General features: G+C 37.3%; 1 protein-coding gene across 1 annotated transcript; it reads left to right on the forward strand.

The window, feature by feature from the left end:
* Positions 1-20690: 20690 nt before the first annotated feature.
* runx3 (RUNX family transcription factor 3) lies at positions 20691-57743 on the forward strand. The gene is made up of 5 exons (XM_002936597.5): positions 20691-21774; positions 24768-24924; positions 29523-29627; positions 42417-42569; positions 55194-57743. Exons 1-5 carry the CDS (start codon positions 21517-21519, stop codon positions 55709-55711), a joined length of 1191 nt encoding a protein of 396 aa, XP_002936643.1. The 5' UTR covers positions 20691-21516; the 3' UTR covers positions 55712-57743.
* Positions 57744-72089: the final 14346 nt, after the last annotated feature.

Raw genomic sequence — 72089 nt, forward strand, 5'->3', positions numbered from 1 at the left:
GATGGAAAATGGTTATTTGGTGGGTGGATACGAAATTACATGGTAAATATGTTACAAAGTTACATAGATTATTCGGTTGAAAAAAGACCATCAAGTTCAACCCTTCCAAGTGAACCCAGCACACATAAACACACATTTACCTATACTGACCTACACTCACATACACTATATACACTATATATACCAACATCAATACTAATTGTAGATTTTAGTATCACAATAGCCTTGGATACTATGCCTGTCAAAGAAATCATCCAATCCCATCTTTATGGCATTAACAGAATCTGCCATCACAGCATTACTATAAAGGGCATTCCCCAACCTTACTGCCCTCAACATGAAAAACCACCCATGCCGCTCCAAATGATAATTCTGTTCCTCTAATCTAAAGGGGTGCCTTCAGGTGCGCTGATTGTTTTATGGGAAAAAAGAACAGTCCCTATCTGCCTATAACCCCCTCTAATGTATTGCATATCTCTGCACACTCTCCAGCTCATTAATATCCTTCTTAAGGACTAGAGCCCAAAACTGCACTGCATACTCAGGGTGAGGCCTTACCAGAGACCTATAAAGGGGCAAAATTATATTTTCATCCCTTGAGTCAATGCCCTTTTTTATACAAGACAGCACTTTATTTGCTTTAGTAGCCACTAAATGACAATGCCTGGAATTAGACAACTTGTTATCTACAAAAATCCCCAGATCCTTCTCCATTAATGATTCCCCCAATGCACTACCATTAATTTTAGGGTATAAACAAGCAACAAATATTTCAGTGAAATAAAACAACATTTATTGGCTCAAAATTAAACAAACAATTCAAAATGATGAGGCACCCAATGGTGCTAAACGCATTAGGAGAGTGGGTACCATGAGGCACTGTGATGAACCTATCCATTGTTTGGTATAGTATGTTTGCTTTTTTTTAATTGTTTGTTTAATTTTGAGCCAATAAATGTTGTTTTATTTCACTGAAATATTTGTTGCTTGTTCATATGTTGATTCAGGACCTATCAGTGGGATATAACTTATAGATTCTCTTTCTTGTACAGGCAGACCTCAGCATAAAAAGGCTCAAGCAAGTATTTTTGTATGGCAGTCCATCTGTTACCTACCTTTTTGCATCAGAAAGAATGGTTTTCATTGATTAACATTACTAGCAATGACAGATGGACAGGAGCATCCTGGTCACTTCTGGAGCTCCTAGTGAATTTGAGATAATAAAACAGAACTATCATGGGTATAAATGTGCACCCAAAACTGTAGAGGGTACTTAATAATTTTCAAAAGGTACATAAATATGCTTCCTCACCCTAAAATTTTTACATACTGCAACCATGATGTTTGACCCCTTGATAATTGTTGGCTCGTGTTTAAACCCGGTTAGAGCAGGTGAAATCTGTTAGCATTACTTTGCCAGTTGCAGCTATAAAAAAGTTATATTGAGGGATCCACAAACATTCACTAATGTTATTGGATTTTTGTTTTATAACATTGACGGTTTCCCTTTAAAAATCAAAAGATAGAACTGGGATTAATGGGAAAATAATTAAACTGGTTATATTTTTACCAAATTATGATGGCTAAACTGTTCCAGTTACTCTCAACATGCATTTGTGTTCAGCATCCCCCATCAGAGGCTTAATAACTAACTAGCTTTCTCCCCTCTCCATTTTCAATGTTCCACTTATAAAGGCATGACGGTGAGTCACTAAGATTTAAAAGGAGTATAAAGCCGTTTTCAGATGCTTCCTACTGTACATTATTTGAAGCAGCCTGTGAAGCCCAGCCAGACAAAATCAACAAATTCATCCAAGCTACTGCATATTTTTGGGTTCATTTCAAGCCAAATCCTAGACATCAGTTTATCTGGTGATCTGTGTTTCAGCTATTCAAAGGCATTTGTTTTACTAGAAGCAAAATCAACTAAACATGAAAACATAACGCTTGAAAGCAGATATAAACTTTGTTAAAAGAATATGTGAAGCTTTATATTGTAAGTGCTAACCGGTCACTAGGGATCTATGTACCAATCTTAAGAGCCATATTTATTATGCCTGACACATAGGGCTCTGGCACACGGGGAGATTAGTCGCCTGTGGCAAAACTCCCTGTTCGCGGGCGACTAATCTCCCCGAGTTGCCTTCCCCTGCCATCCCATCGGCGAACATGTAAGTCGCTGGCGGGATGGCACACGCGGCGGCGCGATTTCACGCAAAGCGCCCCGGCGCGTCTGCCATCCCATGGATGGCAGGGTAAGGCAACTCGGGGAGATTAGTCGCCCGCGAACAGGGAGTTTTGCCGCGGGCGACTAATCTCCCCGTGTGCCAGAGCCCTTAAAGGACAGCTAAACCCTAAATCAATATGGCTAACAATACCATATTTTATATACTAAACGTACTGCAACTGCTTAAAGTTTCAGCATCTTAATAGCAGCAATGATCCAGGTCTTTACAGTTGTCACAGGAGCTCCCCATCTTGGAAAAGTGTCTGCAACACTTACATGCTCAGTGCTGCTGGGCAGCCTTTGAGATGCTAAGCTTAGGGGTCATCACAAATTATCAAGCAGAAAATAAGGCTGGGCTGTAATACAAGCTGATGTAACAGGGCTGATTATTAAAATGTGATGCTAATTGCGCTGGTTTCAGAGCTAGCATGTAAGATGAATCTAAATTAATTACTATAGCTTCATATTTGTGACATTTATATTCTATATATACAGTATATTGTGAGTTGGCCCCTAAGCTCAGTAACTGACAGTAGCACAGAACATGTGCAGGGAATCAGCAGGAAGGAACATGGGGAACTACTGGGGGCATCTTTGGAGGCACAGATCTTCCCTGCTAAAGGGCTGTGGTTGCCTTGGGCTACAACAGAAGCCCAACACATATTGTGTAGCATTTCTACACTACTTCTTTAGTTCTTCTACTCTACTTCTCCTTTAACTTTCTTATCCAATGCCATCGCCAGTGGTGATAAGTATAAAGTATAAATGACTGGGTCACTGGATTGATTGCTTTTTATATACGGATTTTAAGGTGCCTATAGTAGCAGTTTTGTGATCTAGCATGTATGTGTGCCCTTGGTGTGTTTGTGTGTACTGTGTTAGTACTTAAAATGGCAAATTTCTATTTAGACTTACCCAATGGCACACATTACTAAAATAGTATATTTATATGAAAATGGTTTATTTGGATGAAGCAGGGTTTTACATATAAGCTGTTTTGTGCATTATATTTGTATAAAGACCTATGTTGTTTGGGGGTTTTGTTTTCTTTAAACAATTCATTATTTAACGTGGGTGGATACCATGTTCACCAAATGACTTGCATAAGGTTACCCTGGTAAACATTTCTGGGTCTTTGAAACTGGTACACACCCTTATATTACTTTTAATGTGCATACAGTTCATTGCCTTCATGTAAACATCCTGCTTGTCTTTAATAATCTGTGTTTGACATGACACTGATTATGTATTGGTGCAGGGGGTTGTAATATTTGGAAAGTATAGTATGCAACAACCCTACCAGATTAGATGGCCAGTAGATGGTATAGTAATTTTTTAGATATAGTAAAAGTTGCTTATTCCTGCTTGGACACTACGGTAGAATGCTTTGGTAGGAATAACAAACCCCCACACTTGTGTGAATCTTTTGGGTAATGCTACTTCCTGGATGTCCAGCCACATCTCTATTTACCATCTGAGATATAACATGTGAATTAATGGGTTAAGCACCCACATCTGTAATGGTGTGTGCAGCTACTATTTGTATTGAATCACTAATATAGAATACCTTGTGCGTTTCTTAAGTATAGAGAAACACACATGCATTTGCAAGAGAAAAATTAGTAGAATTGTTGTTCAAGCTAAAGAGCCTTCGTGAGAATTGTTCGTTTTCATGACTATACATCCTATTTTGCATTGTCTGTCTGGTTTCTTGGTCAGAATATAACATGCCCACCCCAAGAAAACACTGGAGAGCTTCCTTAAACTGAAATGGATTGTTTCCTCAGTGCCAGACTATTGTCTCTCAACAACCCCATACAATCTATAAGCCTCTGTTTTTGCATAAGATTTTCTTCCCTTTTTTTGTAGACAGATTACAGTAACATACTGAAAGGGAAAAAATGTTTTCTGTTTTTAAACACAGGCTCTGTGTATGTAAATATTTTTTTTTTTAAGTTTAATTAATTATAATTCTAGGTCAGTATTTTGGAGATATGTGCTTCTGCAGGCTTAACATGTACGTACATACCAAGGTATGGTTGGGGACAACAGGGTACTGTAGATGGCATTGGCTCCAGGCAAAAGGCCTCTCTGATATATTGTATTACCAACCCAGAAGCCACACTGTGTGAGCCCACAGCTTTAGTGGAGGAAAAAAATGAGTGAATACTTTTAGCAAAAATATATTTTCAAAGCCTTTTGTTTTTAGGAACCAAAATAGGAAAAGGTGCTGGCAATGTTTCACTCCAAATATGTGGACACCCGCAATCCAGTAAACCCAACCAAAATTGGAGTGCACAAAAGACTTTGCATGCACACACGTGATTACCACCCACCACTGTGTGCATATGGGTTTTAGTGAAGTGTGCTGAGCAGTGGGTGGTCCAACTATATTTTGCGTATGGAGAAAGGTTGGTTATTTGCTTTTGTTTTGAAACAAAGCTAATATTTTAAAGCATAATAACCTTAACCAAAACCAAGGAGAAAAAAATATATCTTGGGCAGGACCGCTGTTTTGTATCATTCAGTTTCTCACTGTGGTTATGTATAAAACCAGTCTGTAACATTAATATAACCTCTGAACAACTCCTGCCACATGCTGTGACTTTCCAGTGTGGCCAAAGGCTGACAAAGGCAACAAACTAACATGGTTGTCAGCAGGGAGACTCCAGAAATTGGTGATGCAATATCCCATAGAGAGTGTGACTCTAGCCTCAACCTTAGGTCCTTAGCAGTTTGGTATTTACTGTTCTGTGCTAATTCAATAGGGTAGAAAACCATATGATTTCATTGCCTTTGCTCATATTTATTCTCATTTCAGTTTATCTTATTAAATAAAACAAGCAGGCATTGACAGGGGCATAAGCTGAGCAAACATCCTATGCTACATAAAATTGATTACAAATTATATTTTCTAGACATTATGGTTTTTAGTTCGTTTTTTTCACTTTAAAAAAAAATGTGTTTCCCATGACAGTATTCCTTTAATCTTGCTTCCCTTGCCATTATGCTAGGCTGCCAACCTTTTAAACTTTGATACATTAGATGGTACATTTCTCAGTAGCATCAGATACATTGTAGCAATTTATCACTGAGGTACTAAGCTGCTACTGGGAAATTTAAGAGGTGGAAACCAAATTCATTTTTTGGAAAATGTGAATTTTAGAAAAAAAAATATAGAAAAATAAAAATATAGAAAATAATTTCTTTCTTAAGCCATGGAGGGAAAAAGAGTTGAAGTATTTAAAGGTGAATTACAGACATACTCCTATGTCATTTAGGTTTCTTTATTTTGTATATTAAACACTGGCTCATTTATAACTTTTGTTAATGGCACGGCATGGGTGCTGCTCTATATTTTTGCATTGCGATCTTGAAAAAGGTCTCAGAAACCAGACTAATATGTTGAGTAAAGCTTCTAATTTTCTAAGACATTGCTGTCCAACTTATTGTAGTGTGGCCAATCATTTTTCATATAGCATGTTGGAGGGCCAGATTATATTAACACAGTGAAGTCTATGGAGCCTTTGAGCAGACCGAGGGCCATAAAAATCCTTTGAAGGCCCACAACTGGCCCAAGGGCCTCCAGTTGCACAGCCCTGTTCTAAGAAATCTTAAAGCATCTGATACCCAGGCAAATGATATGGAAAATGGATATTTTGGGAAAATGTATGTATCTATAGGTTGCTTGGGTCTAGTAACAAATTTGATGTTTGTTTTCAGACAGCTAACCTGTAAATGCTACCTGCTGATATGGGTTACTACTAGACTAATGGCAAACCTTTGGTTACAGTCAGGGTCGGACTGACAGGCTCCCACCCCAGGGCCCTGCAGGTGTCCCCACCGGCTGCGTGCCCTAAACTTGTGAAACTATAAAAAAAAATGCTTGAAATGGCGAAAAACTTGCGAAACACATTTTTTTTACTGACGTGCAACAATGTTTTTTTGGCGATTTTTTTTCTGTGTGCAACTTTGTTTTTTTTCAACTGCAAATTTTTGCACCACTTTCGCAGAAGAAAGCCGCCAATGGCAAAACGCAGAAATTCATCATGAATCCATGCCTGCTGAAAAAATTTGCTCATCACTAATGATTAATATTGCAGCCCAGTGCCCTACTGCCTGTGTGTGCCGGGCACCCTCATTCCTTGCAGAAACTGTTAGTTTACATACTATATACCAAAACCAGACCTATTGTGTCTGTTTTAAAATGTTCATTTTCTCTCTGAGAATACATGTGGCTTCTATTGATTGTAGGAATGAAATACAGCATTCCATCTGTGACCACATGAAATAAAACAGTAATATTCATATGCCTACAGACAACTTGTCGTCTTCCTACGTGCAGCGCCAACTCTGAAACCAATTAGGCCCAGAATATACACTGACAGCTATTAAAGGTGCAGTCCTGTTTAGCACTCGGAGCCAAAACCAACACTCTGTATACAAAATTGTTTTCCTTTATAACATAGTAATGGTGATTTGAGTGGCAGATTATTTTAACTGATCCTGGCATATTTTTTAGATTACATTTACCCACTTCTCTAACCCAGGTCTTGGATCTTAATAACCACATGCCCATGGCAGAAAACCAGATACTCTGCTTCTGTAACTAACCGCCTCTGTTTCCCTTTGAACAAGATTTACTATATCTTGCCTCAAAAACTATGCATTGAAATATGTGTTTTTATCATCACATGCAATGCAATGCATAACATTCATTCATCCCATAAATTGTTGCTTTCTCTGTTGCCTTTTTAAAAAAACCACAGCATATAAATCAAAATAATAGTATTATTCATAGAAGATGCCTAGAAGAGGATATTATAGGTTATAATCTAAAAAAAAATTATATATTTTTGTTATTTTTTGTTTATCCCATTTCAGTACATTTTTGGATAAGCATGAGTTAAACCGAAATCCTAGAATTCTAACATCCACTGGCTCAATTATAAATACGGCAAATGGTACAAAGAGCAATTTTTGTGGATGCCAATAGTTTTTTACCCACAATGTGGGGTTTGTTGTTATTCAGCCTAAAAGACGCTTATTTGAGTCCAAAACTATTACGTGTAATATGTTCACACAAGTTGAAGAGGATAGCATCACTTTTGGTATATTGGTGTGTTTAATATTAATAACAACATTAGCATGGAATCAATGCCTACATGCTTCCTCACAGATTTGTAAGGAAGAACTGCATCTCTGCACATCGGCTTCACTTCCTACTGTTCTGATCGTTCATGTGGGTGGCCCAAACAATTTAAACAAAGCAAAGGTGGTTCTGCATGTGCATGGTGCCTTGTATGGTATCCATCCATTTAGCCCATGTGCTGATCGGTAAGATTCCGTGCAGGTAGCCCACATATGACCACCATTAGTTTGTGCTTCTTAAATTGGTGACAAATGGTACAATTCAAATAGAATATCAGGTGTGATTGCTGCTACTAGTAGTGGGTATCAAAAAACCCATTGTTCAATGTTTCTTTCAATTTACTTCATAACAAATTCACCACCCTTAGCCTTGCACCGGTGATTATCAAGCCTAAACTCTTTGCATTGATGTCATTGGGAGTAGACCCACAGCAGGTAGTACAAATTTAAACATGCCCAATAACCATGGCCCTAATGGAAAAATACTAACAAGGGAATTCCTTTGGAATATACGTGTATTTTTTCTTTTTTCTTATACCCTCTATGTTTTCACCATATAATCCTAAAGCACATTTTCAATTAATAAACTTTGGTATATGTTTTACAACATTTTGTAAATAACAAAAACTGGTCTATTAACATATGATCAAGAAGCTTTCAATGGATATAATTGGCTTTCCACGTTCATGTAAGGGAATGAAACCGTTTCCAGTATTTCTTTGATGGGGTAATGTAGTTGTACATATGTTCCATTTGGCCTTGCTTTAAAGCTCTTTCCCACAGCTGTGACTGCCTTCTCTAGCAAACTTATAAACCACACACTCTTTGTGACCCCTTAATTGTGGGAAGATAAACAAATATGTATATGAAAATGAACTCAGCTTGCTAACTGTCGAAAGCCTTGCCACCTGCAGAAGAGTGAGTGTTCGTTAAAATGGTGGCTTGTCACCAACAGTGATCTGGGAAGGAATGGGTTAATAAAGAATAATGTGACTCCTGAAGGTCAATGGGCATGTGTGTGTGCAATTATCTGGGTGACTATTATTAAACTAGAATAAACAAGCCCTTTGCTAAAATGTTATAAATGGCTGCTTTAAATGTTTACTGTACATTTTTTATTAATTGGCAATTTTCTGTGAAATTTTATATGAAATCTACTGTGACATTGCTTGCTTTACATAACTAAGTTTTCTCATTTCAGTTACAATAGTTATTAATCCTGGTTAGGGCCCAAAACCTCCCAGTCATGTAAACTATCAGTTTCAGACAGGACTTCAGACCACTGTGGTCTGAATGTACTGTCATCTGATAGCTACAATCTTGGCCACAAAGCATGACAGAATTGCTGCTTTGTGAGAGAAGGGGGTGGTTTTTCAACATTAACAATTGACTAAGGGGTAATTTACTTCCCCAAGGACTCAAGTTCAGGAGTGCTAAGGGGCAGAAGAGTGTGCTCCATAGTGTTCGCTTACAGAGCACTTGCTGGTCTTGGTGTAGAGAGCAGTGTCAGGGGGCCCAGCTAGGCCTGTCGTTACCACCTGCTCTTAAAGACAGGGTACTGATGCAATCTGCGCTTCCTGATACTCCCTAACTTGCGCGTGTAAATGATGTGCAAGTTATGGGCAGATCGGAGACAGGTGGAGGATCCCTACTTGCCTTCCTCCATACGTAATCACTTAGCATTGATTAATGCAGTTGTGCATTGCAAATAAGGCCTATAGTCTCATGCAATACAGGTATTGGATACAGGCATTGGACCTGGGGTTTTATGGATAATCGTTCTTTTCATAATTTGGATCAACACACCTCAAGGCTGCTAAAATCATTTAAACATTAAATAATCCCAATAGGGTTGTTTTGCCACCAATGTGGATTCATGCAGCTTAGAAACTATCAAGTACAATGTACTCTTTTATCATTACAGAGGAAAAAGGAAATCATTTAAAAAAATATTAGAATAGTCTGCTTTTAATGGAGGTTTCTGGATAATGGGTTTCTACATAAAAGATCCCACACCTGTATTGAAGAATAAGTGAAACTAATGATCTGACTGCAATATTGCACTTAGTGTCATGTGATCTGCATGCTTCCTTTTCCATTTGATTCCATTTTTATTCTCATTTAATATACCCTTGTATATTCTGAACTGAATCCTTCACATATACATTTATATACATTTGGAACATTTATGATATGGTACAGTAGGTACGGTCTGTTCTTCTAGAAACAAATGAATAATGTTCTACAGAAATTATGGAGTGAAGGCTCATTTCTCAAAGATAACAAACCCCCTTAAGATTTAAGTAACGAAAACACAAATGTGGTTAAGGAATTGACACATTTAGGGGCAGATTCATTAAAGTACGAGTTCGAATCCCGAAATGGGAAAAATTCGGATTGGATACGATAACTTCTGATGATCGCAAATGTCACGAAAATGCTTACGGAAAAATCGTATTAGTCACGATAATATCGTATTGGCGATCCGAAAGTCACTAAATTTTCATATCCGAACGATCATATACGGCGGGAAAACCTTTTTGACTTTTATCCTTCTGTGCATGATTTTGGAAGCCTCCCATAGGACTCAATGGCACTCTGCAGCTCCAACCTTGCCCAAGGAAAGTCACGATACCGAAGCTTGAATGAATCCAAAACTTTTGTACTCAGCGTAACAAAACTATTTTATTCACACAAATTTTGTCTCAAAGTACGAAAATGTTATGCAAAGGTACGAAAAAGTCGGGCAAATCTACGAAAAAGTCGCGCAAAATACGCTCAGTACGAAAAAGTCGGATTCGGAGCGATCGTACTTTAATAAATCTGCCCCTTAGTGATAAGTGAAGCCATTGGTACATTTTTTTTGCGAAACTGTGGCAAAAATTCAAAAAGACCCATTGACTTTAATGTATTTGGAGTGAAAAAAAAATTGTGCGCATATAAGAAAAAATTTGGCGCAGTAGAAGTGAGGAAAAAACATCCACTGGAAAGTGAAATGGGACAGATTCCCTCATCATTGACATATTTTCTTTTACCCATTTTATTCCAGTCTTATGTATGTACCGTTTTCCCAAGTAAACTTGCGTCCTTGTGTCCAGATTCAAAAAAAGGTAAGAAAGAACCAGGTGCTGCTGCAAAAAATAAAATCAGCATGTAGCACACAGAGCACTCATGGGACTTAAATTTTGTGCAAAAATGTAATGGTGTAAGTCGACGTTTCAGTCCAACACAGAGGACCTTTCACACTGACGATTACTTTGCTTAGGGCAGCCATTGATGCTTAAAAAAATGCAGAAAGGATCAAATTGGTGTAATTTTATATAAATTATGCACTGCAATTACTAGCAGTCAGGCTTTAGGGAATATACTGCTTTTTTCATAGAATATGGTGCTTTTATGTGTGCCATCTCATGGCTGTGAGACGCTGCTTTGTCCATTTTCCAGGGCAGGTGAACTGATATTTTTGTACACTTATTGTCTGCAAATGGGAATAAAAAAGAATTGACACATCAAGGAAGGATGTTTCCTTTAGTCAATTTATTGCTAAAACAACTTCCTCTTTTTAATGTGTAAAACATAAAGGGAAATGTAATGATGGGAACCTGTTATGGGTTCTTAAACAATAGCCTGGTTTCACAAATGCACTAGCATGCATAGAACAACTTAGTCTTATTTAATACCCTTTAAGTTCCCCAAAGATACCTCAAGCCTGCAAAGGACACTAATTTCAGAGAGGGACTGGTCCCATATAGATGTCTAGAATGTCTAGAACTGACCCTGCTTTATGGACCAAAGAGACCCCTAATGTCTCTACCAGGAGATGTAATCCCACTATGATATGGTGAGTAAAACACATGTCCTGCTTAAAATATCAGTAGACATGAGCCAACAACCAAGAAAGCAGATAAACTGTGATGAAAATATTGGAACATCACACAGGAAAAAAATCTTCTCTAAAGATACTATTTATTATTATCAGAAAGACCTATTACAAATATATATATACTCTCCCAATATTGGCACTCACCACAATACAAAACAATAGCCGGGTGCTAACCTCCACAACTTATATCAATCCTTAGAAAGCACTCACGGCAGGAGGATAAATAAAATCATTTTTTTAAATTTAAACATAATGTCTACGTGTTTCGATCCATATAGGATCCTGATGACGATCCTATATGGATTGAAACGCGTAGACATTATGTTTAAATAAATATATATATTTAAAAAATAAATAAATATATATATATATATATATATATATACATATACACATATACACACAACACTCTCTAGCTAAATTATCATTACACAGTTACCACCACTCCTATCACTATAATCTGTCCACTGAAACCCTAAGCTTTATGTGAAATAACAATCCCACCACCAGAACATGAAGCTCTACAATTTTTTATAGTGGAGCATATTGTCTTCTGTTCGCTGCAAATGTTCCATTAATTAGTAGTATGTTCTGTTAGCATTAGAATCACGTGCTTAGTGAAACTTCTAGAAGCATTGTCATTTGATCCTTAGCATTTACTTATGTAAATACAGTGGCTTGCAAAAGTATTCGGCCCCCTTGAACTTTTCCACATTTTGTCACATTACAGCCACAAACATGAATCAATTTTATTGGAATTCCACGTGAAAGACCAATACAAAGTGGTGTACACTTGAGAAGTGGAACGCAAATCATACATGATTCCAAACATTTTTTACAAATAAATAACTGCAAAGTGGGGTGTGCGTAATTATTCAGCCCCCTTTGGTCTGAGTGCAGTCAGTTGCCCATAGACATTGCCTGATGAGTGCTAATGACTAAATAGAGTGCACCTGTGTGTAATCTAATGTCAGTACAAATACAGCTGCTCTGTGACGGCCTCAGAGGTTGTCTAAGAGAATATTGGGAGCAACAACACCATGAAGTCCAAAGAACACACCAGACAGGTCAGGGATAAAGTTATTGAGAAATTTAAAGCAGGCTTAGGCTACGAAAAGATTTCCAAAGCCTTGAACATCCCACGGAGCACTGTTCAAGCGATCATTCAGAAATGGAAGGAGTATGGCACAACTGTAAACCTACCAAGACAAGGCCGTCCACCTAAACTCACAGGCCGAACAAGGAGAGTGCTGATCAGAAATGCAGCCAAGAGGCCCATGGTGACTCTGAATGAGCTGCAGAGATCTACAGCTCAGGTGGAGGAATCTGTCCATAGGACAACTATTAGTTGTGCACTGCACAAAGTTGGCCTTTATGGAAGAGTGGCAAGAAGAAAGCCATTGTTAACAGAAAACCATAAGAAGTCCCGTTTGCAGTTTGCCACAAGCCATGTGGGGGACACAGCAAACATGTGGAAGAAGGTGCTCTGGTCAGATGAGACCAAAATGGAATTTTTTGGCCAAAATGCAAAACGCTATGTGTGGCGGAAAACTAACACTGCACATCACTCTGAACACACCATCCCCACTGTCAAATATGGTGGTGGCAGCAACATGCTCTGGGGGTGCTTCTCTTCAGCAGGGACAGGGAAGTTGGTCAGAGTTGATGGGAAGATGGATGGAGCCAAATACAGAGCAATCTTGGAAAAAAACCTCTTGGAGTCTGCAAAAGACTTGAGACTGGGGCGGAGGTTCACCTTCCAGCAGGACAACGACCCTAAACATAAAGCCAGGGCAACAATGGAATGGTTTAAAACAAAACATAACCATGTGTTAGAATGGCCCAGTCAAAGTCCAGATCTAAATCCAATCGAGAATCTGTGGCAAGATCTGAAACTGCTGTTCCCAAATGCTGTCCATCTAATCTGACTGAGCTGGAGCTGTTTTGCAAAGAAGAATGGGCAAGGATTTCAGTCTCTAGATGTGCAAAGCTGGTTCTACAAAGTATTGACTCAGGGGGCTGAATAATTTCGCACACCCCACTTTGCAGTTATTTATTTGTAAAAAATGTTTGGAATCATGTATAATTTTCGTTCCACTTCTCACATGTACCCCACTTTGTATTGGTCTTTCAAGTGGAATTCCAATAAAATTGATTCATGTTTGTGGCTGTAATGTGACAAAATGTGGAAAAGTTCAAGGGGGCCGAATACTTTTGCAAGCCACTGTATGTATAATAATAATTATAAATTACAAACATAGTTCTAATAAACAGTCAAAGGTAATTGTTGATTGGCTGCTATTGGTAAATACAGTTTAGCACCTTTGTTAGCAAATCAGGCCCTGCTCTATTCCAAATAATGTTAAAATGTAATATAGTATTTCTCTTGTAAGAAAATATAGTGCTAAATATTTTATGCCAGAACGTCTTTTAATAATATAATGAGGCAATCTCTTAGCAGAAACATTAGCATCAATATGTACAAATCTTTCAAGTGACATCGCTAAGCACAGTTTATCTAAATATATTTTACAGGTCATTCATGGTTTTTATATAATATACATTTCATTTTAACAATGGGTCACTTCAAAATTAAAGAAATTAGGTCATTGCAACTGGGTTATGGTTTGCTTGACTTGATCTACTTTAACCTCAAACCAATCTCGCTTGCCTGGGCCACAAATGGCTTCTTACCTATCCATTACAGCCAACCAAGATGCATAAGTACTCCTCATCTATGAAAAAAAACCCTCTCAGGGGATTTCTGTATTCAGTCTTTGTATGTTTAAAGCTTCCCCCATAGTGTCTGTCCAAAAGTAAAAAAAAAAATTAAGCACTCTATATACTTTATACAACCAATGCCTAAGATGATATAGAGTAGCTTTTAGAAGCCATAGGACAGGGCTCCAATACGGACAATAATAAAACCAATCCCTTCAGTCAGTAAGCCTTAACTATAGAAGGGGAAATATATACATGTAGATGATAATACCTAGGGTAAACATACATTTTCAGGCAGAGTAGACCTTTGCTAAATGTAGATTCTGTGTGACTGTGACAACCAGCTGGGCCTAACTGGGTATTATGCCACTCTTTTTACAGTGCATTTCCCTCAATGTCAGAGAATACAAGTCTTTCCTTTATTAAGTAGCCATTATTAAATAATACGTTTTAAATGCAGCAAGATCAACTCCCAATGCCTTGAATTCTGCTTTTCTCTCATGTCTGCCCAAAGCATAGGCTTTGAGACAGTTAACCTGAGGTTTCCTGTGGGCTCCACACTGCACAGTATGATGTACAAAGTGACAGTCTGGCAGCGTTCCCCAAACTGATACACTTTGCACAAACCAGACAGAGGCAGATTAAGAGAGGGAGCCAGACAGAACCAGAGTGCAGCTTCCCCAAACACAGAGTTAGATTAACACCTAGACACCATGTTCAAACCCAGCACTGTGAGCCCTGACACATAAATCCACAATAAAACCCAATGAAACACCAACTGACTCACAAACCCTGGGCAAGCCCCATACTTTCACACGCTGACATTTAAACCCACACTGAATCTTATGTACACACAGTGACATACAGATTCACACAGATTCCCAGAGCCACAGACCTACACTGAAACCTATATGGAGACAGCTCCAGGGTAACACATAAAGCTGAGCAAGATTTATACAAGTTCCAATCACAATTCTGCAAAAAGAACACAGGTATATGCAAAATGTTTATTCACTTGTACAACTGGTTCATCCCTTCTTTTTTAAAGGGTAAGTATAACTTTTCTAAATTCAATAGCAAAGCAGAGTTTAAAAATGAAAATGTGTCTTGCTCCTATTTTTCCTTAACTTCACTAGCCTCTTCTCAGAATTCTCCTATTGTAGTATACTGCAGGCAGTAGGATTATTTAATGCAAGGTATGTACAGTTACTGCAGCCATAAAATAAATATAGAGATCTTTCAAAGTTGCACTATGAAAATATTAAAACTAAAATGCCTGTGGACAATGCTGGGCTACTGTAAACTTTTAGTCACCAGATCAATAACTTCTGGTAGGCCAGGAAGGCCATCTCCCATAGAGTACATTTTAAGCAAATAATTCTTATTTTTAAAAAAAGGTTTTCTTTTTCTCTGTAATAATAAAACAGTACATTGTACTTGATCCCAGCTAAGATATAATTATTGTTTCTAAAAAAACTAAAAAGTTAACCTTAAGCTTTTCATTTTTTATTTTTTTTAAAAAAAATCAAGTTCAGCAGCAAGCCAAAGAAATCAAATGTAGAATTTGCAAGTGAGTTCAGGAACCCCACTTGTACTTTTGAAAAGTAATTGCACAAACCCATATGCTCAAGGGTTTATAAATCAAGCCTTTGAGGTATGGTGATCCAAATTACAGACAAGGAAACATTAGTTTATGGAATTTATGTTTTGTAACATATTTGGTCCACCATTTCGAGATAGACCCAGGTTATAGACTTTGTCTTTTGTATTTTTATCAGATTTTTTTTTAGACATTTTGTAGATTTTTTATTGTTGGCATTTTAAGTTCACCTGCTTACTGTGTAAGATGATCTGTGTCTAGCAGATAGTAAGTAATGGCGTGGCAAAAAAACCCAAAACAAATTAAAGCAGGGGAGGGGGGGCAGTGGGGGAACTGAGGCAGATTGCCACCCTTGACTTAGGTGCCATAAACCCTTTGCTTGATTCTGTTCTTTAGGACTAAGCAACTTGTTCACTAGGTGTGGGTGGAACATTTGCATGGTGCAGCATTGGGAGACTAAGGTGACCTACAGTGAAACCTGAATTTAAGTTTTCCTGCATTTTACACCATTGTTTTGTGGTCCCACTTATGTATAACACATAATAAACTTCCCTGATTTTACATTTTCCCAGATTTTGCACCATTTTTTTCTGATCCCCTAAAAACTTAAAATGTTCCACTGTATTTGTTTCCTAGTTGACTAATTATTTCTATCATTCACCAATGAAAGGCATCACCTAACTCAATTTACAAACCCAGACTTACTCTCTGCTTCATCACAAGAAGAGAGTCATATTAGGATCAGGGAAATTATACACTGAAAAGCAGCTGGTACCACCTGCATAGAATAAAAGCACCTGGTAACACCTGCACATGCTGCTAAACTTTAGTAATTTCTCTATCGTGCACTTTTTGGGACATAAACATGTCATTATAATAATATGCTATTTAGAGAACTGTGGGTACTGCAAGTACACAAAGGCCACAGACTCAATAAATTGTGATTGTCTATGACATCTTACAGTAGCCCCCCTGGCATTTGTCACACACCTCTGTATACCCCCTTTAAAAAAGGCATACTTATAAAATTGCAGCACTGTTCTAGATAGCATCTCATTTATTGTTTTATTCTGTATTTTTCTCTCTAGAACAAAGTATATGCAGTATTTAAAATGTGACATCACATAGATTTTGTTGGTCCCAATCCCTGCATTTTTGTAAGCATTCTCAATTTATGTGAAATCGCACCAAAATTATAACCAATCACTTTGTTCTTCTCCTGCAAGTTATAAGCTTTTAGTGAAGCACGAACACTGATCCCCAAGTCTTGTCTGATTGAGCTCAGCCAGTTCCATTCCATGAGGCTTCAGTTTACAGGTATTCTTACAGATCATACCTATTCTTACTACAGACTCTTTAGGTTGAGTGTGTGGCTGCAGTGACAACTAGTGGTAAAGTCTAGCAGTGCTGGTAATGCTGATCTGTACTGTCACAGTATGCATCACTTTATTCTTTTGTAACTGCTATAGTCTGCTATGTATTTGGTATGATTTTCCCAGAGGTGGGGTTTGGTTTTATGGTGCTAAATGCTTGGTGCAGCCTTCAGTTTTAGTTAGTGAATCTATCATACACATATCTGATTTATGGGGGGGATAATAATAAAGCAATGATAAAGGTCAGACTTCGATAAACTTTTTATAAATAGGCATCTATATGCTTATATGCCCATGCAGTGGTAATCTTATGGTATCTGCCTTATAGCTTGTGGATAGCAGACAAATCAATAAGGATTTTTGCCCATGTTTCTGCACATACAAGAAATGACATAAATGCTAGCCAAGAAGTGAATGCATAAAAATAAATATCCATTACTGTAAGTATCTTGATGACATGTAATAGTACAGCTGTCAAAGCAAGCTTACATGTTTCTAATGCAGAGCCAACCACACAGCAAATAGTTGGTGGGTTAAAATGGGCACTACTGGAAATTTAGGCTAGGAGACAGAACTTCAACTGACACATTGTTGTGACTACCCTCTAGCCAACCATCACTGGTACAACTTGCATGCCAGATACAGATTTTGTTCTCCTTCTTTCGCACCAACCTCCCTCCCTTATCCCCTTACCTTGAACCCCTGCATTTGGGATGGTTCTGTGACTTCCTTGGCTGAAGCGTTATATTTTGAATTCTTTTGTTTACAGTCTAATTATTTGAGCTCATTGATCCCTATGAGGTAGCAGAGCCCCCACACCAACGGCAACTTGTAATGTGTAATTATGCCCCTGATGCAGCAGCCAGCCTATTTTCCTTAATGAAGTGCTGACATAGAGACCACTAACTTTTAACTGTGCATTTACTGCATACACACATAGGGGTGTGCTCCCTACTCTTCATACACTGTACTGCAGAGAAATCAATTTAAAAATGATCTGCCTTCCCCAGTTGCCCTATCATTGTTATGGTATAGCTAGCCCCAGATTGTGTGGGGTGGCCAGGGTGGGATGGGATAACTTCCAAGGGCATCCCTACAAAAGCACAAAAGAAGCCTTTTCATGGAAAACCTTGCTTTCCAATTAATACTGTGAGGCAGCAAGCAGTTTAAGTCTGCAACACTGAATATAGTTTATTTGTAGAGTGGCACAGAAGATGTAGAACTGTCTGTGAGAGCTATCTGTGCATCAGTCATGCATTGCTATTACTGTTACTGTGTATGTGATTGTACATTCTTCAGTCTGCTCTGCGTGTATCAGTTTATATGTGAATATAGATATCAGTGCATATGAGACTGTACAAGAGTCGCTGAGATATGTATCTTGGTAGGACTGTAAGCCAGTCAGTGTGTATACACACGTTGTATATACTATGGTAAATTAGTCATTATGTGTATAACATTACCACAGTATATCATCAGTGACTGTGCCAATCAGTGGAATTTTTGTGCCATGTGTCTCCTGTGCCAGTGTATATAGATAAGGGATTGTTTCCTGTGGAGTAAAATGTGATTAAATGTGATAAGAACAAAGAATTTCTAGAATTGCAAATAACTAGGATTCATAGTTTTTTACCATAAATAAACAGAAATCAGGAAAACCCCAAGAACTGTATTGTATGTTGTTTTGTCTCTTATTTAGTTGTGCTGGCAGAGTCCTGTTTTTTTTCTGTGTTGGGAAATAACTTGCTTGATGTTTTTCACATAGAAGGACATACTCTTTCCATAAGGCAATTCGATAAGCAAATGGTTACAAGTGAGAGAAAAAAGCATGTTTATAAAAAGCCTGCTACAATTATACAGTTGTTACATTCAGAAGAACATATCGTAGAAGGAATTATATATGATAATATTATTTTTATTTTTATTATTATCTACGAAAAGAAGAACATGTTGTGTAATGGAAAATAAAAAAACAAGGTCAATTAAATCATATTGTGGATTATTAAAACATAACGTATATTATATTATAAATATTACTTTATAGAAGCTTGGAATGTCCCATGTAAACAATCATAACATGTATATTATACTATAAATATTACTTTATAGAAGCTTGGAATGTCCCAGGTAAACAAACATATATTCTAATCCAAATTACAAATATTGCACCTTATCTGCCTAGAATTACAATCTGAACACCTTGATGTCACAATATTTAGAGGATCTATGGTAAAAATATTGTTTGTAAAATCTATATGTAGATGTGCAGTTCTGTATAAAACCCATGCTCTGTTTGAACAGGCAAATGAATGAAAATATAAACTGTTAGGAATGTATTATTGGATTCGAATGAATAGGCTGCATCCTCGCTGTTACAATAAAAGCAGGCTCATGATAGTATATCTGTTAACAACTGAAGGATTATTATTATTATTATTATTATACAGATTATTAATATTATTTTTAGCTGATCAATCACTTGCAGTTACTTTACCTGTTAGCCTGCTCAATCCACAAGAACGTTTTTAAGGTAAACTAATTAATTTTCTTATTGTAGGACTTTGTGTACTAAGATTAGTACATATTATTCCAAATAATAATGATAACAATGTCATATCTGAATTTGGTACAGTTACAAAGCACATAGATAAGGCAATTTAATAAGCAAATGGTTACAAATGAGAAAAACAGCATGTTAAGGAAAAGCCCACTACAGGCATAGAGACCTTAACCAAACATATAAAATAACATTCTCTACAATTGTTTAGATAATTATTCATATTATTATTTGCATTATTCTCTAAGAACAGACGAATGTTTGTTTAACGGAAAATAAGGAAAAAAGGTCAGTGAAATTGTATAGCAGATTATTAAAACATAGCAGTTTAAGGGTAATTAATATTAGTTAGTTAATTGCGTTTTTGTATGACATATACTAACAGAGTTAGAATCAGGCTTCTTCTAGTATATATTGTTCAGAATAATGATAATTATGTCATACCTGCATTTGCTATTGTTACAAAGCATAGATAAGGCAATTTGATAAGCAAAATGTTTCAAGTGAGAAAAAACATGTATAGGAAAAGAAAATTTATAAAATGTAATTCTATACATTCAGAAGAACATATTGTGTAGAGAATTTTTCATATTTTTATTATTATTGTCTACGAACAAGAGAACATTTGTTTAACAAAAAATATGAAGACAAGGTCAATGAAATCGTATGTTCTCTTACCAAATGTATATTATATATATCTAAGTTACAAAGCACAATAGTCCAGCAGGTCCCAAATCTCTCTGATCCCTGTGGTTTGGGTCACTTTACTCCGTAAAGACTATCACTTACACAAACTTATATCTAGGAGCGGCGGTGGTGGGGTGACTCCCTTATAATGTATGCTCATTATCCTGAGTCACACCACAAGCAATCAATGCTATTCAAGAAAACCAACATATGAAAAGGGTCATAATTGGGTTTATTCATTTCCTGATCAGTCAGAAATAGCTCTAGTTTGAAGGTTCCCCCCTCCACAATTCCTACCAACCCTCCTGTCTCTACCTCTCAGTGTGTCTCTTACTCCCCATCCCACCGGAGCCCTCTCCGCGCCCCGTCACATTCACCCCTCCCTTCAGCATTACTGCGACAGGAGGAAAGGAGAACGACCTGTCATTGGCACGGCTCCTTGTCAGTCATTTACAGACGTTCCCCTCCCACCCCGTGTGACAGCTCTGGTGTAAATAGTGCGCAGCACAGCTGGCCTCTTGCACTTTTCTTGCCAATTCATTAGAGTTGGAAGCTGCCGCGCTTCTTGCAAACAGAAGTGGAAAATCGCTCTGGACTGTTTACACCAGCCTTTGTCACACTCCAATGGTACAACTGTGATTAGCGGGAGAGAGCGCCATTGCCCTGGCAGCTTTTGCGGACTGGACACTTACAGCCTCTGCAGAAAGAGCCGGGACTCGCTGTGACTGATAACCCCCAAATTTCAGCAAGCCAGTCAGGCGCACCAGTCAGGCGCACTTTGCTAACTTCGGACTTTTATCTCCCTATAGGAACAGCTTTTTTGTCACACAATCAGTACAACATTTGTGTTATGTGGCTGTAAAGTTGTGTGAGAGAGAATTAGTGGGACTCACTCACCTCTGTGCCCTTGCGCTGCCCCGCACCCCCTCACCCTGCCACCTCTGCACTTGCCCGCCTCTAACCTGGCGTCTCCCACCTCCAGTGTCTGTGTGGGTCTGTTGGTGCTGAGGCAGCTGAGACGAGAACAGAGTGCAGTGAAATTTTGTTGTTGGCTTCCCATGCCCCCCCTCCATTCTCACCAGCACCCAGCAGCAGTTGCAGAACAGACAGTCACTTCCTGAGCTTCTGATCTCACAGGACTTTAGAGATCAGTGATAATAAATAGGCGAGCGTGCGAACAGAACCCACTGCCTATTGCGAGCAAACACCCTGCCGGGCAGAGAGCTCCAGGGGCACAAGGAACTTGCCTACAGTACTGCCCAACTGCAACTGTCATCTACACCCAGGGACTTCCATTACTAACACCCTGCTGTTGTAATGCTCATTCCCGTAGACCCCAGCACCAGTAGGCGCTTCACTCCTCCATCCACCTCCTTCCCCTGCGGAAAGATGGGCGAGAACAACGGGGCTATCAATTCGTCTGGGCCGGGCAGGACGCGGGCAGAGATCCGGACTGTGGTGGATGTTTTGGCGGATCACGCAGGAGAGTTGGTCCGGACGGACAGTCCGAACTTCTTGTGCTCGGTTCTGCCTTCCCATTGGCGCTGCAACAAGACTCTGCCGGTCGCCTTCAAGGTAAGTGCGCAGCTCTCATGTGTGGGGCTGGAGTGAACTTCCATGCTCACCCTGTTTCGGTTAGATTATCCCTACATTCAGATTCACTCGGATGAGTAAAAGATATTGGATAAAGTAAAGGCAAGCTTTGCCAGGCAGGTTTATACGAGACAAGCATTGCGCCAACCTCCCAATCTGTCTCTGCGCAATTTTGCACCCTGCAGGGTAGATCCCGTTACAAGTAATACCGTCCCTAGGCAAGGCTGCCCAAATCAAGTTTTCAGGGACTATACCAAATAAACCTACTTTAAATAACATAATGTACCTGTATTCCTTCTATATGCGCGCAGCAGCGCGTCCAGATTAAAGGGCAAATGACCCCTCTTGCATATTAACTGACTTCCACTTAAAAAGGCAGACACCTCGGTAATCTTAAAATACAACCTGGCCTATGAATTAAATCTTTGCAGGTAGTGAATATGAATTAAAGCTTTGCAGATAGATTCAGAAAGCAGATACTATTTTTTGCTGACTGATACAGTTAGATTAGACACGCCAGTCACTGCTAAATGATAGACGTACTATTTCTTATACAGGTATGGAATCTGTTATCCAGAATTAGGGGATTTTAGAATGAAAGATTAGATAGACAGATAGATAGATAGATAGATAGATAGATAGATGATAGATAGATAGATAGATAGATAGATATAATAGATAGATGATAGATGGATGGATAGATAGACAGACAGATGGGCAGCCATACATGTAGACTGATAATATATATTAAAATATTATTATACACAGCGTTTGTCCCAGAAACCTGGGAATTGCTTACAGGCTTTGGCTAAAAGTGTATAACTGATACACCACACTTCAGAGACCAGTGACAACCTCAAGGTCACTCCTTCTTCCCTTTCTAAAGATTTATCATATGTGATAACATTTCAACAAAAAAAATCCCCAGCTCAGTGGCATTTCAGTTCTACTAACTTTATACCACTATTTCATAGCATGATACTGTCCTGTCAAATGTTAGGGCACATTCAAAACATTATCAAATAAATAATGCCATTATTAGCAGCAATTTAGCAAAAAATAAAGGAAATAATATAAATGCAAGCTTATTTACAGCTTTTTTTCATTTAATATCTAAAACTGGGCACCATTAAAATATCATATACTGTAAAAGATGTTGTTATAATGGAAGCTATATTTGTGGTTGTGAGAGATGTGGTGACTGATAGTGGGAATTCAGAGAGAAAATATTGTTAAAATAAAGTGATGATGACTTTAGATTTATATTAAAAATGGTTAAATTCACTTTAAAGAATATCTGAAAAGACGTGTCAGCTTGCTCAGATATTACATTATCAGGAATAATATCAAGCATAAAAATATTAGGGGAAATCTCTAGAAAAATAACCCAAAACTCATTCAATCAGGGAATATCGTTTTAATAATCACAATTAGATATTTTTTTATTTACAGAAAAGTATTGAATTGCAATTGCCTTACTTCATTTTATTAACAGCATTACTTTAAAATCTTTAGCCATTTCATATATATATATATATATATATATATAATTTTTTTTTTTAACTATTGATATTTAAAGAGAACATCGGTAATCAGTTTTAAACAAGTATATTAAATATTTTTAAAATAAAAGTAGGAAATGCTTTGTCTTGTTTAATAACTTAAAATAATAATTGAAACAAATAAATAAATATATATTCTGCCATAATACAAAAACCGTGTTAATAAAAGCCATATATGATGCTAAATGTTAAAGCAGAAAGGAAGTGCACATTCATTTTATTTTAACGCTTGCTTCTGGCATATTATAGTGAAACCTATTAATTCATTTCTTAAACATTCATTTAAAACTGGACAAGCAATGGCAATGATAATTCACTAAACATATATTATAAAGTAATTATAAATTGGACAAATACACACAAACAGCCAATACATACTTTTGGTTAAACATTTTCATTTCAGTTAGTCTACAAATATTTTTACTTAGGCTTTTTAATAGGTTTTAAGTAAGCAAACATTATGCAATTTAATTTTTAATGCAAACAATGTGAACGATTGCTTATCTGGAAAAAAATAAAATTCTTAAGGCAAATACAGTAGGAGACACTGGAGGTGGATTAGAAAAAAAGGCAAATGGATAAAAAAGTTGCTACACTGGGCTCCAAATCAGCTAAACGGAAATTAGGAATTTGTAATTTGTCTAATCTGTATAACCACTTATTCTCTTTCCCAGTAAAATATAAGAGTGCCAACAAAAAAATGGAACATTTTCTGTTATCTATGCTTGTCTCTAATATTTCCCTGCTGTCAAAAGCCACTAGTCTTCCTTTAGCAAATATACATAGGCAGCACATATATTATTATTTTGGCTAATTTTGACTATTTGCCTTTTGATAAATATGCCCCAAAGAGAGAGCAGGCAAATAAAAATAAATTGGCTGCCATAAATAACACTAAATAGGATTGCCAAAGGGAGTTGATGAGTGGGCAATGTTACACAATATACAAAACATTGCAGCTAAAGTTGAATGAAGACACATGGCTATCATGTTATACCCTTTCCTCATATAATTCCTATAGGTATGTAATAAAGGGAAAAAAAAGATCTGAAGTATTTGCCCCAGAATGAGCAAACACTTTCCTAATTCCAAAACAGCAGTCAGACCAGCTTTCCCCGGATGAATATTGTACTGATTATTATTACTTTTATCAGTTGCACTACCTCAGCCACTATAGTTTCTGCAGATAGCTAGATACAGGCATTCTATCAATCTGCCTTATTTTTGATTCATACATTTAGTATACAAAAGTATAATACTTTAACACTTGACAGTTTCTTTAACACTCCCTAATTGGTTTTCAGGTTAGGATTTCTGTTTTATATGGTCCAAAAATGGTTAGATATTGCCACCTTTATTTTTATATATAAAACCTGTTTTGCTGAATTGCCTTTGTGTTTATTCTGCCTGCAGGTTGTTGCTCTGGGGGATGTTCCCGACGGCACCGTAGTCACTGTCATGGCTGGAAATGACGAGAATTATTCGGCAGAGCTGAGGAATGCCTCTGCTGTCATGAAGAACCAAGTAGCCAGATTTAATGACCTTAGATTTGTTGGCAGAAGTGGGAGAGGTTAGTAGAATCTGATTTTGCATACAGCAAATAAGCATTCGTAACCATTCATTCTTTGCTAATATATATACAGGTATGGGACCTGCTAGCTAAAATGCTTGGAACCTGGGGTTTTCTAGAAAACAGTTCTTTCCATAATTTGGATCTTGATTTATTAAGTCTCCTAAAAATCATGTTAACATTAATTAATAACCCAATAGGATATTTTTGCCTCCATCCAGATAACAGAGATATATATAGAGAGAGAGATTGTTGTAAGCGCTACAGGACTACAACCTCCTTTCTGGTCTCTGGTATTTAAAACATATATTTACCCACTAATAAAAAAATCTTATGGTACATTACAAACAAAGGAGTAAGTTTCAGTGACAGGTACAAATAAAAATAAAAAAATTAAGTGGCTGATAAGTCGCAGCTGACAGTGCCAGGAATTAGAGTGTTTATGAAGAAAGACCCTGACCCCAACAGCTTGCAATCCAGGTAACCATAGATTCCCCTAACATATAATACATACAGGGAATACAGGGATACTGCTACCATGAGGCAAGGTGAGAATTTTGCCTCAGTCGGTAGAACCCTGGATGTTACCAGAGGGGCAAAAAGCACAGGGGGAGGTAAGGGAGGCAACTTCGGGAAGGCTTCCTCAGGGCAGCTGAGAAACACCCCTGAATATATATATATATATATATATACCTTGATGAAAGGAATACATATACATGTGTTGTTTTCTAGCATTTAAAGGAAGTAGTTCTTTGCATTTGTGAATTACCTTCTGCTTAGGAAGAGTGTGAGGGCTGTAATAGTCATTAATGCACACTACTGAATTTATTGGACAAATGGATCACTAACTGTATGCACGCTTAATGTTTTACTGTGTTTTGTGCGTTGCACCTAAAGAGCGACACACAGTGTTGTGAGATCTGCTTGTAGGATTAATACTGCTCAGAGAGCTGTGGTATGTCTTCAGACTCAGACAGTTCATTATAGAATTCCCCTAAAGAATCCCTCTCTGCCTGCCACTACCCACGTCCAGTACACATTATGAGATATTACTGTGTATTATTCAAATTTAAACTGTGGGTCATTCTTTTAAGAAATGTGAACATTAATTGCAGGTTATTTATTTTTCATTTCTGTGGTATACAAGTTTTGCTCTGGTATCAAACATACCAGGTCAAGCCTATGGCTGCATTATGGCACCCTGTTAATCTTACCAATGCAGCTAGTCGGCAAAATATTTCACCCTCGTGTTTTGTTTTGCTGTCCATGCTGCTATACGAAACAGAGGTTTGGGGCATAGCTCTTTCCATAAAATCTGCCTCTTCTTAAGATTATTGAACTAAGTAGGATGTTGTACGTTAAGGTGGCCATACATGTTAATATCCATTCGTTGGGAACAAGTGGATCTTTCTCCAAATATGTCCACCTAAGATGGGTGATTTCGAGCCCTAGGGCCAAACGATTTAGTTACAACAGTTTTTAAAAATGATTTTTATTCTCTATGATGTGTACACAGTACCATTTACTAGATCCTTGATGAATATCCAAATTGTGGAAACATCCCAATTCAGAAAACCCCAGGACCCAAGCATTCTGGATAACAGGTGCCATACCTGTATTTACATGACAGAAAGATGCTGTATTGTGCATGTGTCCCTACACCATAAACCATTTAAGAATAACTTATTTAGGGTTTTACAGAATCTTGCACTGTTTAAAGTGACGGTGCATTTTGGACAGTGTCCAAGGATCAGCCTTGGCAGTTTACCAGGACTGAATTATGTATCAATAACATGCACCTAAGTATAAGTTGCTATGAGGGTCATATACTAATGCCAGATGACAGTCATTAGAAGCAAGGCGTAAAAGTGTTTGGATGTTCTCCCCAACCTTCCACTAGGTGTCATTGTTTCCACCACAAATTCCCTCAAAAGCCTGAGGACTCTGCAAGCTATACTTTTTGGGTTCAGTCCCCCTTTTGAACTGTAATATTTGGTTGGCTCCGCCTAACTTATAATATTATTTTTATTATGAAAACATATTCATCACAGTCATTGGACTCATTTATTAACATTGGGGAAATATACACATGGTCTACAACCCAGCCAATCAAGTGTTTGCTTTTATTATTTTACTTGCAGCTGCCAGAACAAAGTATGTTGCAGAAGAGTTGTCATTGATTGTCGTTCGGGCATAAATTTTGCCCAATGTTATTAAATGATCCACATAAATAAGCATTCAGTCATAAAGTTCAGACATTTCTTTGACTGTTATGGTTTCCTCAAGGTGAACCGGTCCCCAGCTTGTGGATCAGCTGCTCCAGCTACTCATCTCGAACAGTTTAGTGTTTTCTTGGAATGCTTACCTAGCAATGGTAGCTGCTGCAGGAAATAATGGGAATATTTTGATGTGAGGGGCTGGGTCAGTTCAGAATGATCTAGACACACAGAGCTGAGCAGGAAATATGATTAACTTATTACCATGTCCACCAACTCCATTACTTCATGGGATGCATTTGATATAAATTTGGTGGGGACAAGGACGGACAGTGCTGGGGAACTGAAGGTCAGGGGGAACAGATAGGTGCTTGTCACAGGCATAATTAAGTAATTATGAGTGTGTACATTTCTTCCATTTTATTCAGTACTATACAATCCTTAGACCCCATTTCTTCACAGTGGTAAATGCCGATTAAACCACTGGAGCTAGGAACTGATTCATTTACTGCAGTCTCTTTTTGAATGCTGCGTTCATCTGAAACAGTTGGCCCATTCATGTGCTTATATTTATTTCTGCTCCTGCATTAATTAGAACCAGGGCTATCTTTCCTGTAGATAATTAATGTTTACTTGTTATGGTTTATAAAAGTCAAATAGTTTACATTTTTATTGTGTTCTGTCCCTTTAGCTTTGTGAAAGATGCACAGCTTCTTTCTCTCGTTCTTTTTTGAGTGCTGCATTTTAGGGAGCACGCGCTAGCAAATGGAAAATGTCTCCTTTTATGAATTAGGCTTTTATTTCTGCACTTAATTATCCGGTTCAGCTTTTTTTTCATGCTTCCAAAACAAATTTCCGAGTCGGAATGCTGTGTAATTCCAAGTCTGCTCTTTGAACTTATTTTGTTGTGTATTGTTGTTATTATAAACTCCGGGAGGCAGGTTCAGTATCGACTTATTATTTCATAAACCCAAATAATTTCAAATTATCTTATGACCACATCAACGGAGGATGAATCCACTAGCACATTTGATAGAGTACAGTGTGCCTAGGACTGTCTAGGCCTTTGTGCTGCAGTTTGAATTTGCTTCAGGGTTAAACTGAAAATAATAGTTAAAACCTGCGTGGCTTATGTAGACTTGCTGATCACTGTCAGTGCAAACAATTAGAGCCTCTTATGATAATAAGTAATATCATGCAGTTTGTAGAGAATTTCAGATAATATAAGTCAGAGGTTTCCAGGCATCTTATTACAATGTTATTGTAATATGGTGATAACCCTTCAGTAGTTTTGAAGTTACCCAAAACAGCAAAAGGCTCTAAATGTCACCCTAAATGCTCTTCAGGACAGAGCTGCCTTGTTCATTCCTTGGAGGCCAAACTCTCAGTATGAGAAACCCTAACATAGAGTATAATGTAACTACTAGATATTACAAGCCACCCTAGACTTCCGTGATGGTTGAAGGATGAGTCCTTTTTCATAGATCATATTGACTTCTAATGTATTTGTGTATATGATGGATGTTGATTGTAAAAAAAATGTATTTCCTTATATTTCTATAGCACCTTTACAGAGATTATATATCATTCCTTGCCCCAGAGAAGCTTACAGTCTAACATCCCTATCACATTCTCACACACTATGGTCAATTTTTAGTCAGAAGCACTTATGGGGAAGCAGATTACAATTAGTCTTTTTTCTTGAGCAGTAGCATATTTACTAAAGAACTGGAAATTCAAGCTTACCACATGCTTACCTCTGGATTTAGCAGTGTATACATGTGTAGTGCTAGTTAACGCCTGGTTAAAAGCAGGTGTTTAGTGAAAGTCTCTGTGCACCACACGTGAAAGATTTGCTTATTTTAAGACAATATACCCTCAGCTGAATGTAGAGTATGTTGTTCATTTTTGCAGGTTTGCTCTTTTATTTGCTGTTTTGTTATGCCCACTGCTAGTTTTATTTTACATGCAAATGCATTTTGTTTTAGCTGAGCTTTCATGCCATTTCTAAAACGATATTGTGGAAGCCGGTGGGCTTGAACATGCGGTTGATATATATCACACAAGAATGAAGGTGTTAATATCAACTGTGACTTACTATAAACTGGAAGTGTAAAAAAAAATGTTGATGCTGCTAACAGAGAACCCAACCTGTATCTATACATTCCCCAGTTTGTGTGGTCATGAATCTAGTTAATAAAATGTGTTTTCTATGACCTCTTAATATTGATGTACAAATGATCTTTGATTCTGATATCCTTTTATTTTTTGCATTATAACTCATTATGGTTACTTCCATAGAAACCTGCATCACTCTTACTGTAACTGTATAAAAGATAGATGGCTGAAGGTCTCATGTATTTAATACCCCTCTTTTCTCAGGGAAAAGTTTCACTTTGACAATCACGGTTTTTACAAGTCCCACACAAGTTGCAACATACCACAGAGCCATCAAAGTGACTGTCGATGGACCACGTGAACCAAGAAGTAAGTTGCAAATAAATACTAATAGCTGAACTTTATTTCTGTTAAGGTAAATATAAATGTTTTCTAGCCAGGAGTCAAATAGTATAAACATATATATTATCCAAAATGCTTGGGACCTGGAGCTTTCTGGATAAGAGGTTGTTCCATTTTTTTAAATCTCCATACCTTAAGCCTATTAAAAAATCATTTAAACACTAATTGAACCCAATAGGATTGTTTTATCTTTTACAGTTTTTGAATTATTTGCCTTCTTCTTCTGCCTCTTTCCAGCTTTCAAATGAGGGTCACTAACCCTGGCAGCCAAAAACTATTGCTCTGAAAAGCTATAATTTTATTGTTATTGCTGATTTTTATTATTTATCATTCTATTCAGCCCCTCTACTTTTCATATATAAATCACTTTTTCAAACCACTCCCTGGTTACTAAGGTAAATTTGACCCTAACAACCAGATAACTGCTGAAATTCCAAGCTAGGGAGCTGCTGAACAAAAAGTAAAACAATAAAAAAACTACCAGTAATAAAAAATGAAGACCAGTTACAAAGTTCTTCAGAATAACACTCTCTACATCATACTAAAAGTTAACCCAAAGGTGAACAACCCCTTTAACATCAATTCATTAGATCCCCTAAATACACTGCACACTGGCTCAAGATGCTGTAAGCTGTTTGTATTACATCGCCTTATTAGACTAATGCAAATGTTAAAATATCTCTGCCAACTACATATCCACTGGGCAGTGATGGATTTATTTTACCTGTTATACATGTTTTCACGTTGTCAGTTTGTGCTTAAAATAAGCGTGCATTTAAAAGAACGGAAAATATATTTTTTTATTCCCATGCCAAAAGTCATGTTCTGCATTTGTATATTTATCATCTGAGAAAACGAATTATAATGGATAATGTTCCCCAGGAACTAGGAGACCTGAAACATTTAGCACTCTGGGTCCTCTGCAGTGTTCATAGATACCCTAAGGCAAGCACAACAGTGGTAAAGCAACATAGGAAATATTGTGCAAGAGCATTGTAGTTGTTTGTGTGTGTGGTAAGAAACCAGGAATATATATTACAGCACATCCCTGATAATGCCTGAAATCCCCAATAACGTCTGCTATGCTATTAGTATTGGGTCCAGGATCAATTGCATCAGAAAAAAAGAAAGGTTAAATTAAAATAGGACCCCTAATAATATTGGGATTATAAAGGCACACAAAATGTAAGGTTGCCACCTCAATCCCTTTAAAACTGGCCACATATTGAATCCACATCCTGCATGGCTAGTTAGCAATTCAATTGGATGCCAGCTGCAGGCTGAACTGACTTATGTGCAGCCATGCAGCATACATCCAAATGAATTGCTAACTAGCCATGCAGAATGTAGATTTAATATGTGGCCGGTTTTAAAGGGGTGAGGTGGCAACCCTAATAGAATCTGATGTTATATTTGCCCAGTGTGGCATATATAATACTTACATATTAGTCACCTGCTTTTTAACCATTACAAATGCCTTTTAGGTATTTGGTGACACTTTTTAGGGGTTTTGTTTTATATCCCACCAGTGAAATAATGCTCTTTCAAAAACATTTATCACAGAATTGCTGAAGTACTTTTATTATAGTAACAAACATAATGTTACACTTTGTCCCCTGGGGTTGTTTTGAAGGGCGTATTTATATTTAGGTCAAAAAACAAAAAAGTGACATCACTTCTGCCGGCAAGGGGGTGCATTTAGGTCCCATGCCTAGGGTGATACCAGACCTAAATACAGCCTTGGTTGTTTTAGAGTTTGATGAGTCACAATAGGGAACCACACTTGGCATACCATGTGCCGTCGTAGGGTGCACCTACTATGGCACCCATAAGTGTATGTTTATGGGACATAGGATGAGTCACATGACATCAATGGGGGCCTTGCATTTTCAGTATAGGACTTTGGCTGGTGTGTGGGTGTAGCGGCTTTCCAGCTGCCAACGCCATCCCTTTTCTCTGCCTTCAGAAACACCCTCTCCGCTTCTTCAGCTGCCCCCTAGATGTGCAAACACGCAGAAGTCAATGATGTTAAAGGAGAGAAGCATGTCACAGAGAAAGAAAACTGATATGTTGAACTTGAAGGGTAAGAGGCAGTGGTTTGTGTGATTTTATATAAACAATATATATAAGTATGATTTTATACAAACAATACTATGAAAATTCCAGACCAGAATTAGAGAAGTGGGGAAATGGGTGAAGGCCAGAAACTACATGAAAAAATACACATCCAGGGTGTAAATAACTGCAGCTGTTATTAAACTACAAATCTCAGCACTTCCTGAAAGCCGTTGGCTGTGTCAGTATGCTGGAAGCTGGAAGTCCTAATATAACTAGAGGGACATTTGTTGGGCTTTTTCTTGATCTTCAAGTGCCCTGGTCTAGCACTGATCATGTTAATATTGTAATGCAAATATTTCTATAGCTCTCCCTTCCCAGGATTCAATTTGCAATATTTGGTTGAAATTCTGTGATTCTCGAAAACAGCTGTTTTAAAATTATAGGAACACAATTGATTGAATTTAAATGGATAGGGACAGAAAGGAATGTCTGTCATCCATGTCAATGATATTATGTTTTCTAAGGTCTGGCCTACTCCCTGCCCTCATATTTACCTCCTTGGAACGGGAGAACACAGTTGTAAGTGCAGAGAGCACAATTGCACGCTCTCCTACATGAAAAGGGCAGACCCCCAGTTAGTATAACTAATGTTCCCTATTTCTGTATGGTAACAAAGTCACTAAAAGGGTGGAAGAACAGATTATAGTGTGTAAAGAAAAGAGACTATGTAAGTAAAGGTACTAAATTTGAGAGCACTTACCCATAGCAACCAATAAGAAGTTTGCTTTTAAACAGGTGACCAGTAAATTCTACCTTCTGATTGTTTGCTATGGGTTACTGCTACTGGGCAGACTTAATGCCTTGTATTACATAACCCCAGGAGAGTAAAGCAGTAGAGTGAGGAGTCGAGGAGAGTGGGCCTATTGTGTAAGGATTTCTGGTGGGCCATTGGCAACCCAGTCCTAAACTGTAGGTAAACACCTATGGAGTAAAGGATAAAATAATGGAATTATTTTCCATCTCCATCAGTGTAACCTATGTGAAATGATATGAAACATTTCATTAGATGCTCTATATAGTGACAAGCAATACAGGATTTTAGTGCAGATACCCAATGTGCTGCTTTTCCAGAATAGAACTCGCATTACAAGCATTTCCCAGTAACAGTTATCTGCCCCAAAATGCTGAAAGGGTTCTAAAAATAATAATGTCACATACGTGATAAGCATAAGCATAATAATTGCAAGAAAATTGAGGTCATTAAACTGCCCAAAAATTATCTGTAAAATGTGCTGTTTTATATAGAATTGTATGGTGAGATTTTAACACTTACAGATGGAAATCAAACATAACACACCTTTTTTTGAAAAAAGAAACAAAAAACATTCAGCTCGTAAAAAAAAAAAAACTTGAACCCATAGAGTTACACTGATGGGAAAATATGAAAATACCTCTTCACATTTTGGCGTTAAGTGTTGATATACTTCAGCAAACAGGAAAAGAGAAAAAATGTGAATTTCCTGTGTAATCTTAAATGCTGTTTATTATTTGGAATTGGTGCTGTGCTAGAGATTGTCTCTTGGGCTGAAAATCGTATTTCTGTCAGAAAACTGTGTAGAGACAAATAACATTTTTATTTTTTCTTTATATTCACACACACTATACTCTTACTATATTCTATTTCTAGATAAGGGGGCCTGCTGTACTTTGAATTATCCACACCTTAAGTCTGCAAAAAAATCAAATAAACATTAAATAAACCCGGTAGGAATGTTTTGCCACCAATATGGATTCATGCAGATTAGTTACTATCAAGTACAAGGTACTGTTTCATTATCACAGAGGAAAAGGAAATTGTTTTTAAAAATCTGAATTATTTTCTTAAAATGGAGTGTATGGGTGATGGCCTTCCTGTAATTTAAAGTTTTCTAGATAATGGGTATTCTAATAAAGGATCTCATACCATTTATAATGGTATTTAATATTTGTAAGAATATCCTATTTTTACTGCCATGTTATTGCATTTGGATACAATAGCTTTGCTAGTATTATGTCTTCTGGGGCCATGGTATTTAGTATTCCCAGTAGGTGATGCCAGGAGTAGTCCAACTTGCATGATTAATACACTGCAGATAAATATGTTTTGACCTCAGCTACCAACTAGCTATGTAGTTTCCTCTGTTGGACACTACAAACTGCAGGACACAGCAGTATTAAGGAACTGCTCTGTACTGAGGCAAGTGCAAGTAGATCAGTTGGTGCTGAGGTAGCCAGGGTTGGACAAGGTGCGGTGCCCACTGGGGTTGCCACCCCAGGGCACCCCCCATCCATCCTGTGGCCCCCGCCTGCTGCACACACACCCTGCCCCTCCCCCAAGTGTGCATATCTGATACTTCCCTCTGTGCGATCGGGAGAGGGGGGGCAACAGAAGGAGGACCGGCAGAGATCAGGTCTTGGTCGCCGGGCCGACCAGGTTTTTTTCCCAGTGTCCTGCTAGCCCAGTCCGACCCTTAAAGCAGCAGCAGGGGGATTATTGCAGGTTAGAGATAAATAAGGGTAAGGAAGAATAGCTTCAAGGTGAGTACCAGAAAATAAACCTTATTGCAAGGCAGTGGATGTGAAGGGTGAGGTAGTGGTAAAAAGGGACAGCTGCAGAATAAGGCTTGGGTGTTAATGGGCATCTTAGGATGAGATAAAGTCAGAGATGTACAGCTGTGGTTTGATGCAAACAGGGTGACCATTATTAATCATGGGGCTATATACTACAAAACTAGTAGGGTCTAGGCCCCATACTACTTATTTGGCAGGGCCTAGCCTTCAAGGAAGCCTGGGGAGGCAAGGGACTAAATGCCTGGAAGTAGAATAAGAAGAATGATTCACCAGTTCAAAGTCATTTAAATAGACGGCTTCCCTGGTTTTCCCCAGCAATGCCCTATTATGCCCAAGCACTTTCCCTATCAACACAAACCCTGTCCAATATGCAGCAAGCCCCAGCTCTTTTCAGAAGTTATGTATCTTACTGATGCTAGCCCGGGGTGTTAAAGCAACAAGGGACAGCTGTGGATGGGGCAAGGGCAGGGTAAATTCTACTGGATACTGTTTATCATGACCTGGATGAATAAGAATCTTCATAGACATACTACAGGGTAAATAAAAATCATGGCAGGGAGTTACACCTACAAGATAAAGCAAGGGCATGGAGAGACAGCTGTGGGTTGAGGAAGGACACGTCTGTTTTAAGTACCTTTACAGAGCAAAATTATTTTATTTAAAATTATTTTATAAATTATTTATTATTTTATCTTACTAACTTATCTGAGTAAGTTTACTCACATATTTCAAAATGATATAATTGTGCCAGTCACTGTACTTTAAATTTAAGGTACATGAAATATTTATTCAACTGTAGTGGTTTTTAGGTTGGGACCCTCTCCCGTTGCATTGAGCTCCCATAGGAGTCAACCACTCTGAGAACCTTGTTAACATAGAATCCTTGCTTTTCTGAAATACATCTATTTGCAGCAACGTGAGTTTGTTTTCCTGAACGTCACAACATTTTACTTCCAGTCTGACTATTACCCAGATATAGTGTCTTCGGTCTGCACTTACGCATTTAAAAGGACAAAACTTTTTAGGAGCTTAGTTCAAAGCACCCACATTGTCCTGTGTGTGTATATGTGCGGTTTCTTAGAATGACTGTACAAACATTTTGAACATTTAAGGCAAAGAGGAGAATTGAGACTAATCAGCTTGTATTCACTGCATTGGTTCTCCCTAGGGGGCAACATATTTAATATATGAACCACTGGGATAGACTGTCCTTGACTTTCGTTTTATTTAGCAGCTACTGAAAGTTAACACGAACTAGATGTTTCAGAAGTGTAAATAAAATTTGAAGCCCCCAGATATCATTTAGCAGATAATTATAGACAAAAACTAACACATGCCCCACAGTTACCACAACATAGAAACTCAAGTTGCTTTAGATGTCTATAGATCATATAAAACAATAAATAAAAACAAGAAACTTATCATTAAAGCAAGAATATCTCCTGAATGCCTATGCCAAAGTGCCTTTAAAGGCTAACTAAAATGCTAATTGTGTGTTTTGTTATTTTGTTTGCTGCTGGAAGAGTCAGCCCTCACTGATAGAAGCCTTCTTTTGGTATAAAATTTAATTTAACCCTGTAAAAAGAAAACTTCAACAGCCTCTTAGCAATCTCTCCTACCGGATTACTGGCACTTACAGGTTAAGTGATTTGCTCTGTTGATGCAATAAGTAATAGCCTACTCCTACAGTCTGACTGTTTTTGGAACTATTTAGGTGCCTTTAGGTACTCTAAAATGGTATGCAACACTCCCATCTTGATAAATAGCAGTTATGGAGACATACATCTGTATTATACATGCATAAAATAAAGACAGATGGTAAAATGATTTTTTTTTTTAAAAACATTTTTTATGGAAGGACCCCTCAGTATAAAAAATGTATTTTATATGTAGTATGGGATCTTTCCGTAATTTTAATCACCATATTTAGCCTACTCAAAGAAACAAATTTAAACATTTAATTAACCCAATAGGATTGTTTTTCCACCAGTATGGATTCATGCAGCTTAGGTACTCTTTTATTATTACAGAAAAAAAGGAAATAATTTAAATAAATTAGATGGCCTTCCCATAATACCGAGCTTTCTGGATACAAATATGGGATCTGTTTTCCACAAGCCTCCAAATTACGGAAGGGCCATCTCCCTTAGACTCCATTTTAATAAAATAATTAAAGTTTTTAAAAATTATTTCCTTTTTCTCTGTAATAATAAAACTGTACCTTGTACTCGATCCCAACTAAGATATAATTAATCCTTATTGGGGGCAAAACAAGCCTGTTGGGTTTATTCAATATTTAAATAGTTTTTAGCAGACTTAAGTTATGGAGATCCAAATTACAGAAATACCCTTTATTCGGAAAAAAACAGGTCCCGAGCATTCTGCATAACAGGTCCCATACCTGTACATTTTAATGGATCCCAACTAAGATATCATTAATTCTTACTGAAGGCAAAACAATTCTATTGGGTTTGATTAAGGTTTAAATGATTTTTTAGTAGACTTTGTGGTCCTTCTTTGCTTCAAACCTTTAGAAGTTTTTGTATCTTTGACACTTTTTTTTGTGCGACAGTTCGAAAAAGTAGAGGTTGCGGTGCTACAATTCACAAAGAGTTGCATTGGCGCTATTTTTTCCCACGCATACTTTTTCGGTTCTGACTTTTTAATAAATATCAGATATTCATGGAAAAAAACCAAAAAAAAAAACGAGAAAGGTATGGCGATCTAAATTACTGAAAGACCCTTTATCTGGAAAACCCCAGGTCCCAAGCATTCTGTTCAACAGGTCTAATACCTGTATCAGGTTTCCAAATACACTTACAAAATGATATTATGGGGGTCATTTATTAATATTCATTTTCCACAGTTTGATTTTTTTGCACCAAATATCATGAATTACGGTTCAATGTTTCAATGTTTATGATTTTTTTTATTAAAAAAATTATTTAATAAGCTACCATTCGCATTTTTAAAAATGTTGTGTTCATTCAAAGTAGAAAAAAACACAAACATTTGAAAATACCAATTTTGATAAGTAGCCTTTTGATAAGTGGTGTTTTATTATTACTTTACTATTAGTAAATTGTTTCTGTTTGTGTGAAACCCAGGGGCATTTCTGCCATCAGACAAAGTGAGAAACTTGCCTCGGGCAGCACCTTACCATGGATGGCAATAGCTCTTTTCTTTTATGAAAGCCCCAAAGCACTCTACACACTTGTAATCCTGCCTTGAATGGAAAATAACAACTTTCCCCAGCAAAATGTCTCACTCACTCTAAGTAGAGGGTTACATTTTGTTGAAGAGAAGCAGTTAGATCCTTGGATGAGCTTCTCTTAAAGGTTCCTATGGCACATTACCTTCAAGTCCTTCCAAAGCCAGTCAATTTATATTACATTTTTGATTGAATTATCTTTGATTATAATCTTAAACTATCTGAGATGAAGCCCCAGTCAATGAATGTATGTGTAAAGTGAATATTTTCATACCAGGCCCAAGACTGCCACTTCCAAAGAAGTAATACATTAATATGTGAAGTATTCATAGTCAAATATACAGACGTCTCCTCTCAGAGAACACACAGTCCTTTATGGGTGGAGAGATACAGAAACTTACTAACACCTGGATTTCATGAATCTCTGGGCAAGCTCAGTTTCTATTGAGGCTTTGAAATATTAGCTATACGTTTAATAAAACCTAAAGCCATGGGCGGCTGCAACTTCGACAGCTCCATTTGTGTTTTTTACAGACTTCTTCCATGTGTAATGAATTTTATATATTAAGGTGAGAAGACACAATTCTAACTCTCTATTTCAATAAGATGGAGGGATGCACTGAACCCCCGGCTGAACCCCCCCTTGATGAATACCATCCACCTTGCCAACTCCAATCCATACTGCAAACTGCCCACCCACTATGTAGCCCCACAAATCACTACAGATTATGAAAAGCATCTTCCAGCTTAGTATACAATAGGCTTCAGATAAAGGTGGTGTTCAGCCCTATGTAAACTGCCCCTTTAAACTGAAAGATCATGGTATGCATTAGACCACTGTATCTAAAATAATTTTTCCATAGTGATTACCCTTAGATTAATAACTCTACATGGGCCAACAGAAAGATATGAATTGTACTTAAGCTTTTTGGAAATCACTTAGTAGGAGCAATGCATATGTCTTATAAAAAAAGAACTACATATTTGTAAACAGAAGAAGTACTGGCCATGGAGGTAATTGTATTCTCTGTTTTAACTCTCTGTGCATATACAATATATAGCAGATAGGTTTTGATTTGAAAGTCAATATATTTTTCCTATAAGTTATGTACTCAGCAGTTTTGTATCGTATAGTACAGGTATGGGATTCGTTATCCAGAAACCCATTCTCTAGAAAGGTCCGAATTACACAAAGCCCATCTCCCATAGACTCCATTTTAATCAAATGATTTAAAATTTTAAAACTGATTTCCTTTTTCTATGTAGTAATAGAACAGTACCTTGTAATTGATGCCAACTAAGCTATAATTAATCCTTATTGGATGCAAAAAAAATTCTATTGGGTTTAATTAATGTTTTATTGATTTTTCAGTAGACTTAAGGTATGGAGATCTAAATTAAGGAAAGACCCCTTATCCGGAATACCCTTGGTCCTGCGCATTCTGGATAATGGGTCCTATACCTGTATATAGTTTGAGCAGAAGCCTTATTTTTTCTCTTCAAGTGGATTCTAATAGATTATCATCCCCACAACCTTTACAAACCCTTAAAAAATGTCCTTTACATGTTGATGAACTTGTAGTGGGTTGTAATTTTCACTATAAAGACACGTACATCTGTTTTAAAAGGGTTGCAAATACTCCATAAATCTGGCCCACTGTGCCCCCTAGTTCTCTAACATAGATATTTGTGCGACATTACCCATATTCCACACTAATTTGCTGCTCTGTTCAGGAATATGTTGAATACAAAGGAAAGCTATTAACATTGAGACCTCTTTTCCCTATGTCCAGCACACACAGTACGCTCAGTGCTCATACTACTCAACCAACAACTTCATAGGGGAATAAATTAGATAAATCATACTTATATTTTCCTTTTAGAGATTCTTTCGCTAGAGGGGACTTCTGGGAGATTTTCCCACTACAGTGTCCCTTTGAACAATAGAGAATCCCTAACAAAAACTGTGTGTGTGATCAACACATCACACCCTTCTGGCAAAGATATTCCCACTTCAAACATGGGAATAATTGGCTGTCTGTGGGCACTTAAGCTAACAATGGGACTTTTCTGCAACACGCAGTAACATTTAAAGACTACATCATACTTATTTGTCATGGGAATTTACCCCTAATTTTTAACCCCCTTTTTTTAACATTTTTTCATCCTTCATTTAAGCCACACCCAGCCTGGCACTATCTGTTTGGTAGCCATGCTACCAATCCATACTAAGGTACAACTCCCAGCATAGTAGCACGTTCAGGTTGCTGTGGGATGCTGTAAATTGTACTTCAAGAAGAGTGGGCTGGTGATTGCACAGCATTAGTAGGGAGTAAGCCTGTCAGTCTGCTGGTTTGTTTTGCCTTAAGACTTATAAAGACACCTTATCAAAGAGTTTATAGTATCATTTCTTCATAATACACACACTGAATGAAGGAATGCTTTGGAATATGTATATTTATTGTAGAGAGGGCACAGAACAGAGTATAAAATCTGTGATTTCAGCTTTTGCAGCACTTCTGCTACTGAATCGCTTCATTGCAAGCTCCAATTTCATCTCAGCATACTAAATTTCACACTTACAATTCCAGGAATTCACCCAAAACTTTCACTCTTGATTTGTTAATTGACTGTACTGTCTGGTTTTCTGTGCACAGAATATTTGATGTATTTTGTCTATTGATTTAGTATTGTATTCTAAATAAACAGCCTTTATAGTCAATTTCATTTAAACCATGGGCCCTTTATATCAAGCAGAAGGAATATTTAAGGGTCTTTTCCAGCTTAGTCCTGGAATGCAATTTGAATAGATTTAAGAGTTTTTAGAGAAAAAAAAATGTCCCCGCAAATATTTCAGATAAATCAGAAGATACTTTTTTTTTTTTTTAGTTTAGTAGCAATATTATTTCCTTGCTGCATATTCTCCAGCAGTTTAGGACTGTAGGTCTGCTGACTGCTTTGGCTAATGACCCCTCTGTCAGTATGGATTATTCTTACTGCTTTATTGGTCATTTTTCCATAAATAGTGAAAGGTATTTTGGCCACCAAATTTAAAAGGGAACTTCTTGTGCATTTTCTCTGCATTAACATTGCCTGCACTGCTAAGTCTGCTGGGTTTGCTGGGTTGCCAGAACCTGAGCAATGTTTGCACCTATTGTCAGTTTACCCCAATGAATATGTTTTTAGGGAGGCACCAAATCTAGGATTCAGTTCAGAATTTGTAAGAATGTCAAGACTTTTTACAGCATTTGAACTGAACCCTAACCCTTCTCAACATGTGACTTTAAAGCTCTGGACAAGTAATGTAATATTTCTTCCCACACTTAATGCAATTTTTTTTCCATTGCAGAGGATTACTTATACATATATTTATTATTACATTATACCTGTACAAAATGATATCTTATAATTGCATGTGGTTGATCCTACAAGGGCAATTCCAGGCAACTAATCAGCAGGAAATAATCACGTTTGGAAATTTAGCGAATCAGTCCTGTCCTCTTTTTTTTTTTTTTTTTGAGCAGGGGTAATTACCATAAAACCTGTAGCAGTGTTGTTCCCAGTTGTATACAGTGGTTTATCAGACCCTGCAGTGGTAAAAGGATTCTCAGGGGGCTGAGTGACTAAATCAAGTAATGTATACACCATTGGTGGGTCAATATTACAAGTTAAAGAACCCATGGTTTTGCAGTGATATTTTTGTTAGTTTTAATGGTTTGATCCATGGTCAGACTAGCCTGCCAGTGTACTAGAGGATCTCTCTGTTGGTTCCAGTCTGGGAAATGCCCATCAGAATATGTGACACAGAACCCTAAGCCCACATTGTTTTTTGTTTTATCCACTGTCACCCTGACTATATCATCCACCTTTATATTGATAGTCGACAATGTATGAAAGAGAAGGATGGGGGTAAGAATAACCACGGAGGTAAGACTCCTGAGCCCTGACAACTGCCACCAGAGAGAGCAGAACAGATCACAGAGGACAGCTAACACAGTGCAAGCTGCATGGAGGATAATCAGATTTGAAATATATCCATATATGTACACCTTACATCAGCCCTTTCTTATTTCCACCATAAGACTATATAAACTCTATATCATTTGGTGTTGATCCATCTAATTTTTGTAAGAGTGAGCCTTTTAGGTTTTCTAGTGTGCCAAAGAATGCCCCAAGAAGGTCTAACCCCACACCATTTCAGAAGTGTTTTATAAACAGTAGAAAAATAGAGACAAATGGTCACTTTGCTCGTTTTTACACAATTAAAAAAACATCAGTCTCATATGCAGGCCAGATGTGTGAGATGACAGTTCATTTGATAATCCCGTTATATAGCAATTCTATTTTTAGACATCAAACAGTTTTAATAGAGATGTGTAGCCACTGAGCAAGAATATTCATTTTAAAAGTCATTTTTGCCAATAGCTTTTAGGTCTGGGTAATTGTCACTAACTCTGACATATAAGATTTTGTCTTTATTGGTTGTGGGAATTGAATTGAGATATTTTAGCATCACATGTATATGTGCTAGCCAATTTTGCACAACTTCTTCGAAACAAGTTAAATCAAGTGTCCCAGAAATACGTTTCCCTGAAAAGAAATTGCTTTTCATGAGATTCTATCCATTTGGGAACCATACAAACCATTTTTATTTGTTAGAACTCCTGATGGAAGTCAGTTGATTAATCCATCATGAGAAAAATTAACGTATTTATTCCGTGTGTTTCCAGTTATCCCAGAACAGTGTTTTGTAAATGTTCTTTGGTGCATGTTCTGGTAAAGTCCTCTTTGCCAAAACTGCACCCTTATTACTATGTCTATGTATTAACTTACTCATTAACTGTATTTCTGTTTCTTGGTTCTTGCATGTGTTTCAGGGCACAGACAGAAACTGGAAGAACAATCAAAGCCATTTTCTGACCGCTTTAGTGACCTTCGGCAAACATTTAGGGTCCAGCCTAATTCAAATCCAAGGGCCACACTGACCAACACAAATCCCTTCAGCAGTCAGGCTCAGACCCAGATACAAGGTAAGAGTGCAGTCAGGGTGCAGGCATTTTGCAGGCTGCTAGCTTGGCATGGTGTGAAATGAATGAAAAGATGCGCAATGCTATGATCTTTAGTAATGGTTGCATTTAACTAATATGCACCTTATGCTTAAGTGAGGTCAAATAAATGTAAGAATTCTATAGATACATATCCGCACCATTATTTTTCACGCCTGATTTTCTGACAGTAAGAATCCTATGATTGGAAGGCAAAATAATGAGACATCATTTGTTGTTCAAGTAAAAAGAGTGGCTATATAAAGTTGTTTTCTAGGTTTGTTTCTATATATTTTTTTCCTACGGGTATTTACTTAAGCATGTGATATTTGTTGTTTCAGTAATTATGATGACAGTTTCACAGATTATCTGTCAGAGTATTCCTATTTACTTTTAAGCTTTTTTCCCCTTCTTGATAAGCTCTTGCAGAACATTAAAACCCCCAAGAAAATGATTGGATTCAGCTGCACAGGGCCACTAAGTCAGTTCTGATGAATCAAAAGGCTTTAATAAATGTGACAATTCATTCAAACAGTTTCCTGATAGAAAAATGTTACCTTCAGCAAAATGCGTTGATTACTATAATAGAATTCAACCAGCATTGAATCCACGAGGATTCCCTAATTGATTTATAAAAAAATATTCTCCTTTATAGTAACATACCATCTAATGTGCCTCCTTAGGGCACTGGGCACTTCATTAACCCAGCAGGAAATCTGCCACAGCCTATGAATCAACGGCAATACCTGCCCCTTCACTTTTTTTCAATCTTTCGATTCTGAGTAACCCTCAAAATTGCCTTGTTCCACATTTTTGGGCAATTACCAGGGATCGCTGCATGCAATGTGTTTTACATGTGGCGATTGAAAGAAAAGTAATGGGGCAGGTATTGTCAGTCTGCAGTGGAAGAGGCAATTTCTTGACAGGAGATGAAGCCCCCTATATGTCAGGGCCCTTAAAGAGCATAATACCTGATCCCTGTATGATATCCACAGAATAAAGTGACTTTAAAGAATGCCAAAAATGGGCTAGTTTTTCTGTTATAGGACAACTTAATCCTCATACAATCATGGCCTCATAAATTGGGCTTCTGTGGACAGCAGCTCTATGTCTATTAGGTCAGAACTCTTTGTGCATATATATATATATATATATATATATATACTGTACATACAGTATAAGCCTAGTTTTTCAGCAGCCAAAATGTGCTGAAAAAAAACACCCTCGGCTTATACTCGAGTCGGGTGCCATGGGTCCCTCTAGACTAGCACCCTCTCTCCTTTGTGTGCAAATTAGGCCACCTGCAACCAGACCCTCCAGTGCCCTGGCCTAGGCTCCCACTAGCAATACTTATTTCCCCTTACATCCCTCCAGGACTGGGTCTGCTGCCAGTTTGCCAATGTGCAATGAGCGTGGGGTAGTACTCATATTGTTTTTGTTGACCCTCTTCTCTGCTTACAGAGCTAGTTTACTGTTTTTCTTTGAAATAAATATTGAAAAACATATACCCCACTGATTCCTCAATTAATTTAATTTTATTGGTATTTATTTTGATTAAAACTTAGCAGAAGCTGTTGCATTTCCCACTCTAGGCTTATACTCGAGTCAATAAGTTTTTCCAGTTTTCTTAGGTAAAATTAGGTACCTCGGCTTATATTCGGATCGGCTTGTACTCAAGTATATACGGGTATATATATATATATATATATAAATATACATATTTACATATTGTGTATAATACAAGTATGGGACCTGTTATCCGGAAACCTGTTATCCAGAGAGCTCCAGATTTCCTAGAAAGAGTAAACCCATATCTTGTACTTGATCTAAACCTTATTGGGTTTATTTCACGTTTAAGTGATTTTTTAATAGACATAAGGCATGGTGATCCAAATTACAGAAAGACCCCTTATCCAGAAAACTCCATCTGTGGGGACAACACAGGAGTAATATGACATAATGGGCCGTTTATTTCAGGGTTTACATGCCTTTAAAGCAGCAGTATATCCCACTGCTAAATATATGTCATGCCTATTGTTTTAATCATGAAAAATCTCACAAGGGCCTAACATGGAGTAGCTTCAGTTTTCTGGTTTTATTGGTTTAGCTCAAGAACTAACAAAAAACATAGTATTCTAATGATTAAAACAATAGGAAAAACGTATGTTAAGCATATTCATAGGGTTGTATTGAACAAGGGGCTATGTTTTCCCCTTACTACACAGATACAGAGGTAAATACAGACTACTCCATGTATATTCCAATAATTATTTAGGACAAAAAGGTAATGGGTTAAAATGGTTGAGTGCCACAGCAATTTGTAGTTGTTTTTTTCTGACAATTAAAGAGTTAATAGTGCTTTGGGATTTCAAAGGATGTGTTTTTTTTTCATCTCCATGGGAAATGCCCCCAAGCTAGAGATTTTTGGCATGTAATTAGACAGAGAACTACTGAGTTTTCATCACAAAGCCAACACTATGGAAAGCAAAGCACATGAATATGTGTGTGTTCAGTCTGTGTATGTGTACTCTGCACTCTGTGCTCATGTGTAGAACAGGGTACGTAGTGCTTTGTTAAACACTTTCCATAACATCCGTGCTCCCAGTCCCGCAGAAAAGAAATGCTTAGTCTAGTTAGGGAAACTGAGAACATTTTCATGTGTGGCAGGGCTACAAGAAATAATAAACCCCTCTACACGGTTTGTGTGTAACAGACTGTTCCAATTGTGTATATTAGCCTGGTCCGTGTTCAATGGTAGATGGGTTCATTGAGAAATGTATGTGTGTATATTTGTATTTATGTGGAATTCTGTGAATGCAAGTCATACTACATTTTATGAATGGCTAATAGCAATATATATGCACTATACACAACAGAAATGCTGCACAAGAAAATTATAGTTCAGTGCTACAAATTTGTTTGGCGCTTTTTAAATATATGTTAATAATAACAAGGAAGCGATGTTCCAGTGCGAGGAGACAGCCATGTCTTGCCCATGTGCCAGCCCCCCAGTATGTGCTTCCATTCTGTAGAATTGCACTTATTATTCCTGGGGGCTGGGAGTAAGGGGCAAATTGAAAAATACCATGATTATTTTTTTCTCACAGGTATAGATCTGCCTTTCAACTTATACTGCATAAACTTCTGTACACCAGCTGTGGAGAGGTATAGAATAAAATAGGACAAGTTGTTTCTAGTATATATACATGGGTACCAAATCTATCAAGAACATTTTTTGGTCCTTTGTGGTTCAACATGTGGTCAGGGATGTCCCCTATCTCTTACAAGCTTAAATAAGATTTTAAAACTGAGGGCTATGGCACATAATGTGTTGTCCAATGGCATAGTTAGTCTTGAGGGAAGGTGGTCAAAGCTGGCACTGCTACCTCAATGATTTCTTTGGAAACTGCCTGACAGTACCAGTACCAGCATCTCTCAAAATCAAACTGCTCTTGAGTATTTTTGAGCTTAAAAATGTACCGGTGGTGTCAGGGGCTCCTGAGTTCAATAGGAGGCAGAAAGGGTAGTTTAGGCAGTGCTCTGCCAGCTGAAATATGCCAGTGGAAAAAATTCTGTGTGCCATCACCGTTACAATCACACTTCAACTAGGGTTACAGGAACATCCAGTAGAGCAGATATGAATTTGCTAAAACACTTCTCTTAACTGGCCTTCAGGCTTGGCTCACCATTCACTGTTATGGAACCCTTCTCAACCTCAGGCCTGACCCTGCCCAAGGTTGAGAAGAGACTTAAGATCTGAGCCCACCCGCCACCTTAGCTGACATCAGAGATGATGATTCTAGCTTTTGGAGTCTAGCCACAACACAACCAATTTTTCAGCCCAAATCCACAGGTCCCTTGGGTTTCAGGCCAGCTTGCACATCGCTTATGGTGAAGTTCCGCAGTGTAAAAAAAATGTGTCTGTTACATCCTCCCTTCACTGTAATAGTACTGCATCATTGAGATTTGACTACAAGGGGTAGTGACTGAAGACTTGATAAATTGATAAATATGCTCCATAATTTTTGCTTTTCGCAAGGCAGATATTTCCAATGCACATACAGATATCTATGTATAAAAAAAGCCTAAAAAATGAAAATAAAAGTTGGCACATCCAATTAAAAGTAACCCTGAGACTTGACTGAATAACAAATATTGTAGGGAATGTTGCATATTTTACCATGTAAATGGCATTTGTCCATTCAGCATTTTACACACAGCCATTGATATAAATGCAAAAACGTGAATACATTACAGCTTCAAAGTACATATTTCTATTTTAAGTATGCTCAGGAACTTACAATTTACTAAATTGCTCCCAAGCAGGCAATTGATGTTCTGTGTAGTTGTTTATGGAATGAAAGAAACACTAAACCTAAAACACATATTATTTTATACAGAAAAATCCTAGGGACACATACACAAATGTATGTACAAGAGGGCCAAATTGGATATGGATATTCTGGCAAATGCGCTGGAGTCAGTGGGCTTTTTTGTCAATTTTAATACAGCTAATTGCAATCGATTCAATGGTCATTTTTCTGCACGTTTAGCTTTTTTTCCGGAAAAAAAAGGCATGGCAAAATTTTAGCACAGATCAGCAACATTTTTTGCTGCTTGTAAAACTGCAAATTTTGGTGCAAATTTGTATCAGGACATAAAAATGAGTTCATCCCTAGTCATGAGTTTTTCAGCCTCATTTACTACTGCATGTATCTATGTTATTACAAGATGCTAGGCTGTGGGATTGCATTTAAATTCATTACAATAAGTTAGGAAAACTATACCCCCCAGTATGAATTCTTACCCAACAGGTAAGGTTTATATCATATTAAGATGCCTATTAAAGTATTTTACCAAATATATATGTGCTCCCTCAGAGATCACATGACAGGAAATAACGCAGTTCTAACAGGAAGAAGTAAAAGACTCTGTCCATTAATTGGCTGATGTGGCCTAGCATGTATGTGTGCCCTTTTGTTTGCGTGCACTGTGAATCCTATGGTCCCAGAGGACAACCCTTAGTACATAAAATAATTTTAAGTATGTTTTTATAAAAATAGTTTATTTAGATGAAGTCTATGAGCTGTTTTATGCAGTATATTTTTTATAGAGACCTACTTTGCTTGGGGGTATAGTTCTCCTTTAACCTACTCTAGATTTTCTAGAAGTGTCCGTGATCTTTTTTCACGATCTGATAACAATCTTTATTGTTTCATACTCCATCCCAATTTAAAAAATCACCAAAACATGTAGCACTGTTTTGTAGAACTGAGGGGCTGATAAATGACATATCAAGTTGGGGAATCCTAAGGGGTTCTCTGCAGTTCAATATTGTTCCCATTTAGCAAGACCTTCCTGAACGTATACATCCACTAAATTCAGTACCTGTATCAATTCATCATAGTGTGTCCGAACTCCATTCTGCTCCGACGCCTGAATCCTGACTTCCGATGCATATTGCATGTACGGAGTAAGTTTTCGGACAATTATTTTCAATTGAATTCAACACAGAAAATAAATTCTTAAATGTCTTTGTGACATGTGATTTACCAAGCCTTCATAAATCAGCCCTTGTCTAATTTGAATCTACCTAATAGCACACTGCCTTTGCATTCTTTCCAAAAATCTAAATAACTTATTCATTTCAGGCTGGATTTGCATTGAAAGCCTGATGGGTTTAATGAAGTGAAAAGCTTGAGAAATAATTAACTGATATTTAAGTTGTCTCTTTTAAGCAGAAATGGAGATTGATGACAGATCTATAAATGTAACCATTTTTCTGGCAGTTTCAGTATTTTTGTTTTTATAAGGCTTTTGGCTGAAAGCTTCTCACTTCCTCTCCAATACGTGGAATCTTTCTGCATATAAACAGTAAAACCTTCATGACAAGGATTTGGGAAAAGGTTTTAGTGCAAATATGTTTAGTATCACAGCTAATGTTTTATCAGATTTTGTCATATTGCATCCCATCTGTTTATTTCGCCTTATTCAATGAAACATATAAAGTCTTCTTAAAACTTGAATTTGAACGATTGCAAATTTCAGGCTTTTTTATATTATACAAATTTGATTACATTTTAGGGGCAGATTTCTAAAAGATCAAAAGGATTCCCAGCAGTTTGATAGTATTAAACTTTTTCATAAAAAATGTATTTTTTCCAATTTTTAGAACTTGTCATATTGACCACAATAATATTGTTAAAATAGCACGACTTTTTTTGTGGTTTTCGTTAACTTCCACTAAAAAGTCATATTTTTTCGCAAAGACTATGACCATTTCGGAATTCATTCAAGCTTTGGTATCTTTTGGCCAGGTTGGAGCTGCAGAGTGCCATTGAGTCCTATGGGAGGCTTCCAAAATCATGCATTGAAGTTTCAAAGCCAGAAAGGTTTTCACGGCGTTTACAATCGTTCGGATCCGAAAATTTTGTGACTTTCGGTCTCAACCATGATATTTTCGTTCGCCCCAGAAAATAATTTTCACGCAATTTTCACACATCAGAAATTATCATGGTTACTCCGAATTTTTTCCAATCGTGCTTTTAATTAGTGAAAATTTGTGCTTTAATGAATGGGCCCCATTATGTGTAAATATACATTTTTTTTATTTGGGATAAGCAGTATTTATAAGGCATGCACCAAATCCTCGGTTTCGGTATTCGGACGAATCCTTGGGTATGGATTTAACCTAATATTGGAGCTAATCCAGAACCCGGAACAGGAAGTGCAGTAAACAAAGGGGACAGTTTTTTTCATTACATAGGGTTTGATTTGGTTCAGCCAGGCTCTTGTATTTGGCTGAATCCTACTAAATATGGCTTGGATTCGGCAAACCCTGAAGCAAATTCAGGATTCGCTGCATCCCTAGTATTTATCTAAATGATATAATAGGTAGGTTTCTTAGCCTTTAATTTATTTTCTTTGTATGGCATCTATAGTCTTACTTGCAACAGACTTTTGGTCCTTGTTTGAACAAACAGTGCCAGCCTTACTGGTGTATTGTGCCCCACAAGCAAAAGTGCTTGAAAAGATGAAGGACAGCACTCCAGGGCCGGAACTTTGGGTAGGCAGAAAAGGCACCTGCCTAGAGCACAACAATAGGGGGGGGGAGGTGCAGGCAGGTACCTCTCCTGTCTCCCTAGTCGGTCCTCCTTTGTCATTGCCTCACGATAATATTGTATTGGTGATCCGAAAGTCACAAAATTTTCATACCGATGATTGTAAACAGCAGCAAAACCTTTCCAATTTTTTTGCGCAAGCGTATGAAAAAGTCGCTCAAATGAACGACTAAATGTCCCAAAGAGAGACAAATTGTGTGAGGTTTGTTTTTTTGTGTACTGCATGCACAGATTCTGCATCTGAATTCCCAAAAAGTATATTTGGTGCATCCCTACTAAAGACAACATATTCTGACCACTAGAAGTTTAGCTGCTTGTTAGATACTTGTCAAATATTTAAACATGTTTTGCACAAAACCAATTAACCTCTAACTAAATAAAAAATCAAGAATACATGTAACATTTTGCTGGCATTTGTTCAGCATGGGGGGTTAAATGTAAGACTGAATGCAGCTTTAATGCATTTACATAAGCAGAGCTTGGTGGAAACATTTAAATCTTGCCCTTCTCGAAAATGTGATACCTGAACAGTATACAGACTCCGTACTATAATTGTATTTGACATCTAGTAGCAAACCTAGGAATTTCCAGTGTCCCACAAGAATCTAGCTGTGAGAGATACAGTGAATACCATTATTTTAATAGGGATTTTTAGATGTCAGCAAGAATTTGAATTTTCTAGTGTAGTGAAGAGAAATTCTCAGGAAAAATGTTTGCTTACTGGGTGGCATTCCCAAAAGAGAGAAGTCAGAACCCTAAAGCCAGAATCAATATAATTAGGAGGTACTCGGCAACTAGAGACATTTCACACATAACATTGCCTCATGTGCTGGATCCTTGCGTTGGTCACATGTAGAAAGTGTGTAGGTTTATTACCTATTGTAACGTTTTAATGTGAGAAATTTACACCAGCAGTCCCTATATTAGCGAGTTTGTGTTTAGAACACCTTTGTGAATTGTTGGTCTCTACCACTGAGAACGCTAATAAATTCCATTCTCTAAAGTAGCGCAGCGGTCTGAAACCAAAACACAACCAGGCCAGATTTTGGTTGGCATCCAGTTTTTTTTTTTATTTCTGCAATATTTTCTTTCCTCTGGAGATTGGAAAGGGTACAGAAAATAAACACAAAGTTACAATAACAGTCTGCTGGATTCCCACATAATTGAAGTAGTAAATATTTAACCCTTTGTAATGCACCTTTATCCTCTGTCCAGATGGTATTTATACAGACAGCTAAATGTGTATTCCAGGTAATTAGAAGAACTGTCATACAGACATTTATGGGAATGCAAAAGCTGGTTCCTAACTACAGCAGCTCATTATCTAGTATTTAGACACTATCTAGAATCTAGACCAGCAGTTCTCAACCTGTGGGTCGGGACCCCTTTGGGGGTCGAATGACCCTTTCACAGGGGTCGCCTAAGACCATCGGAAAACACACATTTCTGATGGTCTTAGGAATAATTTTATGGTTGGGGGTCACCACAACATAAGAAACTGTATTAAAGGGTCACGTCATTAGAAAGATTGAGAACCACTGATCTAGACATATTTCTATTTACTTTATTTATATCTGGTAGATATTTCACATAAGCATTTAATGCAGCACAATAAGAATTCAGGCATTAGCCACGCCATACAGGTCAAACAGAAAATGCTGGTGCTATATAAATGAAGAATAATAATAACTCACATTACAGACATCTGGGGGGCCTATTTTTTTCTAAAGCAATTAAACTCTAAATTTTATAAAACTTGAATGTTTGCTTATTTATTAAAAAACCCGAATATAAAAAACCATGAAAAAAACTCAAATACCTCAGATTTGCATTTTACTCATCATTTTTGAGTCTACAAGCTCAAAAAAGTTTCAAAAAATTGAACTGAATAAATCGTTTTAATTTTGCCTGCGACTCTTGACTTTGCAAGCATTCAGATGCTGAAGTTTTACACTTGAGTTTTTCACTTTTTTGTTCAATATCAGAAATTTGAATTTTTAAAAGTTATGATTTTTAACACAAAAAAGTCAAATCACGGTAAAATTAAAATACGAATGATAAATCAGCCCCTTAGTCTATAAGAATCTGACAGATACATAGCTATGACCTTTATTGTCAGATACTGATATATTAAGGGTAATACAGTAGAACCTCCCCTTTACATATTTCAAGGGACCCATAAAAATGGTGTAAAATCCAGAAAAATGTAAAATCAAGGAAATGCATTATATATATATATTCAGGGTCGGACTGGGGTTTTTTTCCCAGTGTCCCCCAGGGTAACAGAAAATTGAGGTTTTACTGTAGGTGATTCTAATTCTCTAAGACACTTAAACTAAAATGTAATAAAAGTTGTAAACAGAAGAATAAGAAATAAATAGAAGAACAAATATACTACATACTATATATTACATTGCACATTTTTATTGCAAATATCATATTCTTAAGACCTAATTGAAGGTAGTACAGGTATAGGACCTGTTATCCAGAATGCTTGGGACCAAGGGTATTCCGGATAAGGGATCTTTCCATAATTTGGATCTTTATACCTTAAGTCTACTAAAAACCCAATAGGATTATTTTGCATACAGCAAGAATTAATTATATCTTAGTTGGGATGAAATACAAAGCACTGTGTTATTTTTACAGAGAAAAAGGAATTCAATTTTAATATCTGAATTATTTGATTAAAATGGAGTCTATGGGAGACAGGCTTTCCATAATTCGAAGCTTCCTGGATATTGGGTTTCAGGATAACGGATCCCATACCTGTATAGTTTTGTGGTGGGAAAATAACTTTTTAACTAAGAAGTATTATTACATTTACTGCACTCTTATACAAGCTATAATATTCACAATCTATTTCTACTGTCAGAATTGCTAAATACTTTGCAGGTTTGCAAAAGCTCTGTTAACATAAGGCTAATGCCCCACGGAGAGATTACTCGCCCACAATAAATCTCTGCTACCGCGGACGACTAATCTCTCCAAAATGCCTTTCACTGGCAACAAAGGGAATCGCTGGTGGAAAGGCCTATGTGTTGCTTCATTTTCACGAAGTCACGCAAAGTTGCCTGCAGGAGGAAACTTTGCACAACTTTGGAGAAAACAAAGTGACATGTAGGCCTTTCCACCAGCTATTCCCTTTGCTGCCAGTGGAAAGGCATTTCTGGGAGATTAGTCGCCCGTGTAGCAGGCGAGTAATCGCTCTGTGAGGCATCAGCCTAAAGCAATCATTTTTGGCACCGTTAATTATTTTTCTTAATGACTTTTTAATCCCCCATTAGGAGCCTAGTTTCTAAACCTGAACTGTGTAAATGATTTATGCAGGAAAACTGCTTAAAAAGTGGTGTAAAATAAATGGTGCATTTGTAAAGGTGTGTATTTTCTTTTGCAGCACCCAGTTGCAATTACTTCATTATTGTACAGCACTTTAGACCTTGCATAAGCCATTAATCTTAATGGGAAACATTTATCTGCCAAGTGCGAAAACTGCACAAAAAGGACAAGTAAAAAAGGCTGTTTTTACACAGCATTTTAAGCGGTTCCTGCGGTTAAGCGGTTCCTGTATGCCTAAAATTAATACACAGATTGATAAATATGTCTGGTGATCTGACTTATATATATATGAATGTTACAACATGATCTTTAATAAAATAGTACTTTACAAGCATTAAAGTCTCTTTAACGCATGCAAACATTTCAGGCATATTTCCCCCTCTCTGTGCAGAGCCAGATTTATTAAAAGCATTTTGAATGACAAGCATTCAGTTGATATACAAGGAAAGACTTGACTCCAGTGAAGGGGGGTGATGGTCACTTCATGAGCTGGGGACATGGACTGAACTAAATCAGAAGCACTGACCTCCCCGTGGCTTCCAATTTATATACATACCACTCTGCGCTACTTTCCCAACCCAAAACATTGACATTTCCGTAGATAGATCAGGTCAGATTTGGAAGCTCTTAGTCCCTGGGCTGAGCCCTCACAATGGCTAAATTCTTACCTCTAAATGGATTCATTCACTTGGTGTAGCAGCTGGTGTGATTTTGAGAAGAAAATAAACATTTCCTTGAACTATTTTGATTGGCAAAGGAGGGGTACAGTTCAGCACTCAAGACGGCAGGCTGCACAATGCAGGGAAATGCAGGAATGGGTAAGATCATGGCAAGGTGTCACACGCTACATCATACCTATGCCTGTGTACTAATAAGTATAGAAAAACTACACATCAGGAATGAGCACTCAGGGAACCCATACATCAGGGAGAGGCTAAAGCTGAAGTTTAGCCTACACAGAGAGGGGTTTCTGAGAGTTGTAGTTCTGCAGTAGCATTTGTGAACTAGTAAGAATTTACTAGTAGAAGTAAATGCTTTTATAACCGTGTCAGTTCTGAGACACCTTTCCAACAGGCAGGAAAATGTTAATAAGCCATTAAATATAATGAATCTGTCTCTAATTTGTTTGGGGTAAGAATCTACAAGCATTGCACACTGTCAGGTCAGCTTTGTTTCAGGCTATTAAGGGTTTCTCAAATGGTGCTTGTGTACAGTACTTCATCGTTTCATTAGGATGAGAAGGCACATTTACTAATGCAAGGTGCAGTGCATAGCTCAAAAGTTCATCATTATAAATGCTGCTCACAAGATACTTACGGCAATATGCACTTCTCTATATTTGTTTCCCTATTGCTGAATAATGAGCAAAATACAGGGGATCCTTAGAATTAACACCCGCTTTGTCATGATATTGCTAATGCTGCACCATGTTGAACCTCCTCACACAACTGACTTATTGCAGAAATTACACAGTTTGAACCACTAATGCCACTAGGAAAATGCATCTTAATCCTGGTATTAAAGTAACACTGAAAAATTAAAGTGTTTTAAAAAGTTATTAAAACGTAATGCAGTGTTGCCCTGCACTGGTAAAGTTGTGTTTTTGCCTTAGAAACACTAATATACAGTATATATAAACACTAATATAGTTTATATAAATAAGCTTGCATGTAGCAATGCAGGCAATTGAAAGAGGAATAAATGGCACAGGCTAAGCTCTATAGAACACCATTATGTTCTACATACCTTAACTGCTATGTAACCTGAGCCTTTCCTCCTTTGAATGGCTTCCCCCATGGCTACACATCAGCTTATTTATTTCAACTATACTACTATAGTAGTATGCATTTCTGAAGCAGACACACCAGTTTTACTAGTGCAGGGCAACAGTACATTACATTTTAATTACTTTAAAACACTTTCATTTTTTGTGTTGCTGTTCCTTTAAGGTTTCAGTTCTTGTGGTGGACCTTATTGTCCAGACACTAGACCAAAGAGTTGTTTAAATTGATACAGTATATACATATAGTTGTGAACTAAACAAAAAGTCAAATTTTCTCTTTTACCATAATAACAATTGTGTTTTGATTATGTGTATTATTTAATGATTTCAAATTAAATTGATTAAAATGTCTCATTTAAATTTTAGGACCAACTGATTTAAACCCTTTCACCGATCCCCGTCAGTTTGAGCGCCCATTCTCAGCTCTTCCTTCTCTCACAGAGTCGAGGTTTTCAGATCCTCGTATGCATTATCCAAGCGCCATGTCATCTGCATTCTCATACACTGCTTCCCCATCAACAACTGGAATTGGTGGCATAAGCATGACTGGAATGCCAACTACCACACGTTTCCATCACACCTATCTACCCCCTCCCTACCCTGGATCATCTCAAAACCAAAGCGGACCATTCCAGACCAATGCATCTCCCTACCATCTGTACTATGGTACATCATCTGGCTCGTATCAGTTTTCCATGGTTGCAGGGGAGCGTTCTCCATCTAGAATGCTCTCCTCTTGCACTAGTGTGGCTGGGAATAACCTAATCAACCCTAATTTGGCAAACCAAAGTGATGGAGTAGATGCAGATGGTAGCCATAGCAATTCACCCACAGCCATGACCACTAGTGGAAGAATGGATGAGTCGGTCTGGAGACCCTATTGAGAGACTTTGTGAATACAGCCATATAATCATGCTCCCATGGAAAGTCTTCCAGCAGCATATGTGGTCAGGGATGGAACTATACATATTTTTCATTATATGCAATGAACAAAACAAATAATTATGAGCTAACAAGGACATCCTAGGATCGCCACTTACCATAAGCATTATCATCTCAACGCCTCATGTAACGCCTATTTTCTGCAACAAGATTTTTGTGTTTTGAAACATATGACCACATGCAAATGAACTGAATTTTGCTCTAGTTCCTCATGTATATATGTCGTCAAGTCTTTTGTTTACAGCTAAATAATATGCATTGCTTCTATTATTATATTTCCAATAGTTTTTAGTAGGGCATCTCACATGCCAGAGTGAGATATTTTTTTATTGACATTTAATTGTACAATATTTGCTGATAAAGTGCACTCAAAAGTCCATTACTCAGATGATCTTATTTCAGTCGACCCCCCCCCCCTGTGACTTTTAATTTATAGTTTTGTATAGTTTACATTAATGCCAGAATTTATCCACCCAATTTTTCAGTTTTTAATTAATTTAATCTTTTGTGCATCTATATCTTGACATCATCTTGCGTGTGTCTACATCTTGCTCAGAATTTCAATGGTGAGCCATGGTTCAAAAACAATAGCTGTTGCTCCCGCATCAGTGGATATCATAAGCTTGCTGACTTACAATGGCTAGCAAGGTAGTTAAATTGCAAGCAGGCTCCTATGTGAAATGATATCACAGTCATAGCATGTGCTCTTCCGAAATAATTATCTTCAGGTTTTTCATTATGAAAATGTCATATTAATGTACATTATACACATTTAATGGTTTTGTACAGGCAGTTCCCAGCAGATTTTTAACTCTCCTAAGCATTATGGCTGTGAAATCCATTTAAAAATTGCTTTTATGGGCAATCTACCACTCTTGCTGTGTAACCCAGTAAAAATATTTACAGCATCTGCTATGTCTTTAATTGGTTGGCAGCCTAGATATTCGTGTGTTGTTCAGTGATAATAATAGCATGCACCATGAGGTCTAGGAACCGATAGCAACCAATCAGATATCAGAGTTTTCCAACAGGGTAACTTGTATGATTAGTTGCTATTGATTAATAGAGTGGGTACAAATGTTGCTCCTTCTGTTACATTACCACTATTTAAATGTTTTGTTTTTACAAATAGTGGGTGATACAGTCATAAACAGTGTTTGATTTTTTTTCTGCTTTTTGTTGTTTTTTGTGAGCTACTCTAACCTGCAACTCAGAGATGTCATGCTGTTGTTGAACTTAAATGAACAACATCCCAACAGCCAGCTGGGAGATGCCATTTATCAACAGCTGGTACACTGCAAGTTGGACTTCCCTGGGTTACCTGTTTCCATTACAGAACTGGTATCTAATAAATGTGATACAGAAAGAAGCTTAAGTTTAGGCATGCCTTTGCTATCTCAGGCCAGCTTCTTTATATTAGTACCTAATCATTTCTGTCAGTATCGGACATTTTATTGTAATTTGAGTTTGTTCCACTGTGAGCGATAATGTTCTTACAAGTCTCATGTCAGACTGTCAGAGTCCCATTACTTCTATTTATCTCAATGTTCTCTGCCCAGTGTTGCATCTCTGTCTGTCTTACCATCTATCTATCTATCTATCTATCTATCTATCTATCTATCTATCTATCTATCTATATCTATCTGTCTATTATGTATCATGCATTCTTTTATTTTCCTATCCTTTTTGCGACTGTAAATTTATGGTACCAGCACCCTAAACATAATAATAATATGAAAATTAATATATTGCTTTGATAGAGTTTATGGCTGATTGATTCTGTTTGTAAAAGAAAAGTATTTGCTTTGCACTAATTGTGCTTGTTCTCAGCATATTATATTTCTGGAAATAATTTGCAGGCTGACACCTTCAAAGAATTGCACTCATATGTTTGAATGCATTTGCTCTTGGTACAGAAACAAATGTATTAAATGCAGGGACAATCATGTAACTTATTAAAGAATCGCTGCTTTATTAAAGGTGTCATCTGCACTTAAATGGGATAGAGGGGATTGTAATTTGATTAAATATAACTTAAAAAACAGGAAATGCCAGTTTTTCACCAGGCTCTTTTGTGAAGTTATGAAGCTATTCTCTGTGTTGATGTCATCTCACATATATGTTGGTTTGGCCACCATCTTGGGGACATGTAAACAGGAGGATTAATAAATTGGGGCATATGTTCAGTGAACCAACTTGCACTCAGCTATCATATCAAAGATATGAGGCCTCATTTTTATTCTTTACACCCTGCCCTGTGCTGAGTGTTTGCACTTCAGAATGGTGCCCAAAGACCTACATGTTTCTTCTAAATACAGTGCTGTCTAAATTCTGCAGTGCTGTATTGATGAGAGGTGGGCTAGGGGTAGCACATGGGCTCTGGACATCCACAGCATTTTGCTCTTCTCTTTATGTCTGACAGGGTTGAACTGGGCTGGTGGTTCCAGGATCAGCTCCTAACTAGGGCAGGAGGCATGATTAAGCACATATTCTCAGGGCCGTCTCTGCATGGATATATATTTCTTTTTTAATTCAAGTGAAAATAAATCCCCCAGAGTGGGAGTCTGAATTTAGGACAGACTGAAAGAGCCCCATGCCTTATCCTTAATCGCACTGGTGTCGTGCAAACCACCAGGGACCCCTGCACCTTGTCTTTATAGGCAGAGTTGTGCAGTGCAGTTAGCGGCTGCCATCACATTTATTTCAATTACATACCAGTGAGGGGCATTCAGGGTTAAAGCTGATCTGTATGTGACTCCCAATGAGCATGATTCTGCTCGCCAATTATTGCCAGGAAGCCTAAAAGTAGATGATGGCCGCAGCCAACCCTTACCTATACAGAGAAGGCACGAGGCCCAAAGTGATCAAGAAATAAGAGTAGGGCATTTCCATTTGTGCTTGAAGTAAGGCAACTACTCTCTGGGGGGGATTATTTTCTGTCTCCATGTAGGTTCAGATTTCCTATATTTATATATTTTAATCATACATTGGCTTTGTTTGTTTTGCCTCAGGCAGGGTTTCTATTTCCTCTACTCTCAGAGCCAAATTAGACCAAGACCGCCCCAAGCCCCAGAGTAGTAACTGCAAATGAGAGCTTTTAGATAAAGCCTAATCAGTGCTGCTCTGTGTCTCTCTGGGACAAGTGCTCTGGCCATGAGCTGTTTTTTTTTTTAACAGAAAGGAAACAGACACACAAGTACCAGGAAAAACATTTGCCTATGTGTGCTGTAAGGACAAAAATTGTTTATAAGATTTTCTGATTAAAAACTACAGTTAAAAAAAAAATACAGTACTTTGCATAGTATTACATTATTAGAGGTCATTTATGTGGCAGAACTCAGTGTGCAAAGTACAAACTATACCCCCAGAATTAATACTTAACCAACATATTAAGTGGCCTATTAAAGAAACTTACAAACCTGGAATATATATATATATCAGTAAATATTGCCCCTTTACATCTTTTCCCTTGAGCCACCATTTAGTGATGGGCTGTGTGCTCCCCCAGAGATCACATGACCAGATGCATGGTGCAGCTCGAACTGTAACAGGAAGAAAGTGGAAGTGAAAGAACTTTGCCAATTCATTGGCTGCCATGACCTAACATGTATGTGTGCCCTTGGTTTGTTTGTGTGCACTGTGAATTGCATGATCCCAGGGGGTGGCAATAAGGACTTAAAAAGGGAAATTTTCTATTAAGGATTACCGAAAGAAACATATTACTAAAAAGGTATATTTTTATGAAAATGATTTATTTAGATGAAGCAGGGTTTTACATATGAGCGTTTATGCAATATATTTTTAAAAAGACCTACATTGTTCAGAGAGGTATAGTTTTTGTTACACTATTATCACTTTACTGCTTATGGACAACATAAAATATGTTGAGGATAAGTTATCAGACCTTGATCAGGGTTAATTCTGCCAAAAACTTTAAAAATTTGCATGTCTACAAATTCCATCCCTCCTTCTGGAATGGGGACGCTGGGAGGATTAGCTAGGTAACGTTCTTAAGGGGGTAATTTCCTGACAGAAGCAGGACAAGCAGTTCTTTAGCAGATGTAGAGATGTAATAAATTGATACAAACTTCAGCTGGAGAAGGATCTTTAGCATGATGCTAAAGAAAGGTAATGACAACCGAAAGCTGTCAGGGAAAGTTGCAGACATATTTATTTGAAAATAATAATGGAATATTACATTTATTTTAAGGGAAAAAAGGATCTCTAATCTACTAAAACATTATTCTGTAATATCCAAATTATACTTAAAAATAGGAAACTGTCATATTACACTATATGACCAGAAAATCTGTGCAAAATAAAATTGTTTTCTGATACCCCCATAGATATAACACATGCAGATATCTTAGATACTGTAACATTACCGAAGACCGAACCTGAATTACTTATAATCTTATGACATAGTGAGACCTCATTGCTAACACATAAAGCATACAAAGAAGCATTCAATCCCTGTAGTGCTGGTAATCAGGTGAGAGCACAATAACACACAATAGACAAGCAGTAGCGTAACTAGATGTTGTTGGTACCCTAGCAAATTACTGTTAGCCCACACCAAAACTTCCAGAAGTTGACTTTGATAGGTGTAAATATATCATTGTAAGCCCTTATTTAATTATTTTTCTGCGGTGTTATATAATGTAAATATTGCTTAATAATTATTTGATGACTTTGTAAAGTAATTTTGAAAAAGTAATAAATAAAGTCTTGCATTCAAATGGAATTCCTATTAGTCTGACAAAGTCTGGATTTGTTAGATAAAAATATACACCTATACTGTATATAGGGCCAGAACTAGGGGTAGGCAGAAGATGCACAATAATAATTTGCAGCAATAGCTGCTAATGCTGCACTCGAGTAAACTGTGCAACAAAGGCTTAGAAAGCACTTTTGAAAGGACACAATACAGAAAAATAGCTTACCTTGCTAAAAGTGACTGTGAAGTTAAGTTTCATCAAAATAATAACAGTGAAAACATGATGTTAACAGTGTATCTCTAAAATATGATATAGGAAAAAGCAAAATACATGCCCAACAAAAAAAGGTTGTGCTGTGTTATGTCAGAAGCTTTTCCAAAAGCTACCCCAATCATTTCAGCACTTAATTCGATAAATGAGTGACAATTAGCTAGATAATTACAGGAAAACAAAACAGGGCACGCACCTGAAAAACTAGTCTCCCCCTTGCTATATAATAGATATATGAATTATATATACAGATTCCAGCTGGCACAGCATAGATAAAAGCAATCAATGTATTTAAGGTGCATTACACACATGCAGAATCTTAATAGGTACATAGCCAACTGAATTGTTTTAGCATGTCATTTTATGAAAAGCATAACAAACATAATGTATTGTATAAGATCAGGGATAAGATTACTCTTTCTGTGCCTCAGAAGAATATGCTGAGTGCTTCACTCCTACATGTGTACTTGTTGTGTGACCAGTGTACTGGAAATGGTGTTTTCTGGGAAATATCAAACATTGTACATAGAGGAACTTTCCACCGCTGATCACCTTGTTTCAGAAAAACTCCTAGTTAGGCAGGAGTATCAGCAGCTGGACTTTTGGGAGTTGAAAAAACAGCTATTAGTTAATAGGTTTCGGCTGGAAGAGGACATCATCTCTGGTTAATGTCATGTTATTTTCAGTTACACATCCTTTACCAGCCAATGCCAGGGCTGCAGGATGGCTACTTCATATATACTTATATATAATCAAATGCTAAAACTTTCTCCTACACATATAACAAAACTTCTTGGAAACCAGAAAACACTAAAATTAGTAGCATTTTGAATTATTCAAATAAGGTCTATTGCTTTCTACTGTAGGTTCTCCAACAAAGCTGGACAACTTACCATAATGAATGCCTTAGGCATTGTCAGCCGAGCTCTGTCAATAGCATCTGTAATGCAAACAGAAGGTTATAGCACATTGCCTGATGTGTTGGCTATTCCTGCACTGTTGCAGTGTGAGAGCACATAATAAAAAATCAAAACTGTCCGTCAAAGGTTATGTTTGGTTGTCAGGTACAATTCGGTTGTTTCAAATCCCCCAGGTAGAATTTAATATGCAGCTCACATTTAAATAATAAATCTAAGTGGGCAATTTATTAACATTCAAAATTCAAGTTTTTACAGCAAGTTTATATTTTTTTGCCCTAAAACTCACAAATTTGAATAGGTTTTTCCAAAACCCAAATGCTTGAGATTTAATAAGTACAGAAATTCAGTTGTAGAATTTGGGCATCTAAAAGCTGGCTAGTCCATGTACTGTAGATGTCAGTTGGAGAAGCCCTAGCAAAAAGAGTTGGTAGATGCATTAAAAATGATGAACAGAATGCCATTGTGCTGCATCCAAGGTTTATTTTTCACGTTCTTAAGTAAAGGTTTTGAGAGTCGAGTATTTTTGAAAGATCAATAAAAACTTGCAAATTCAATATTTGATTTTAGATAGATATTTCTCAAAATATTTACAGCCTGGCGGATTATTGTGCTGGTTTTATAGTGCTGGTTTTTGGAGGATTATAGTGCTGGTAGGTAAATTCTATTTAGGAGGATGGGTCCCTTTGCAGGGGATTACGTGTATGATGGACCTCTTTGGTTGAGCATGTCACCCCCAACAAGAGGGAAAGGGTAGGGGTTCCCTTGGGGTTTTAGCAATTTAATTATATGTATATATATTAACATTTATGTAAAAAGTTATAGATTATTCTTGATAAATTCATGGAATAGATAACATGTTATATTGTTGTAGTTCGGGTTTTATTGTAGGTATATTTTTGTACTATATATAGTTATATTTTTATATATAATGTATAATATTTATATAGTTATATTTTTATAGATAAGGTGTTTATATATTTATAGATTTAGATGTTTATATTAATGTAATGTATAGATTAGGTAATAGATTTTGTATAGGGATAGATGATAGATAGATGATAGATAGATAGATAGATAGATAGATAGATAGATAGATAGATAGATAGATAGATTGATGATAGATAGATAGATGATAGATAGATGATAGATAGATAATAGATAGATAGATAGATAGATAGATAGATAGATAGATAGATGATAGAGACAGACAGAGCTATGTGCAGCTGAAGGTGCAGTTGTGTCTCAGCCCTGCATAGACAAATGGCAACTGAAAGTTCTGTGTGCTGTGCAATGTTAAGCTGTCATATTTGCTAAAAGACAATGCTAGCAGCCAAACTATTATAATTGTGAAATTACAACCATCTGATGCATTTAAAAAAGAGATTCATCCACAACTCCTCCTGTGTTCACCATGTATTCAATCACCAAAAATCCTACCTGACAACTTATGAGCAAAGACACATAAACAGGCAAATGGATAGATATAGACTCATTTTGCTGTCTGTATTTTTCTTCCTAGGTTATTAAAGCTCAAGCACACATCCATCCTGAGCTTTTTATTTTGCACAAACTGGCCAAACACAGAGGCAACAGTCTGTTGTCCTTCCTAGTGGAGATGCGCATTACACTTAATTGAATAATAGCTTTCAAGTGTGTCGTGCTGCAGTCCAGGCAGGCAATAATTTGTGACTGGTGACCACAAAGGCCAACTAGTAGCTTAAACTCAGTGCTTCATCTAAGGTCACAGCTTTACACTTGTCACCCCCCCTTTTGTAAAATGTGTATAAATAGATGTACATATTAAAATACAAGACAGAGTATAAAAGCAAGGGGATATTATGCAAAATATTGTAATGAAAGTCAGACACAAAGCAACTACTTTTTGAAATGTGAAACCACTTTGGTCACACTACCAACCAGTATAATCCTTGTGTATATTGTATCCATGTGTAATATACACTGAAATCCCTCGGCTGGTAAGGCTCCACATGTTCTCCCGTGCAGTTCCATTATTAACAACATTACAAAAGAAACACAGGGCTTGTTTTGATTTATTTATGGCATATTAAGCATAATTATATCAGGAATGATATCAATCAGGGAGCAAAGCATGAAAATAGTTTTAGTAGCAAATCCATTCATGTACATATGCTCTTCCTCCATGATGCATCTGGAAGCCATATGCAGGAAGTCATCCTGTGGTAAACCTGAAGAGCATTATAAATAAGACTGGAGAGGATAAATTTAAATGAAGCAACAGGAGCAATGTAGATTAACACTAGTAATTTCATTCAAAGGCAATCGCCATTGGGGTCCATGTTGCTTTTTTCCGGCACAGCATCATCTATAGTAAATCCTTACTTCCTCCTGGCAAATGCCCTCCTTGTATGAAACCATAACAACAGATCTAAGATGTGGAATCCGTGGGAGGTTATTTCTCAGTTTCCTGACAAAAAGGCAGTAGAACCCTCAATCTAAATACAGCTACCCTCAGATTGGGGTATCACACAAGAGACCACAACAACCACAACAAATAAGACAAGAAATACGTGGCATAAGACATGATAGATAGTACATTTGCATTATTTACCTTCCATGGCAATCCACTATCAACTGTAATACAGATGTAGGCAGAACTGAACCCTGGCCAATAGATTTTTTTTAGATAATGTTGTTCATACCACCATTTCGCTAGAAAGTAAATACATAATTACAGTGCCAGTAGGGCTCATTTTTTAACGTAGGTTCTAACTTTTAGCTAGCATTAGTGCAGTTGCCTGGAGCAGCCAATAAGCAATTACACTTGATCAGACAACTATCAAGTTGATTGGTTGCTGTGGGTAACTGCACTGCTGCACTGTTTATTGCTTATCTTTCTATTCAGGCCCTCTCCTATTCTTATTGAAGTTACTCATTCAAACCACTGCTTTGTTGCTAGGGTAACCTAAACCCTAGCAACTAGATAGCTATTGAAATTTCAAAATGGAGAGCTGCTGAACGAAAAGCTAAAACCACAAATAATAAAAAAAGAAGACAAATTGCAAATTGTCCCAGAATATCACTCACTACAGCATACACAAAATTAATTTAAAGGTGAATAACACCTTTAATATGTTCCATTACCTTTATTTGTTTGTGCCAGGTTTTAGGTGGTATAAATTACTTACGTCACTTATAGATTTAGTCATGTTGTAAAAAATGACAAGCTATTCTAAATACTGCAATTTGCTTTTTGTAATGGATGATTTCTTCAGTCATGATACACAAAGACAACAAACAATATTTAGGGGTAAAACATTTTAAATGGCTTTGGTCTATTTTATCCAAGCAAGAATGATGCTTTATGCATGAAAATGGGGCATAGAGTGTCAGCCATGTAATAGCATGTATCTTATTTTCCACCTGGACAACATTTTCTAGCCTCTAATGTCTCACTTGGATATTGAAGAGACAGGGAAAATATGCAGTTATATATATATATATATATATATATAATTTTTTTTTACTTATTTGTTTAGATTATTAGATGTTTTGAAATACCTGGCAAAGATACTCTATAATCTACATCAAAGTCAGATGACTGAGCAATTTTTATACTGTACATGATTTCACCAGAAACTCTAGGAGACGCTCACTGCAGATACACACTATCGGCATTTGCCTTGAACTTCCCTGACAATGTGAAATTATGGAAATGCTATGGCTATGGAGCAAGGACTGAGAGGAAACTCTGAGAACTTCAAAGTGCCAGTAGAGGGAAGCATCGAAGGCGATTATTCTCATTAACTGTTGCCTTTGAATTCCCTTAGAGAACGGAAAAGATTTATGTTTTTAATTAAAGATGCAGGCCTTGAAAGAGATTATAAATATGCATGATGTGAAAAACAAAATACTAAAATAGACATCAGAGGTACTGTAATATCCCACAGTGTTAAACTGCAGAGTTAGACACAGATCACTCTGTATCATTTTCTTGAGTACAAGTCACAATGTTCACAATAATAATAATTATTTAAAGTGAACTAATATGTTGGAATGGAAAGAATTCCAGATAATCAAATAATTTCTCTGCTACAAAAGTAATCATGCTGTGTATATTCCTTAAGTGCCTGTGAAAGTAATGTGAAAAGTAATGCCAGTGGGGAAGCATAAAAAGCACATTTTTTGTAGAAAAGAACTAAAGGAATGGAAATCAGAATCAGTTAAGGAAGTTCAGGACTATTTGCAAGGAAGATATTATTGCTTTTTTCAGGTCTTTCCCCAATAGTGAATTACCTCAGATGGCCTTTCTGTCAGCAAAGTTCTGAGGACAGTTGTGGAATCAGGGCAATTTAACCATGTTCATTTATATTTACAAGTACAATGAACAATTTCAAGTGCAATTGCCATGATTTTTTTCCCACAATGAAGCGGTTTTTCCCCAGAAATCCAGTGTCATTTTGGTCCCCATGGGATGATGCGCTTGACACAATTGTGCTGCTCCTGGCACAATTGCATCTGATCCATCAAGTGAGCATTTCGGCACAAATCACCCACCATTGTACAGAAGTCCATCATTTCTGTTGCTCGGTGTGCAAGTGATGTCTGTGGTCAATTCTTTAGGCGTAAGTGTGCTGCTTCTATTGATGCTGGGCATGATAGGAGCCCTGGAACTACTATCTGGTCAGACGGTGGCAGTAACTCTGGGGTTCCTAAGCATCAATAAGCATGGAAGGCAGTACGGACTAAATGGCGCTGAGCGCAACTACTCAGAAGTGCGGGGAAATTGTTGGGACTGTAACTGTACTTGTGGACCTAAATGAGCCCTGTGGTGCTGATGCTGGGATTTAAATTGGAGGCCAGGCCTATTCAAATCTACTCTATGTATTAGCGCCTGATTCTCATGGCACAAGACAATGGCGAGTTTTGCTAAAACCCTCTAAGGTAACCTTAGTATTGCCACTATGTCAACGCTGTTGAAAATGACTTTGCATCAGAGTAGTGTAAGTGCATGTATGGGTGCAGGTAGTTTTTGTGAATATCTTCAATGTCAGCTCAATTTTGTGTCCAAACTAGCGCTTTGCATTTGTGCTGACATTAGTAAATCAACTCTGTTTTGTTTTTTGACTTAATTCCTGTGTCCCCGCTTCTTCAGACAATTTTCCTTTCAGGGGCAGGTAAGAGGATTTAGGAATCTAAATTTATTTAAATATATTTTGGCCACTAGATTAAAGATAAATATGTTGCAATAAATATAAGAATTGTGGGATGAAAGTAAAAAAAACTTTAGAATTTCCAGTGTATTTTCAGTGTGATACTGATTAAGCACATGTAAGCCATTCTAGCTTAGCTCATTCTAGAATACACAACAGTTGTTATTTATCAGTATTGCTCGAACATCAAAGGATTATCATATGTTCCAAACTCTGACTGTGAACTTCAAATAAAGGAGGAAATGTAATGCAAAATAAAATTAGATACCTTATTTCTAGAAGCAGCTTCTGCAATAAAAATCATCTAAAATTGGCTAAAACAGCAGGTAAATCTGAATTATGGGATGCATAACTATCCTATAATTCAGAGTTACATGCTGTTTTAGCCAATTTTAAGTATTTAGGATGCAGTGATGATCTAAATTAACTAGTTGTCTGTCTCTTAGCATAAGCAGTTGAACCACTAGTTAGTAAACCACTAGGAAAAAATAAAAACTATGTGCTTTACTGTTGCCTTATTATTACCAGTCAACTACTCTATACTAAACAGTGTGCTGGAGAAAAGTACAGAGGTTGCTTTTATTTTTCTTGGAGCAAATTTTTCATAAATGCTTTTGTGACATGCATTAGGATTGCAATCCTCACAGTCATAGCAGGCAGACTAACTCCTTTCACTGATGCAGGCCACTGTTTTATCGGGCTATAATACAACGCTATACTGAAATTCTGGCATTGCAAAGACAGAGGTCATATGTAATAACACAGCTCACTATTTACATGGTGTAGTCACACTCAACCAATTTACTGGCAACTGATATGAAGAGCTACTGTAAATTGCACCATTCAACTAAACTGGCCCTCTGAAAGACTTCTGGCTCCTTATCCAGGGAAGAAGCACACCAACATACACCAGCAAATGCCTTACTAAGGGTGCAATATTTCACCTGAGGAATGGGTTGTTCCCCAAAAAGTATTTACATAACCTTCCATGTAGGTTTATGGGAATTATAAGCATTTTTTATTTGAACAGAGTGTCTGTGAAGCAACGGGACTACACAAAGGACTATTAAAACTGCCAACTGCAGGACCAAATGTATGAAGATATTGGACCTGTTGTCCAGAAAGTTCAGGACCATGGGAGTAGTAGGCATGTATTATAGAGTACCAGATTTATACATATACTTACTTGTCTACTCTATCACCAAACAATTACTAAGGAATAAATGAATCATACACAATACCCAACACCAGACTATGGAAATACTTGGAGAAAGGCCGCAGCTGTTTATTTATTCATAAATCATAGTTTCAATAACCAAAATCAGATATCAACATCTCGTATGTCAATTCAATTTTATAATAAACCTTCTTAGCCAGGCACTGTACTTTTAATGCCCGCCATGCTGAAAAGTTCTGCCATGACCACATCCAGAACTAACATTTACCTACTACCAACCGAGAAGAATACACAGCTGCGACATAATATTTTTATTTTTTTTATTTATATATTTATATATATATATATTTTTTTTATATATATATTTTTTTAAATATACTATGAAAAAAGGGGGTGGGTGGGATGGGGATTTCCACACCCGGCGCTGACCAGACTGCACAGCTAGCCTGGGTAAGCGCCTTAAATAACCTTGTGTCTGCTGACTGTCAGGTGGGCTGTGTGGACCAATCAAGTGGGAGCCCAATGTTCCCTATAACTTCCCTAATACTGCCACACAGCCCACCTGATTTCACACTCAGGACACCAGCTTCATGCCACACTCCCATGCCCAGCCATAGGGGGTTAAAACCCCAGCTGGGTCAGGAGTATTCCAGATATGGGGTCTTTCTGTAATTTACATCTCCATACCTTAAGTCTACTATAAAATCATTTTAATATTAAATAAACCCAATAGGTTGTTTTGCCTCAAATAAGAATTAATTGGTTATTGCTTATAATGAAATCTATGGGAGAAGACCTTTCTGTAATTTAGAACTTTCTGGATAACGGGTTTCTAAATTACAGATCCCACAACTGTATAGAAGTTTTGTAAAGGATGATCACAGTCATTACACATTTCTGCCCAAGGTGACTTCCTACAATTAACCAGAGATATTTGTAGTGGTCCCACCTATATTTTCATTATAGTGTTAAAGTTGTTGAGCATAATGAAAGTGTATCACACGTAATCCCCTTGGATGAGGTTCAGTTTGCTGTTGCTGTTGACCTGCTATGTGTATGGTTAGGTTGCTACATTTCAAACATTACAGAGAAAAAATGTTGACTTCTCATTTTCCTTACTTACCAAGACTGACACTTTAACATCCTTGTTCCATACATCTTGAAACATTTTGAAGTGAAGCTGGAACAGAATATAACAGGTAGAGTAAAACATGATATATATGCTATGCTTGGCAAATTACTAGCAAATGTAATATTCTGAAATATTTATGTCTTTATTTAGCAAGTTCAGTCTCCCCCTGTGACAAAAGGCATTCCCTCCCCCATACAGTATGCTGTATGAACAAAATGTCTTCTAGTCCTGGCTTTATATGTAAATAGTGCAATGTGAAGTCAATACAAACTACAACAACTTAAGCCAGCTAAAAATATGCCTGATTTTTTTTTTGTCTGTTTTCTGAGCCAGAGGAAAAATAATAGATTCCAAGTGTCTTATACATGCTTTTGTTAATAGATAACAGCTATTTTGATAACATAATTTAGCAAACTAAAATTCTAAAATAAATACTTCTTTTTGAAGTTTAAAAGTTTACATGTTTTATTTTTTTATTAGTGTTTTTTATAACTGGTTTAATACAAATGACATATTATTTTATTTTTATCTATCCCTTAAACGAGAACTATACCCCCTGGGCTACAAAAGCCCCCTTAACTAGCACTGCCTTGACCCCCCTCACCTCTCCCTTATCGCATATTGCTGCTCCCAACCTAAAAAAGTGCAACTCTTTGGAATTGAACAGTCTTCAGGTCTCTCCATCGATACGAACCCTGCTTGTGCATGCGCAGTTGGTGGTAGCAGAAAATCTGCCTAAACTGTGCATGAGCAAGAAGAGTCCGTGTCGGCGGTGAGACCCAAAGACTGTTCAGTTGCAAAGAAGATTTTGGCCAGGTACGCAGCTGCGCTACTCTGCTGTTTACGCTTCGGGTTAGCGATAGGGACAGTTGTTAAACTTAGAAACTATGCAATAAGGGAGAGGAGAGGGGGGTCAAGGCAGTGCTAGTTAAGGGGGCTTTTATAGCCCAGGGGTATAGTTCTCCTTTAAAGACTCTGGAGCAGATTTATCAAAGTATGAAATTAAAGCTCGCCACAGGAAAATTCACCCACTCTCTGTTTATTCCTATGGTATTTTTAGAAGCATATTTATCAACAGGTGAATTTTAACCCATTGAAAGATACGTATCTAAAAATCCCATAAAATGAAATGAAAGTGGGTGAGATTTTCCATAGTAAGCTCTAATCTCACAAACATCTCGTTTGATAAATCAGGATAAGGGTGCAGAAGGAGGTCATAAATGCACTGTATAAGTGATATGCGTGCCCCATTAATGGCTTGAGGTAGGTATGGAAAGTAGATGGCCTTGATATTGTATGTAAAAGAGGCCACATAGCACATAGAGCCTTACAGGTATACAGTGTGGAAACAGGCAGGGCCCTGAGGACTCACCTTAGCAGTTATAAGATGGGGTAGTCAGTGACACACAATTTATATTACATCTTTATACACTGCTATAAAGTATTTATGAGCCACTGATTCCTACACTACATATAGATTTAGACCCTATTCCATGACTAATCATAGAACTGTAAATGGCTTTAATACTCACAAATCAAATCAGGTAGTATTGTTGTGCAGTCAGATACAGTTATAAATAGAACTAGCAATTGTGAGACCACTGTGGAGATCCTTTTTAAGGATACCCAGCTAGTGATCTGGATCCTCTTCAGTGTGGAAACTGTTTAGGGAGTAATCCTGAAATCCCTTCACACTGTGGTTTCCTTAAATTTAGACTATTTATGCCTAAGGCAGAGCTAACTCCAGCTATCAATCCTTAGGTGGAGCATAAGGCTGCACCTTTCTAGCTTGCCCTACTATCTTTCATTTCTTGAACTTACTTGACTAAACCTCGTTCATAGGGTCCCTGTTCCCTGACATTCTCTAGAATGGTTGCCATTTTTTTACTGGCCCTTGTTGACACCAGGCTCTCCAGCCACATCCTCCTGGGTCAGCAGACAGAAGACCATGGAGGAAGAACCACCCCTTTCCCATCATTATTATTAAAGTGTGATAGGAAGTGGTCACTATATCTGTTTTTTATCTCTGAAAAGATACTGCTATTTTGGCCATGTATAAAACACATCATGTGTGGCGACCTGTCTTAACCATGTAAAATGCATGTAAAGCAGGCAGCTGAGCCACTCCCATTGCATACTCACGTTCAACAGTGACTGTTCTATAGCTCTTAAATTACTTCTTAGATATCTGAAAAGAAAAACAGAACGTTAATTTTTGCACAGTGAAACAGTTAAAAACATTGTTGGCCATGGGCCAGAATTGATAAATAGTAACATTTGTGGCTAAGGACCCTAATGTTAAAAAAAATCATTGGCAGCCATGGGCCCTAACAGTTAAAAACAATTGTAGCCAGGGGTCCCTAAAGGATACAAAAAATCATATCGGTAACCAGGGGCCCTAACTGTTAAATACAATGGTAGCTAGTGGCCCCTAAATGCTAAAAAAGACATTGGTGGCCAGGGGTCCTCAAAGGTTCAATAAATTACATTAGTGGTCGGTCAGGGGTCCTAACACTTAAAAACATTGGTGGCCAATGGAAGCTACCTAACTAATGAGGGCCTGGCTATTCAGAGGTGCTGCGTGTCAGGACTTCCCTTGAGATTTCAAATCCACCAGGCCCAGGACGACTCTGTCCCCCTGATGGCAGGCCAGTACATGTACTCTACATCTACTATATATTATATACATTTAGTAAATTAAACACACCCACAGGTGGTTAAAATAATGCAACATTTTGTAATGTGGAAAAATATAGATTCCCTTTGGTCCTTCAGCTGGCAAGCCCCTTGTATAAAACTAATATAAAGTGTGCAACATTTGTAGAAATGTTGGCAAATATTAAGATTTTGCCTTTGAGAATAATGGATGCATACAAATAGTAATTAAGATACTTTTGTCAAATCTGTGGGT

This window comes from Xenopus tropicalis, chromosome 2 (genome assembly GCF_000004195.4).
Source record: "Xenopus tropicalis strain Nigerian chromosome 2, UCB_Xtro_10.0, whole genome shotgun sequence".
Taxonomy (NCBI): domain Eukaryota; kingdom Metazoa; phylum Chordata; class Amphibia; order Anura; family Pipidae; genus Xenopus; species Xenopus tropicalis.

Bases quoted from the DNA above. Each gene is read 5' to 3' on its own strand.
- runx3 (XM_002936597.5), top strand. From the start codon at position 21,517: ATGCTCATTCCCGTAGACCCCAGCACCAGTAGGCGCTTCACTCCTCCA. The intron at 29,628-42,416 runs GTAAGTTGCAAA...CATGTGTTTCAG, and splicing joins TGGACCACGTGAACCAAGAA to GGCACAGACAGAAACTGGAA. The intron at 42,570-55,193 runs GTAAGAGTGCAG...TTTAAATTTTAG, and splicing joins GGCTCAGACCCAGATACAAG to GACCAACTGATTTAAACCCT.